Source organism: Arachis hypogaea, chromosome 13 (genome assembly GCF_003086295.3).
Source record: "Arachis hypogaea cultivar Tifrunner chromosome 13, arahy.Tifrunner.gnm2.J5K5, whole genome shotgun sequence".
Lineage (NCBI taxonomy): Eukaryota > Viridiplantae > Streptophyta > Magnoliopsida > Fabales > Fabaceae > Arachis > Arachis hypogaea.
The window spans coordinates 91,709,101-91,781,189 of record NC_092048.1 but is presented as its reverse complement, the minus strand read 5'-3'; the positions used below and the strand labels follow the sequence as shown (position 1 = coordinate 91,781,189).

Sequence of the window (72,089 nt, the reverse complement as noted above, 5' to 3'; positions counted from 1 at the left end):
CTGGACACCTCTAATTGGGGACTTTTGCAAAGCTGAGTCACAATCTGAAAAGGTTCACCCAATTATGTGTCTGTGGCATTTATGTATCCGGTGGTAATACTGGAAAACAAAGTGCTTAGGGCCACGGCCAAGACTCATAAAGTAGCTGTGTTCAATAATCAACATACTGAACTAGGAGAATCAATAACACTATCTAAACTCTGAGTTCCTATAGATGCCAATCATTCTGAACCTCAATGGATAAAGTGAGATGCCAAAACTATTCAAGAGGCAAAAAGCTACAAGTCCCGCTCATCTGATTGGAGCTATATTTCATTGATATTTTGGAATTTATAGTATATTCTCTTCTTTTTATCTTATTTGATTTTCAGTTGCTTGGGGACAAGCAACAATTTAAGTTTGGTGTTGTGATGAGCGGATAATTTATACGCTTTTTGACATTATTTTTAGTATGTTTTTAGTAGGATCTAGTTACTTTTAGGGATGTTTTCATTAGTTTTTATGTTAAATTCACATTTCTGGACTTTACTATGAGTTTGTGTGTTTTTCTGTGATTTCAGGTATTTTCTGGCTGAAATTGAGGGACTTGAGCAAAAATCAGATTCAGAGGTAGAAGAAGGACTGTTGATGCTGTTGGATTCTGACCTCCCTGCACTCAAAGTGGATTTTCTGGAGCTACAGAACTCAAAATGGTGCACTTCCAATAGCGTTGGAAAGTAGACATTCAGGGCTTTCCAGCAATATATAATAGTCCATACTTTGGCCAAGTTTAGACGACGCAAAAGGGCGCTGAACGCCAGTTCTACGCTGCAGTCTGGAGTTAAACGCCAGAAACACGTCACAAACCAGAGTTGAACGCCAGAAACACGTTACAAACTGGCGTTCAACTCCAAGAATGACCTCTCCACGTGTAAACTTCAAGCTCAGCCCAAGCACACACCAAGTGAGCCCCAGAAGTGGATTTATGCATCAATTACTTACTTCTGTAAACCCTAGTAACTAGTTTAGTATAAATAGGACTTTTTACTATTGTATAAAAGGGGGGACCTTTGATCAGTTTTATGCTATCGGAGACTTTCATGGGGGCTGGCCATTCGGCCATGCCTGGACCATTATCACTTATGTATTTTCAAACGGTAGAGTTTCTGCACTCCATAGATTAAGGTGTGGAGCTCTGCTGTTCCTCATGATTTAATGCAAAGTACTACTATTTTCTATTCAATTCAGCTTATTCCGCTTCTAAGATATCCATTCGCACCCAAGAACATGATGAATGTGATGATTATGTGACGCTCATCATCATTCTCACTTATGAACGCGTGCCTGACAAACACTTCCGTTCTACATGCAACCAAGCTAGAATGAGTATCTCTTAGATATCTAATACAGGGGACCAAGTCCGAGTTATTAGTATCTTCGTAGTATAAGTTAGAACCCATGGATGGCCATTCCTGAGATCCGAAAAGTCTAAACCTTTTCTGTGGTATTCCGAGTAGGATCTGGGAAGGGATGGCTGTGACGAACTTCAAACTCGCGAGTGCTGGGCGTAGTGACAGACGCAAAAGGATAGTAAATCCTATTCCAGTATGATCGAGAACCTCCAGATGATTAGCCATGCCGTGACAAAGCATTTGGACCATTTTCACAGAGAGGATGGGATGTAGCCATTGACAACGGTGATGCCCTTACAGAATGCTTGCCATGGAAAGGAGTAAGACTGATTGGATGAAGACAGCGGGAAAGCAGAGCTTCAGAGGAACGAAAGCATCTCTATACGCTTATCTGAAATTCTCACCAATGAATTACATAAGTATTTCTATCTTTATTTTCTGTTTATTTATTATTATTATTCGAAAACTCCATAACCATTTGATATCCGCCTGACTGAGATTAACAAGATGACCATAGCTTACTTCATACCAACAATCTCTGTGGGATCGACCCTTACTCACGTAAGATTTTATTACTTGGACGACCCAGTGCACTTGCTGGTTAGTTGTGCGAAGTTGTGAAGTTATGTTTGGACCATGGTATTGTGCACTAGTTATTGGCGCCATTGCCAGGGAGAGAACGAACAACAAATTTTACAACCTCAGAGTAACAATTTCGCATACCAACTTGCAACCCCGGAATTCCAACCAATGTTGATGCGCATGTTTGCCCATTCCTTTTAAGACGACCCGAGGTTTGAATACTTCGGTTACTTTTATTGGGGTTGAACTTGTGACAACCAATTCCTTAAAATTTGATTCGAGGATTATTTGTCGGTTGAGAGCCATACTTGCAATGTGAATATCTTGTGAAATTTCTTACCGACGGTAGTCCGCCCATCAAATTTTTGGCGCCGTTGCCGGGGAATGGTTGCAACGTATGCCTTGACATTGGTTATGTGAATATGAGAATATTGTAGATAGTTTACTTTCTTTCAATACTTAGTTGTAGTCTAGATTTCTTTTGTACACGTGCTATGACTCCCAAGTTTGATGACTCGGTCTCAACCGAATTCTAGCTTAGCCGAGTTTGACCCTGAGATTGAAAGAACTTTGTTACACACTCGGCAAGCTAGACGGCGGTTGGACTATACGGCTAGTACTTCGGTCTCTCTTGAGGAGCATACCGAATCACTAGACGGTACCGAGAGTGACTTGGAGTCCGCTACTTCTTATTCTTCTGTTGGCACCACTAATACATCTTTGCATCCCACAGGTGAACCATACATGGCGGAGCCATGCCGAATCACCTTGCATGAGCAAGGAGCTCCGGACATCATACTCCCACCTTTGCAAACAAGGTATCCCAACCTTGATCCAAACTTTGAGTTGAAGAATAGCTTGATAAATCTATTCCCTAAGTATCATGGGCTTCCGGGTCAAGACCCTATCCGACATCTAAGAGATTTTCAAGTTGCTTGTTCTACGGCTCGAAGACATGGAGCCGATGAGGTGGCTATTATGGTTTTTGCCTTTCCCTTCTCTCTTGAGGGGCAAGCAAAAACGTGGTTTTATTTGCAACCGGATGAGATTGTGACCAATTGGGATTTCTTGAGAAGAGAGTTTCTAGACAAATTCTTTCTGTCGGAGAAGACCGACTATATCCGGAAGCAGATCTCGGGTATAATGCAAAAGGACCAAGAGAGTTTGTACAAGTATTGGACTCGGTTCAAGAGGCTATTGGAATCTTGTCTACACCATGGTTTGGATACTCACTTGCTCATTAGTTACTTCACCGGAGATCTTTGTGCGGAAGATAGAAGATTGCTCACTGCTTCTAGTAGTGGTTCCTTTTCCAAAAACAAGATGGCGGGAGAAGCTTGGAGCTTGATAAATGATGTTGCCGAGGCTACACAACATGTAAGGGTAAGGAGCAATCCCCTCAAGGGTGTGGTGGAAGCACCACCTTCCGAAGCAAGCTTAACCAAGGTGCTTGGGGATATGACCACCATCCTTACGGAGATGCATAAAGAGAAAAAGGCATTCTATTCCATCCAAGCCATCTAAGCTCCACCCCAAGTTGCTCAACTTGAAGGTCCTCCTAGAATTTGTGGTTTGTGCTCTAGCACCATGTATTACACCGATCAATGTCACCAAATTCAGGAGGAGTACGCCATTGCCGTAGCCAATGTGAATTACAACAATCGTCCACCCTCTCAAGGGTAGTTGTTTTGGCCTTGAGAGGGATAGGCTGGACGGTTGTTGTAATTCACATTGGCTATGGCAAGGGCATACTCCTCTTGAATTTGGTGACATTGATCGGTGTAATGCGTGGTGCTAGAGCACAAACCACAAATTCTAGGAAGACCTTCAAGTTGAGCAACTTGGGGTGGAGCTTGGATGGCTTGGATGGAATAGAATGTCTTTTGCTCTTTATGCATCTCCGTAAGGATGGTGGTCATATCCCCAAGCACCTTGATTAAGCTTGCTTCGAAAGGTGGTGCTTCCACCACACCCTTGAGGGGATCGCTCCTTACCCTTACATGTTGTGTAGCCTCGGCAATATCATTTATCAAGCTCCAAGCTTCTCCCGCCGTGTTGTTTTTGGAAAGGGAACCACCACTAGAAGCAGTGAGCAATCTTCTATCTTCTGCACAAAGACCTCCGGTGAAGTAACTAATGAGCAAGTGAGTATCCAATCCATGGTGTGGACAAGATTCCAATAGCCTCTTGAACCGAGTCCAATACTCGTACAAACTCTCTTGGTCCTTTTGCATTATACCTGAGATCTCCTTCCGGATATAGTCGGTCTTCTCCGACGCAAAGAATTTGTCTAGAAACTCTCTTTTCAAGAAATTCCAAATGGTCACAATCACATCCGGTTGCGAATAAAACCACGTTTTTGCTTGCCCCTCAAGAGAGAAGGGAAAGGAAAAAACCATAATAGCCACCTCATCGGCTCCATGTCTTCGATCCATAGAACAAACAACTTGAAAATCTCTTAGATGTCGGATAGGGTCTTGACCTGGAAGCCCATGATACTTAGGGAATAGATTTATCAAGCTATTCTTTAACTCAAAGTTTGGATCAAGGTTGGGATACCTTGTTTGCAAAGGTGGGAGTATGATGTCCGGAGCTCCTTGCTCATGCAAGGTGATTCGGCATGGCTCCACCATGTATGGTTCACCTGTGGGATGCAAAGATGTATTAGTGGTGCCAATAGAAGAATAAGAAGTAGCGGACTCCAAGTCACTCTCGGTACCGTCTAGTGATTCGGTATGCTCCTCAAGAGAGGCTGAAGTACTAGCCGTATAGTCCAACCGCCGTCTAGCTTGCCGAGTGTGTAACAAAGTTCTTTCAATCTCAGGGTCAAACTCGGCTAAGTAGAATTCGGTTGAGACCGAGTCATCAAACTTGGGAGTCATAGCACGTGTACAAAAGAAATCTAGACTACAACTAAGTATTGAAAGCAAGTAAACTATCTACAATATTCACATAACCAATGTCAAGGCATACGTTGCAACCATTCCCCGGCAACGGCGCCAAAAATTTAATGGGCGGACTACCGTCGGTAAGAAATTTCACAAGATATTGACATTGCAAGTATAGCTCTCAACCGACAAATAATTCTCGAATCAAATTTTAAGGAATTGGTTGTCACAAGTTCAACCCCAATAAAAGTAATCGAAGTATTCAAACCTCGGGTCGTCTTACAAGGAATGGGCAAACATGCACATCAACATTGGTTAGAATTCCGGGGTTGCAAGTCATGAGCAAGAAATTAAACTAAGAGGCTTATCAAGCAAGAAATCTTAAGGTGCAAGAAACTAATTCAAGTAACTAAAGCAAGGTATGAGCAAATCCAAACTAATAAGAGAATATCCAATATAATTCTACTCTAAAACTAAACAAGTAACTATAACTAAGACAAAGCAATTGGAATTGTTGGGTTTCAAATATGATTAATAAAAGCAACTCTTGGCTAGGCATAGGAATTGGGATCACTATCCTTGTCTAATAACCATATCTTGACAATTACGAGGAAGCAAACTCATTAAGTTTATTTCTATACTTGAAGTATATTAAATGGCTTGGTCAACATCAATCCATAAGGTCCAAACTAGCTACCAATTGACTTAGTAGTAGGCTAGTGTCAATGGTTATCAAACTGACCACTAAGGGTTCTCAAATCATCAAATCTATTAGACCCAATGACTCAAGTTTACCCAATTCCCTTAGCCTAGGCCAAGAGTAAAGAAAACTACTCCATAATCAAAGGAAACATTTCATCAAACACATGGTAAGCATTACTAAAAGACATATTCAAAATGCAATTAAATTGAAATTAAAAGGTACTCACTAACAATTATCAATTGAAAATCACTCAAACAACACAATTAATCATGGAAATCATCAATGTAACATTAACAATTCAAGATCCACAAGATTCACAAAATGGGTAGAAAATGACAATTGACAAGAAAACATAAATCTAACACAAGATCTATCAAAATTATTCTAAGGAATTCAAATTAAGTAATCAAAACTAGAAATCAACAAGATCCAATTCAGAATTCAACAAGGGAAGATCAAATCAAACTAGATCTAGAGAGGAACAAGGGTTTCTCTCTCTAGCAGAACAAAAACCAAAAACTAGCTAAAATTGTGTCTAAGTGTGTAATGAATGATCCCCCCTTTCCCCCTAGAATTCTGGGGTCTTTTCCATGCAGAACCAACTTGAATTTGGGCCTGTTGAGCCTCAGAAATCGCCAGGCACGATTTCTTTTAATGAGGTCACGTGCAGCTTGTCACGCGTACGCGTCATGCACGCGTGCGTGTCGATTGAATTTCGTGATCCACACGTGCGCGTCCAGCACACGTGTGCGTCGATGGAGATCTTGCTAATCCACGCAGATGCGCCAATCTTCGCATGCCATTCCCAACTTTCCGCACCCACGCGTGCGCGTAGGGTGCGCGTGCGCGTCGAAGCTGAATTCCCCAAAATTCAATTATTTATGTTCCTTCCACCTGTGCATGCTTTCTTTCTCTCTTCTAGGCCATTCTTGCCCTATAAACTCTGGAATCACTCAACAAACACATCACGGCATCGAATGGTAATAAAAGAGGATCAAAATATGGCAATTTTAAGGCAAAAGAAGCATGTTTTCCGTCATGAAGCAATATTAGGAAGAGAACACAAAACCATGCAATTCTTGTGAATAAGTGCGGAAAATATTGACAAAACCCCTCAAATTCTACACAATATAAACCACAAAATTGGGGTTTATCATGGACCCTCATGACAAATTTTGGACTAAAATCAACTTCACATCCACTTACATAGCTCTTGTAAGGGGTGTTGTTGCGTGGATCCTCCCTTACCGCATTAGCATAGAATTCTCTAACAAGATTTGCATTTATTCTTGTGATCGAATTGGTGAGGAGCTCCCATCTTCTCCTCTCAATCTTCTCTTTGATCTCATGGTACTCATCATCCGGAAGTTGGAAAGTTAACTCTGGCAATATTTTCTTGGGTCTCATCCATTCAAGTTGAATCTCATTAAACATGGACTTGAACCCCAAATTATCAAAGAGAATTTCCTCCACGGGCTCCTTTCCCTTTCTCCTTTTAGAGCTTGATGATGCTACCATTTTTTTACTTCAAATAAGCCGAATAGAAGAGAAAGAAGGGATAGGGAAGAGTGGCAAGGATAGCTTGTATAAGGGAAAATGAGAGTGTATCTTGAGAGTGAAGATAAATGATTGGTTAAGTGAAACAAGAAATGGTTGAACAAGGAAGTACAAGGGTGATCAATGAAACACAAGAAGTGAATTGTGGATGCAAGCAAATGTGGCTTTGAGTGTGAAGTCCAAACCAATGGAGGTTACTTATAGTGAAAGATGGTGAAGAAATGGGTGGTAGAGATTTATTTGGATGGTAGAAATGAAGGGTGTGCATGTAAGATTGAATGGAGACATGGATTGCTTCTTTGAGGTTGGTAGGTTCGATCATCAAGGTATTCTTATGACACACCTAACTAACCAATGTGTGCAAGGTTGCGCTTCCCAATGAGCAACTTCCAAGGACATGTGACTTGCTTTTGCTCTAGAGTAGCCGAACCCCTCCTTGAATTGTCATCTCCATCAATCTCCTCCTCTATATTCCTATTAAAACAACAAAACAAAATTGACTCAAATTGGTGGTGGCAAAAAGTGAAATGAGCAACTAACTTTCAAATTTGCATTAATTGACAAATTAAACAACAAAAGCTAAGTATTCCCCATGAATAAAAATCAACGTGACTCCTTGTAGGTGTGCATGTGACATTTGTAAACACCAAACTTAGTGTTTGGTCATGTGGTACAAAGAAATTGATTAAATTCCTAGGATATCCATATCATGAACCTTATGACAATTAAAGTTTCATGCTAAAGTTCAATTAAATCCTAGTCACTTTTAATTTGATCATCCTGAGGACTACTTTACTATCTAAGCATAAACTAAAAAATTGCAAAGCATGGGTCACTTCTCATGAAATTCAGGACTTTAAAAATAATTTGATTCTCATCATTCATACTCTTAGCATATGTGGAACATCAAACTTAATGTTTGGCTGTATACTTCAAGAAAATGCTTGAGTACTATCCTAAGATGTCAATATGTCCATCATGCTTGAGATCATCTTAGGGTGCCTCCAGGCACACCAAAGTTAGAAGTTGATCATATGCTTAATAAAAATGCTCAATGCAACTGTCAAATTGTTTACGAAAGTCTGAATTCATGGTAGAAAATCATTTGTTATTATCACTAAAGCAAGAATTGAGAAATGCTAAACATGGGCTGCCTCCCATGAAGCGCTCTTTTATCGTCACTAGCTTGACGGTTGTTCTTTGTTAGGGAGGTTGATGATCATAGTGCCTCAATTTATCTCCTCTCACTGTGAGCCTCCTTCCAGTGTCTTGTTTGATGATCTCTATATGCTCCAGTGAAAGGATTTTGCTGACAGTGTAATATTCAGAAGGTTGTGAAGATGTTTCCAACTGTTGATAAATTAACTTCACTTTGTCTCCTGGTGAAAATCCTTCAGTTGGAATCTTCTTGTATCTCCACCCTTTAGGCACCTTTTTCTTGCTCTTATTTCCCTTTTTTGATGGCTCTTCCTTCTTGGTGAGTTCAATGTCAGGAGCTTTCTTCTTATTTGTCACATCTGAAGTCTTTTCTTGTAACTCTTCTTCAGCTTTTCTGATCTCTTGATCCTTTGGCTTCTTTTTGGTCTCATCCTTCTTCCCCAAGGCTGAGTTTATAAGTTCTAGAGATGGTCCCTTAGGCTTTTCCTTCCAGTTTAAGTCATCATCCTCAATCCTCATACATTTTTCCTTTTCACCAGGGTATTGTATATCCTTGAAGACATTGAGGGTTATCTGTTCATCATATGCTCTTAGGATCATTTCACCCTTTTCCACATCAATAATTGCCCTCACTGTGGCCAGAAATGGTCTTCCAAGAATAATTGAATCACTTCTTCCCTCATCCAAGTCCAAAATTACAAATTATGTAGGGAAGATGAACTTGCCAACCTTAACTAGAAGGTTCTCCACCACTCCATTGGGGATTATGGGGGATCTATTAGCTAGTTGTAGTGATATTCTGGTAAGTTTAACTTCCTCTATTGACAGCTTCTTCATCATAGAAAGTGGCATTAGATTGATGCTTGATCTCAAGTCACACAAAGCTTTATCAATTGGTATGTTTCCAATGGTACATGGTATGAAGAAACTTCTTGGATCTTTGAATTTGGGTGGCAGACCCTTCTAAATCACAGCACTACATTCTTGGGTGAGGATCACAGATTCCTTCTCCTTCCAGCTTCTTTTCTTGTTGATGAGCTCCTTGAGAAACTTTGCATAGAGTGGCATTTGTTCTAAGGCTTCAGCAAGTGGAATGTTGAGCTCCAATTTCTTGAAAATCTCCAAGAACTTAGGGAATTGTTGATCCTTCATCTCCTTGTGCAATCTCTGAGGATAAGGTAGAGGAGGGACATAGGGCTTCACCTCCTTTTTCTGATCTTGTGTTTGTGTCTCAGAGGCTTGCTTGCCCTTCTTTGGAGCTTGTAGTTCATCATCCTTCTTGGGATCCACCTTGTCAATTTTCTCAGCTTCTATTTCTTCTTTGCTAGAAACCTTTGTGTCATTCTCCAATGTCTTGCCACTCCTAAGTTGTATTGTCTTGCATTCCTCCTTTGGGTTAGGAATGGTGTCACTTGAGAATATGTTGATTGGTCTCTCAACATGCTGCTTAGACAGTTGCCCAATTTGCCTTCCAAGGTTCCTCATTAATGCTTCATAATTCTTGTTTGCCATCTCCTGATTCTTCATGAGTTTCTCTATCATCATCTCTAGATTAGAGATTCTTTAAGAATATTGCTGTGGTTGTGGTTGTGTGTGGGATATTGATGGTTAGTGGAAGTTATTTTGGTTATTTTGAAGTGACCCTCCTGAAGAGTAGTCCAAATCCTTTCTTTCTTTCATGGATAGATCTTCACAGAAATTCTGGAGCTTCACCCATTCACTAAACATGTCTGGAGGACATCTTCTGATTAGTGCTTTATACCTCTCCCAGGCTTCATATAGTGATTCTCCTTCCAATTGTATGAACTTTTGCACATCAGTCTTGAGCTTGATGATTCTTTGAGGGGGTAGAACTTGGCCAAGAACTTGCTACCCAAGTCATCCCAGTTTGTGATGCTTTCCTTTGGAAGGTTTCCAACCATTGAGTAGCTTTGTCCCTTAGAGAGAAGGGAAATAGCAGCAGCTTGTAGATGTCTGGGTGTACTCCATTAGTCTTGACAGTGTCACATATCCTCAAGAAAACAGAGAGATGTTGATTTGGGTCCTCTGAAGTACTTCATCTATACTGGCAATTATTCTGAACCAGAGTAATGAGCTGTGGTTTAAGCTCAAAGTTGTGGGCATAAATATTAGGAGTAAGAATGCTACTCCCATAATTTCTTGGATTAGGGATGGTAAAGGAGGCTAGCACCCTCCTTGCAGGTTGAGCATTGTTGTTGGCGACCTCTTCAGGTAGGTCGTGTTGGTTGTCCTCCATGACTTGATCTCCTTCTTCTGAATCCTCTTCTCCAATCACTCCCTTCCCTCTTGCTTCTCTTCTAAGTCTCAGGAAGGTTCTTTCGGGTTCCGAATCAAAAGAAGTAGATGCACCTCTTCTTCCTCCTGGCATATACAACACAAAATAAACAAAATGACAATTGAACACTCTATTGCTAGAGTGAATGTTCGAGTTAGTAGACACAATGTGTCAAACAGTTAGTATGCTTAAAAGAAAAAAAAGAAAAATGCTTAATCTAGACTATCACCCACTTAATCATTGTCAATCTAAATTAATCCCCGGCAATGGCGCCAAAAACTTGATGACCGGGAAACCGCACAGCATGAATCCCCTTCGGCAAGTATACCGAATTGTCAAGTAATAACTCACAAGAGTAAGGTCGATCCCACATGGATTGATGGATTAAGCAATTTTAGTTAGGTAATTTGTCTAGTCAAGCGAATAGTTGATGGTTTTGGTGAAATTAAATCAACAGAAAGTAAATTGCTGGAAAGTAAAGTGCTGAGAGTAAATTGCAAAATGTAAATGGTGGAAACTTAAATGACAAGAAACTAAATAACTGAAACTTAAATGGCAAGAAACTTAAATGAGCTGAAACTTAAATAGCAAGAAAGTAAAGGCAAGAATGTAAATGGCGATAAAATGGAAATTGCATGAAATCTAAATGGGCTTTGGGTGATGGGAATTAAAGAAAGCAGTAAATTCAAGGCAATTAAAGGAAACTCAAGGTAATTAAAGTGAAGAATATCAAAGAGAAAAATTCATTAGGGATTGGAGATATCATAATCCATCATGAATCAATGGGTTTCAACTTTATTCTCAATCATATGAAGTAGATCTATGGTAGATTGTAATTAATTGAGTCCCAATTCCTTGGCAACCCAATTTCTTTTAACACAATCAATTTGCCAATTCCTTGATCTTAATTATCATGAGAAGAGGTTAAGTGTACCTCTCTTATCCATAAGCCACACAAGTTCTCAAGATCTCAATTCATCTCGAATGTGTTAATCAAGAGAGTTGTGAGAGATAGAGCTCCAAACTAATTTCTATGATTCCCCTTCCGAGGCTCACATAGAAATTCAATGGATCTAAACCCCCTTCCGGAGTGAGTAGATGAAATAAACACAGAAGTTATCTCTTAGCTACAATAAGCGGATTGAGAAGAAGAAGAATTTCATTCATTCATTGGAATTATAATAGAGCTCCTCCCCCTAATGATGTGGGTTTTAGTTCATCATTGCTCAGAAAATCTCAAAAAAGAAAGGAAAAGTACATGAAAGCAACTAAGTACAAAAGAAATTGATTCGGGGTTTCCCAATTAGGGTCCCTGCTTCACAGCCTTCTTTTTTAAGTTTAAAATCTATCCTATATATACATTCCTCAAGCAATCTTCAAGTACTTGGATGTGGGCTTTGGCCTTAGTTGAAGCAGTTAGGGGTGGCTCTCTCTGAAGTTAGCCCAGGCGTTAGCTCACTAACATTCACAAACTTGCATGGGTGCCATTGAAATGAAAGTTGGTACTGGCGTTAGTCACCACCGTTAGTGCACTAATTGTGGCACTAACGTTCCCTTTGAAAGCTACCAGGGCGTTGCCACGGGCGTTAGTGCACCAATGGTGCCACTAACATTCTGCTTGTTGTGCGTACGCACAATGCCTCTTGCGTGTGCACACTGGCAAATTTTCCCTTTGTGCGTACGCACAATGCCCCATGCGTACGCACACTAGCAATTTTTCCAGCTCCAAGTTGAAAATTTGTCGAAGACGTTAGTGGGCTAACTTGAAGTAATGTTAGAACACTAACGTTGGCACCATTCTTTGTGTAGCAACGTTGGTAGGCTAACTTTGGGTCACCAACGTTGCTTCTCATTCTTGGCAATGTTAGTGGGCAAAGTTAGTGAGACAACTTAGGCCACTAACGTTGCTTCCCTCTTCCTTGGCAACGTTATTAGCAACGTTAGTGAGCCAACTTTGGCCACTAACGTTGCTTCCCTTCTCCTTGAGCCAAGATTAATGGCAACGTTAACCATAGCGTTAGTGGGCTAACTTTGGCCACTAACGCTATAGCTTCTTCTTCTTCTTTGCCTTTGCTTTGCTTCTCCTTACCTATCATTAACCAAACAAATGCATCAAAGCCTTGCCATAATCACAAGATAATGCATCATTCATTGCAACAAGTAATTCTTGCATCAATCTCATGAAAATGTTTGTAAATAATAATGTTTGATTGAATCAAGGGATGCATATATTACTCATCTAGATGCTTGCTTATTGCCTAAGAAAGTCCATGAAACCAAGTAAAAACAAATGAAAAAGGCTTGTGAAACTAGCCTAAGATGCCTAAGCATCAGGCACTGCAGGTGTGCCATTAGCAGGTTGATGGGATTGTGGAGTGCTGCACGATTAAAGAAAAGTTTTTAAATAAGAAAAAAAAAACAAATTTCACCTTAATTCAGCAGAGATACACCCAAATAAGTACCAAATACACCTATATATAAAAGACATGTAGCCAAATATTATCCCTTACCCCTTAATTGTTTCTTCACCAATTTTTTTCCTTAGAGACTTTGGAGGGGTTGGTTCAGTCTCCACAGGGCTTGGTGCTCTTGTCTCCGATGGAGGCATACATACTTGAAGCGGAGCTCTAACCAAGACAAAATTAAAAAGTTAACAAACTCGCTTAAATAGAACATTAGAAGGTTGAAATTTAGTTGTAAAACTCACATCTCAAGAGGTTCAGATTGGGAATGTGTGTCCTTCCGAACAACAATCATCTGTTGTTGAGCCAGGTCAGTGAATGATTCTTTTTCAACATCCAACCTGAAATACACCAAAATCATGTCAGAATACACCCCAATCATTGAATAGAAACACAACCTCTATTTTATGAGAACTTACATAGTTGCAGATATTTTTTTTTTTCTGCCTTTTTTTTTCTTGAATAAAACATTAAAGGGCTTTTTCTTCTAAAAAAAATACATACACAATCAGAAGCAGAAGATGGTAACACAAGAATTAAGTAAATGGCAATAGAAACAGAAATTACATGCTATCGCTCGTTTTGTTTACACTGCTCTGCTCCGTCTGTGTTTGAAACACATTATCATTTTCACTTCCCAGGTTGTCCTCCGACATTCTAAGCAGAAAATAAACATCATTCAGTATAAGTAGACTATTTAATTACATCAGGATCTACGAAATTCTATCAAATAAAGGATCTTACCTTTTAGATGAATCATAGTGAGCTTCTGTCAATGGAAGCCCAGGCAGCATCCTGGGAAAGCAAAAACAATCATCAGCAACAGAAACACCTTAAAATCGGCAATATACACCTAAATCAAACATACCCCTGTGCAGCCTTCTCATTTGTTTTTTTTTTCTTTTTTAAATCTCGAAAAATTTGTTGTATTTCTTTAGTATTGATATCAACTCTGACAGTACATGCAAGAGAATAAGTTAACAAATAATTTTTTTATGACAAAGAGGAAGTTAGCTTTACAACGTATCTTACAGATCATAGGATTCGGTATCTCTTTTGGAAGACAAATCCTCAACAACGTGCTTTTTTTTCCTGGATTGCGTCCTGGAAATGAAAGAAGTATCAATCACACAAATATAAAATTTACAATAAAATACTGTCGAAAGAAATGCATACTTTTTGGGTTGATCTGAACTTTTTTCTTTGATTTTTGTTTTATTATTGGTTCTGATTCTTCACTTCTGAAAATAAATGAGAAACACTCTGTTAATAGATAAAATTTTGACATAAACAGAAAAGAAACCAATCAAATTAGAATTTCAGAATCTTACTCATCATCGGATTCGCTTTCACTTTCCGAAGAGGAATCCTCCACAATCTTCTTCGTCTTTCTGGATACTATTCTAGACAGCAAATAATCATTAGAAAAATACACTCTAAAAATGACAAAATACACCTAAAAATATTACTTATTTTTTAGCTGTCCTGGTAGGTTGTTTTCTTGTTTTTGTTGGTTTCTCTGAGTCTTGTTCAGGCTCAGACTCAGAGAAAATAGCAAATTCACTCTCGGATGAATCACTCTCCAATGAACTTTCCTTCTTCTTTTTTGTCTTTTTCTTTTTTTTTCTTTCTTTTCTTCCTCTCTCATTTTCTTCAGTTTCTTTTTCTGTTTTTCCCTCTTGACGATGACCTAAAACAGTTAAAACGTTAGTTTACACCATCTATAAAAATCAAATACACCCAAATTAGAGAAAATATTATGTTCCGTTACCATATGACCGTCAATTTCTGCTCTGATCCTCTGAACCAATAGCTCCCTATTCCAATGGCTAACCCAGGGCAGTCCAGGGATTGCTTCTCCTTTTTTGTCTGTGTGTTTTGTTTGATGAAAATATACTATCAAGGCATAGATCAGCCATCAATCAATTTTTTTTTTATTTTAAACGGTAATTGGTTATGCTCTTGATGATGAAATCGAGAACATGACTGTCCCAGTTCCACTTTGTTATGTTGTCCAGTTGAAAAATTGGAGGCATGTGGACAGGAGATATTTTGTTTAGCGTAGTTGACAACAAGAATGCCATTTGAATGTAGAGGATGAAAATCCTCTTGAACATTAGGTGATCTTGATCATTGTCAACATCGATATCCATCATCTGATTGGTCAGATTCTTTAATGTTTTCCCTAGAACCTTCCAAAAATTTCTTTGTTCTCGTCAGAAAGGTCTTTAAAACTCACTTTTTCAGGAAATAGGTCTCCTACAAAAAAGAACACCAATTACACTCCAAATCACTTGAAATACACCCAGTCACCCAAATACCAGTCATATACAACTAAATTTATTTCTTAATTACATGAGATCAGAAGAATATATTACAAAGAATATATTACAAAGAATGCAAGTATAAAGGTTTCTGTAATTAGTTACCTGATGCATTGAGGCCAAGGGCGGCTCCTATTTTTTGGGTTTAATTTTCAATGAACCGTGCCTTGTGTCCAATTTGTTTTTCTTCAAATTAAAGGAATTAGCCAACTCCTTCAACAGTTTGTGTGGCACATTCATTGGAGGATGTGCATCAGACCATCCAATCCTGATTCCCGGATGATGGCCTTCTTTGCCTCGCTCATTTTTTCAAAATGTTCATTCAATAGTCGCGTAGAGCATCTCAAATCATTGGTTTGCTGTAAACAAAGCAAAACAGAGTTATTTAAATAAGCTATATTTATACTAGAAAAAATTGAGTTGGTCTATATATATATAAAAAATTTGGTGCAAGGACTCAATTAAAAGGAAAAAAAGTATAGGGACCTAATTGAAAATTTTGCGAAACTATAGGGACCAACAGAGTAATTAAACCTACATTATATTATATTATATTATAATGTCACATGTCACTCCCTCATTGCAATTAAAATCAAATCTTTTCCTCCAAAATTAAAAAGTCCTTCCCTCCTCTTTACTAATTTTACAACCAAAATGTGCCACATGTCGTTCTCTTGTTGCAATTGAAATCAAATATTTCCTTCCAAAATTAAAGAGTTCTCGCCTCCTCCCTCTCCCTTTATCTATCCCTCTTATTCTTTCAACCACTCTTTTTCTTTTATATATCATTATCAATGACCAATTACATATTTGATAATCAAAATGTATAACATGACATTCTTTAATTGTATTAAAATTAAAATGAAAATATTAAAATTGAAATATAACTATATATTATATTATATTATATTATATATTACTATCTAATTTAATAACAAAATGTGTCACATGACACTCTTATTAAACATGAAAAAAATATTTCCCTCCAAAATTAATAAAATCATTTCCTAAATTCTCTCATCTACCTCTCTCCCTTTTTTCTATTTCTCTCTACCATTCTCACTCTATATATAATTTATTATACATGTATATATTATTATCTAATTTAATAACCAAATGTGTCAGATGACATTCTCTTATTAAAATTGAGAGAAAATATTTCTTTCCAAAATTAATAAACTCACTTTCTAAATTCTCTCATTTATCTCTCTTCCTTTTTCTATTTCTCTCTATCCTTCCCACTCTATGTAAAATTTATAATTTATATTTTATATTAGTAATTTGAGAAATCAAAATGTGTCACCTGATATTTTTTTATTATAATTAAAATAAAATTTTTTCTTTCAAAATTAACAAACTCCATCTCCCAATCTTTATCTTTATCTTTCTCTCTCTTTTCTCTCATTTTCTATTTTTTTTTTATCTTTTTGTTCTACAAAAAATAAAATTAACAAAATAATATAATTCAAATAAAAAATGTTATTATTATATACCAATTTTTTTAGTTTTTTTCTTTAGTTTTAAATTTTCGCTGCTTAACTTTCTAATCTATATTTTCATTTCTCTTCTTTCAAATATTTATTAAATATAATTTGGAAAGAATACTAATGTTATGATTTAAAGTTAAAATCAAAATTAAATTGTTTAAAAAAATTAATTTTGAGTTAATTTTATAACTATCAATATAATTTTTTATGCTAATATCTAATTATATTTTTATATACATAGAGAGAGAAAAAATATTATTTTTAAATAGCAAGTATAAAAATTAATTGTTTCTATTTGTGCAACAGACTTAATACCTAATCAAAAGTATACAAGTTAAATTGTTTCAAATTTTAAATAATGAATATTAAAATCAATTATTAGTAATAAATTAAACTCTTTCACATGAAAATAATAACTAAAAATTTTATTATTTGATTATTTATCTATGACGACCCTAGTCTTCTTAATCGACAAGGACTTTTGTCTCTTTCGATCTTTTTGTAAAAGTAATTTGATTCTATAAATCTTTTGTGCCATAATCTATAATGTTAGGACAAAACTGATGTAGTTTTAAAAGATTTATATTTACAAGTAAAAATACTAGTATAGATTATAATTTAGAATAAATTTTGTTGAATCAATACTTACATAATAAAAATCATGTTATATCATAAACAATATAAATTTTGAATTTATTGATATACTTATAGAAAAAAGTGTAAAGTGTATATATTTAACCGTGTGAGATCAAAATTATTGCAAAATGTTAAAAAAAATATTGAATTATATGGGTTAAGAAAATAAAATAAAAAACACTGGAGTTGTGTTGAGAGACTTGTATGAATAGCCAAATTTTAATATGTATTTAAGGTAAAGTACTAAATTGGTCCCCTACGTTTGGGGTGAATTCTATTTTAGTCCTCAACATTTAAAGTGTCCTATTTACGTCCAAAATAGTTTTGATTAGCATCAATCAAGTCCTACTGTTAAGTGGAAGTGAAATTGTCAACAGCGTGTCCGACGTGGCAAACCTGGTACAGATGATGAGTGGATATTTTATACGCTTTTTTATGTTATTTTCTTAGTATTTTTAGTATACTTTGTTAAGTTTTAGTATGTTTTAGTAGGTTTTATTGCAAAATTCACTATTTGGTTGCTACTCTGAACTTTTGTATTTTTCTTATGATTTTAGGTGAATTTTGGATGAATTTGGCATGTTTTGGAGAAGTCTGATTCAGAGGCAAGGAAAGCATAGCAGATGTTGTCAGATTTTGACCTCCTTGCATTTAAACGAGCATTTCTGGAGCTACAGAGGTCCAAATGATGCGTTTTCAATGGCGTTAGAAAGCTAACTTTCAGATCTTTCCAGAAATATATAATGGTTTATAATTTTCTTCGGATTGAACAGCCCAAAACGGTTGTTGAATACCCAAAGTACCCCCTAGTGGGCGTCTAACGCCCCAAGAGGACTAAGGCTGGCGTTGAACGCCCAAACCTAGCGTTCAACACCACAAGGGGAGCAAGGAGCAGCATATTTACTCCCTAGTGGGCATCCAACGCCCACTCCTTCAAGTTAGAAGCCATAAACTTGATGCGCATAAACTTGTTATGCTACGATTAGGAAATTGCACGATCGGCAAAATTCCTTCCGGCAAGTGCACTGGTTATCGTCAAGTAAAAACTCACAATAGAGTGAGGTCGAATCCCACAAGGATTGGTTGAGTGAGCAATTCGGATTAGAAGTATGTTCTAGTTGAGCGGAATCAAGATTTAGATGAGAATTGCGGAATGTAAAATTGCATGAATTAAAGAGCGAGAAGCTAAATTGCTGAAATTAAAAGGGATGGGGGTGATTGCATGAATTTAATTGCAGAATGTAAAGAGAAAGTGGTAAATCAGAAATGGGGAATTCATTGGGTGTTAGGAGATATTGAGATCTCCGAATCAAAACAACTTTTATCTCTTCCTCAACCAATGCATTCATTGAATTTTGCTTGGCAATCTTATATGATTGGATCCCAATCCCTTGGCTCACCAATTCTCTCTAAAAACAAACAAATTCCCAATCCCTTGGTTTAAATGTTCATAAGAAGAGATGATGCTCGATCACTGATTATACCACACAGTTTCATGAACCACAATTTGGTAGGATTACATGTCACAATATCCATCCAAACCCTAATCCAATTCACTGTGAGAAAGCTTCTCTAGCATGAATCCTCCATTCCTTTCCCAAGGTTTCGAAGGATTCCAATTATGGGTAGTTTCTTTCCCAAGACAACTACCCAATGGAATTAGATCGAGAAGCTTTCTAACAAAATTCAAGAGAAAAGATTGAAGAAGAAGATAAAACTATTATTGATTCATTGAATTACAATAGAGCTCCCCAACCCAATGAAAGGGGTTTAGTGAGTCATAGCTCTGAATTCAATTACAAAACTAAAAGAAAATGATTTCCAGTTCTCTCCCCCTCAGGGGCTGGATTCCCCTTCAATCCCCCCCGTCTCAAATGCAGAAACTAAGGCCTTTAAATAGGCTCCCTAAATTACAAAATGAAAATAAAATTCAAAGCAAATTACAATCAAATGAAAATAAACTATTCTAGATGATTCTTGTGGCCTTGATTTGGTGTTGTTGATGGGCCTTGCTTGCTTGAAGGGTAGAGTGACATAATTGATCCAAAAAGGATAATGATCCATTAAACTACACTCAAACGTTGCACCCCCCTTTCTTGAGTCGTCACTTTGTTCTTTTGTCAACCTTGCCAATTTGATGCCAAATATAGACTATTATACCTCGTTGGAAAGCTATGGATGTCAGCTTTCTAACGCAACTGGAAGCACCTCAATTGGATCTCTATAGCTCAAGTTATACTCCATGGAAGGTGAAGAGGTCAGCTGGCCTGATTGCATGTTGGTACTATGCTCTTCTATGCACATTACGGGGCTGTTTTCTCCCTCAATTTTTAGTATCCACCATGCATGCCATATATGCTCGGAAAGCTCTAGATGTCTTCTTTCCAATGCATTTTGAATCACCTCATTTGGAGTTTTGTAGCTCAAGTTATTTATGTTTGAAGAAGGCATGGTCAAGCTGTTCCATATAACACGTTTAAGCTCCAGTTTAAGCTTAAACTGGAGCTTAAACGCTGGCACTCCCTGGAGGCATAAGCTCAAGCACGTTTAAGCTTCAGTTTAAGGTTAAACTGAAGCTTAAACGTGGAAATGGAAGAAGGCAACCCTGGAGTGTGGAATTGTCGAACACGTTTAAGCTTCAGTTTAAGGTTAACTGAAGCTTAAACGTGGAAATGGAGGAAAGCCATCCTGGTTCATTTCTCAATTCTGGCGTTTAACCTCCAGTTTAAGGTTAAACTGGAGGTTAAACGTGGAAATGCTTCCTTGGTGAAATTCTCATTCTGGCGTTTAACTTCCAGTTTAAGGTTAAACTGGAGGTTAAACGCCAGTTCCAGCATTTCTTAGCCTTCATGATTCTGGCGTTTAAGCTCCAGTTTAGGCTTAAACTGGATCTTAAACTCCACATGTGATATTCAAGCTTCCTTTATTGATTTTGTTGCTTCCTTGCCTAGCCTCTTCTTCCCTGAAATCATCCAAACAATTGCATCAAAGTCTTGCAAAAATTCATGAGAATTCTTCCATTCATAGCTTTCAAGGAATATAACTAAAAACTCATGGAATTTGCATCAAAATCTTCATGTTGAATGATTTAAGACAAGCATGACTATTTGCCCCAAAATGATTACTTAAGGCTCTAGAAAATGCATAAAACAACTAAAAATAAAAGAAAAAGGCTAGTGAAACTAGCCTAAGATGCCTTGGCATCACAACACCAAACTTAATCCTTGCTTGTCCCCAAGCAAGTTCTGAATTATTGAGAAGAAAGAATGAAACAGAAAGTAAATTCATTAGCCATATCAGTAAGTAATTGACATTGATTAATGGGGTGTTCATGCAGAAAGTTGCTGCAGCATCACTTTATTGTTTCTTAGGTAAGAATGTCACTTTTTATGTTTCCACTAAAACACTGCTTATGGCCTCTTGTTATTCACATATCCTTGGCAAGTTTCTTTTCTTTGTTTTTCTTTTTCTTTGAGCTTATTTGCTCCTTGTTGCTCAGTGTCATGTGTTGCTCAAGCCTTTGGCATTTTCTTTTTCTTATTAGTGCACTACACATATCCACTACAGGCATTTTAGTTCACATTTCTTCTTGAGACATTGGTGCCCAGCACCTCTTTGTGTGACTAAATGTTTTGTATTTAGGTTGCTCTTGATAATGGACTTTTGGTTGATAATCCCGGGTTAGTTAACCCAAGTTACCAAGTGTTGAAACACTCCTCAGAACCTATTCATCCAAGCATATCCTTAATACATAAACACCACAGGCATTTGTCTCAGAAGTTCAAACCATTGGTGCCTAGCTTATTTTCTCAATTTTTTTTTTTTGCTTTTTGGTTGCCCTTTTTCAGTGGCTTTTTCTTCTTCTTTTTCTTTCTTTTTCATGGCCAAAGACATTTATTCATCAAGATCCATAGACAGCATCCTAATTTCCACTAAAAGTGACAATTCTAACTTTATTTCTTAGTGAGCTGACTATTCAATCAAACATGCATACCAACACTTAATCTTATTTGATTTCTTACCAAATGGAATTGAGTTACTTTTGTTCAAACATTTCTTTTATTTTATGGAAACAGAACAAGCATGGCAAGCATTTGTTTAAGAAGATGAAGTTATCCAGACACTTAGACTATCACTTATTTGAAAATTAAACAAACAGACAAACAAAAACTGCAATGACTCAAACTTAAAGCAGGGGTGCATGCAAACTTCAAATATCAGCAATTCAAAGTACAAGTAATTAAGTGACAATACAACCTTTTAGCATCTTCTTTGTTGTTCATCATCCTTCCTAGCCTTGGTGTTCTCTTTGATGATGATGTATATTCCTTCCATGAGATTGATTGTCTTCCTGCAAAGCTATTAGAAGTTGCTTGTTCCCCAAGCACTTTGAGAATTGGTTAGCATGCATGGATGTTTGTAGGCCTCTGAACTTAGATTGGTGTGTGAACACGAAACTTAGTTCCTTGCCATATGCAGCAATTGGGATCATATGCAGAAAACCTCATGTGCTTTTATTAAGAAAATAACTATGAACTAGAAAAAGAAACTATGAACTAGAAATTAAACTATTGTTTAAGTAGTTTCCCTGATTGGTTGGAGCTAGTGCCTAGTCATGCTGAGGTAGAAATGTGCTTTTAATGAAGTTTTTTTTTTTTTGGTGGAACACCAAACTTAGAATCTCACATTCACCCTTGAATTGTTTTGGTGTGCAACACCAAACTTAGCTCCTTGCAATACAGATAAATCTACTTAACTCTTTTATTGAAATAACTAGAAAAGAAAAACTACCTTTGGTTGGGTTGCCTCCCAACAAGCGCTTCTTTAACGTCATTAGCTTGACATGCTGTTCCTGACTTTCTTCCTCTTCTTCCAGTTTGTTAAGAGGAATGACTTCAAGTGGATAAAGGAGCTAGTTAGTGCCCCTTGTTGTGAATGCTTCTTTCCAGCAAGCTTTCCCTTGTCATTGGCTTGAGTGAACTTGCTTGTTGGCTCAGGAGTTGGATTGTTCTTCGACCTTCTCTTCTTCATGGATATGATCCTTTGTTTCTCGGTCACAATCCTCATTTTGGTGCTTGTTTCTACTGCCTTCACATCCTTGATCTCAGAACTTGGTTGTTGTTGGACAGTTGGAGTATCCTGTTCATCAAAAGCTTCCTGAATTTGTGGTTCAATGAACCCTTCCTCTTTGCAACTCTCTGTGTCATTGGAGTGTGATCTCCCTTGATTGACTTTCTCCCTTTCTTGTTCTTCTGATTCCTCCCTTGGGTTTGCCATGGTATCACTAGAAGAATTTTGGGTAGGGATTTGCTTTGATAGATATCCAATTTGTGCTTCTAGCTTTTGAATGGCAGCACCATGATTTTGTAAGTTGGATATCACTTCTTCCTTAAAGCTTTTCAAATCGGCCACATCTCTGCCCATAGTTGCAATCATTCCTTCTATCCTGTTTAATTGATCTTGAAATTGTTGGTTCGGATTGGGTTGATGAGGTTGATTATCTTGGCTGTGATATGGTGGCTGGGAGTATGTGTTTTGTGTGGGCTGATAGAGTCTTTGGTTGGAGTGTTGGTAGTGGTATGACTCTTGTGTGTAGTGGAATGAGTCTTGTGGATAGTGAAATGAATTGTATGAATTTGAGAAGGAATTTTGTGCTGAGAAATGCTCAAGTGATGAAGAATTTGAATATGTAAAACTAGGAGGTGAGGTTGGATAATTCAGAGGTGATGGCTCTTGATGAATGGGGTGTGAATAAGTGAAATCTCTTTGGTTTTGATCTTCCCAGCCACAACTTGAGTAGTGATCAAATTCACCAAAACATGGACCATTTTGTGGCTCTGGGAAGTACCCCGTTTCCTGTTCCTGATACTCCCACCCACCATGAGCATAATAACATGAATCATTCTGTGGTGGTGGAGAGTCTCTCATGAATTTTGATTGACCAAAAGATGATGGATACTCCTTTCTTTTTTGCAATGTGCTCAGTCTCAAACAATACTCATCCAAAGATAGTGGAAATTCCATAGTGAGGCAATATCACAAACAGCTAGTGGTTAGTATGCTAACAAGTGAATAAGCAAAGAAAACAAATTAAAATTTGCAGAAATTAGCAGTAATAAACTGAAACAAAAACTATTAACAAAAGAAAAGAAAAATTGCTCAATCTAGTTAACTTCCAATTGGAGAATTGTCAATCGAAAACCAATCCCCGGCAACGGCGCCATAAACTTGATGCGCATAAACTTGTTATGCTACGATTAGGAAATTGCACGATCGGCAAAATTCCTTCCGGCAAGTGCACCGGTTATCGTCAAGTAAAAACTCACAATAGAGTGAGGTCGAATCCCACAAGGATTGGTTGAGTGAGCAATTCGGATTAGAAGTATGTTCTAGTTGAGCGGAATCAAGATTTAGATGAGAATTGCGGAATGTAAAATTGCATGAATTAAAGAGCGAGAAGCTAAATTGCTGAAATTAAAAGGGATGGGGGTGATTGCATGAATTTAATTGCAGAATGTAAAGAGAAAGTGGTAAATCAGAAATGGGGAATTCATTGGGTGTTAGGAGATATTGAGATCTCCGAATCAAAACAACTTTTATCTCTTCCTCAACCAATGCATTCATTGAATTTTTCTTGGCAATCTTATATGATTGGATCCCAATCCCTTGGCTCACCAATTCTCTCTAAAAACAAACAAATTCCCAATCCCTTGGTTTAAATGTTCATAAGAAGAGATGATGCTCGATCACTGATTATACCACACAGTTTCATGAACCACAATTTGGTAGGATTACATGTCACAATATCCATCCAAACCCTAATCCAATTCACTGTGAGAAAGCTTCTCTAGCATGAATCCTCCATTCCTTTCCCAAGGTTCCGAAGGATTCCAATTATGGGTAGTTTCTTTCCCAAGACAACTACCCAATGGAATTAGATCGAGAAGCTTTCTAACAAAATTCAAGAGAAAAGATTGAAGAAGAAGATAAAACTATTATTGATTCATTGAATTACAATAGAGCTCCCCAACCCAATGAAAGGGGTTTAGTGAGTCATAGCTCTGAATTCAATTACAAAACTAAAAGAAAATGATTTCCAGTTCTCTCCCCCTCAGGGGCTGGATTCCCCTTCAATCCCCCCCGTCTCAAATGCAGAAACTAAGGCCTTTAAATAGGCTCCCTAAATTACAAAATGAAAATAAAATTCAAAGCAAATTACAATCAAATGAAAATAAACTATTCTAGATGATTCTTGTGGCCTTGATTTGGTGTTGTTGATGGGCCTTGCTTGCTTGAAGGGTAGAGTGACATAATTGATCCAAAAAGGATAATGATCCATTAAACTACACTCAAACGTTGCACCCCCCTTTCTTGAGTCGTCACTTTGTTCTTTTGTCAACCTTGCCAATTTGATGCCAAATATAGACTATTATACCTCGTTGGAAAGCTATGGATGTCAGCTTTCTAACGCAACTGGAAGCACCTCAATTGGATCTCTATAGCTCAAGTTATACTCCATGGAAGGTGAAGAGGTCAGCTGGCCTGATTGCATGTTGGTACTATGCTCTTCTATGCACATTACGGGGCTGTTTTCTCCCTCAATTTTTAGTATCCACCATGCATGCCATATATGCTCGGAAAGCTCTAGATGTCTTCTTTCCAATGCATTTTGAATCACCTCATTTGGAGTTTTGTAGCTCAAGTTATTTATGTTTGAAGAAGACATGGTCAAGCTGTTCCATATAACACGTTTAAGCTCCAGTTTAAGCTTAAACTGGAGCTTAAACGCTGGCACTCCCTGGAGGCACAAGCTCGAGCACGTTTAAGCTTCAGTTTAAGGTTAAACTGAAGCTTAAACGTGGAAATGGAAGAAGGCAACCCTGGAGTGTGGAATTGTCGAACACGTTTAAGCTTCAGTTTAAGGTTAACTGAAGCTTAAACGTGGAAATGGAGGAAAGCCATCCTGGTTCATTTCTCAATTCTGGCGTTTAACCTCCAGTTTAAGGTTAAACTGGAGGTTAAACGTGGAAATGCTTCCTTGGTGAAATTCTCATTCTGGCGTTTAACTTCCAGTTTAAGGTTAAACTGGAGGTTAAACGCCAGTTCCAGCATTTCTTAGCCTTCATGATTCTGGCGTTTAAGCTCCAGTTTAGGCTTAAACTGGATCTTAAACTCCACATGTGATATTCAAGCTTCCTTTATTGATTTTGTTGCTTCCTTGCCTAGCCTCTTCTTCCCTGAAATCATCCAAACAATTGCATCAAAGTCTTGCAAAAATTCATGAGAATTCTTCCATTCATAGCTTTCAAGGAATATAACTAAAAACTCATGGAATTTGCATCAAAATCTTCATGTTGAATGATTTAAGACAAGCATGACTATTTGCCCCAAAATGATTACTTAAGGCTCTAGAAAATGCATAAAACAACTAAAAATAAAAGAAAAAGGCTAGTGAAACTAGCCTAAGATGCCTTGGCATCATGCTCCGCCCAAGACACTCAGTAAGTGGGCCCAGAAGTGGATTTTCGCACCTTTTAGCTTAGTTTCTTTCATTATTGTAATTTCTAATTATTATTAGTTTCTTTTTAAGTTTAGTCATTAGTATATATAACGGAAGATCACCACTGTTTAGGATTTTTTCAACCACATTCGAATAAGATATTATTTTCTGTACAGTATGAGCAACTAAACCTCCTAGGTTAAGGTTAGGAGCTCTGTTGATTCCTATGGATCAATGCAATTACTTTTCTACTTCAATATATGTTTGATTCTATTCTATGATGCATTGTCATTCTTCATCCTTATGAATTTCGATTCTACATGAGTTCTTTACGAGTCTTGACCCGGATAGTATTGAGCTACAGCTTGAGAATGCATCACGGGTTCTAACAAGTTATCTGGGCTAATTGGGGTATCTGACATAAAACCTCGTTAGTCAAGGGTAATTAAGGTTCCTGTGGCTCTAAGGGCTAGAACCATAAGAGCATCAATCTCTGATCTGGAAGATCCGACCTTGTCTGTGGCATTTTGAGTAGGATCATCAAGATATTGAATTGCGTGTGCTTCACCCTCTCCCAGATTGATCTAGTCCGTTCGGATGTTTGGTTTAGACCCGAGGAGATTAATAACCACAACCAATGACTTAATCACTTACAGCCTTTCCATTGAAGGAATCACTTATCATTGAAGTAGTGAGCATGACGTGTTAATCTAGAAGAAGAAGCATCTCCGAAGCCTTAACTAATCTATCATTACTGTCTTTACATCAACTATTTATCGCTTTTATTATTGCTTATTTATGCGCCTATAATAAACAACAACCAACTTTCTATTCGCCTGACTAAGATTTGCAGGATAACCACAGCTTGCTTAATCCGGCAATCCTCGTGGGATTCGACCCTCACTCACCTGAGGTATTACTTGGACGACCTGGTGCATTTGCTGGTTTAGTTGTGCGAGTCACAAATTCGCGCAGCAATAGACACTCGAGTTAATCGTTGGAAGCAAGATTTAAAAAAAAAAGAAAAAGAAATTAGGGTCAATAAGTAAACCCTAATCTCCTGACATTGTTGTTCTTCATCTTCTGAGAATGGCTCCTCAATCGTCTTTTCAAGGTTCGCGTAGCAGCAACAAGACTCGTGGGAGAAGAAGGACGTGCTTTTGTGGGGAGAGACCAGTGTTGTAGACATCATCTAGAGAAAAGAACCCTGGAAGAAGATTTTGGGGATGCGTCAACTATCAGGTAAGTCTCCTCTCTGCAGTCTCTTCTTTTGAAATACTGTTTGGTGCTAGTGTATGGAGGTTTTGAACTGTTTAGTGTCCTCTTTTTGGTTTTCTGAGAACAGATCAGAAAAGAATGTGAGTATTTTGCTTGGGCAGAGGATGAAGGAGAAGACCCATAAATTCAAAAACTAAAGAAGAAAGCAAGTGTGTTGAAGGCAACCTGCAGAAAGCTGAAAGGAAATTTGCATTGGCACTTGCTGTTGGAGTTGTTGGATGGATAACAGCTGGGTTGCTGCTATATGACCGATTTAATTATGCAAGGCATATGAGTTTGACATACATTTGAATTGCTGCAAGATTTGGAGTTGTGATTTAGGGGGTTAACAATTATCTTTATTCATTTTTCTCCTGATGTCCCTAGTTTGATATGAATGTCAAAATTGAGTGAAATAAAAAAATTGACATACATTTAGGGTGATAACAGTTATGTGTAAAGGTATGTGACGTAACATTGTCAAGTATTGAGTGAAATGAAAAAATATGAGTTTTTGAATTTTGAGATACAATATTGGGCATTGTAGTATTTTAAATCAGTTTGACAACCAATAAACAGAAGACTTAAAGAAGCAATTCACATAATCATACTCCTGAAAATTCATTTTAACCATTAATACTGGAGAAGTCTTAAAGTAGCTTCTCTAAACCATTACAATCTCCAAACAAGTCTTAAAGTATGCGAACATAACCAGAAAAAGCATAACAACACAAAAGATAACCGTCAAAATAGAAGTCTTAAAGTAGCTTGTCTAAAGTATTACAGGGACATCAGCTCTTGGTTATTGCCACTTTCATTACAAAACATATATTCAAACAATAAAAGCTACTATAAATTCATCCCAATGATTTCCAGGCCCTAGGTGGTGTTTTAGCCATGTACTTCAAGGTCTTTCTTGATGGGCTATTAATTATTATTCTCGATGGCTGTGATTGACTGGCGCTGCTGCTGCATTTAGCTCTCTTGAAGGAGGTTTGTGACTGTTAGGTCCCTCCACCTTGTGTATTGCTCTTTCTCTTTGGCTGAGTTTTTGTTGCTGCTTTTGCTGTTGCCTTTGCTGCAATCTTGATGGGGTTTTTGGTCCTAATTGTGCCACACTTTTCTTGCCCTGTTGAGCTGCATCATTCTACAACCAGTAACAAAAAATAGAGATATCAACAAATTGGTTTCAACAAATTGGTAATAATCAATTACATAGTCTAAATTATCTTTAATCCATAGAAGCATAGTCTAAATTGATATCAACAAATTTATCTTTTTTGCTGAGGCCTCTACCCTACGTTTTCTAGGACAGGTTCTTTTATTGTGACCAAGTGCAAAATAGTAGGAGCATTATTTTTGTTATTGTCCAGCCTTGGATAATTTAGACAATGGTCCATTGTTCCGTGGCTCATCACCAGCCTTGTTCCCGCTTAATTTAGGATGCCTTATTGGTTTCCTAAAGACTGGTGGTAGCACATTATCATTCTGAATCCGATCCCACAGATTTGGTCCATTAACAGGGTAGATTACATGTTGATAACAATCCACATAGGTCTCTGATAAACCCCAATTTTATAGTTTATCTTGTGCTTATTTTAGGGGATTTTATCACCTTTTCCCACATTTATTCAATAAAATAGCATGATTTTGCAATTCTCCCTTGATTTGTGCTTAAATGTGAAGACATGCTTTTTAGGCCTTAAAATAGCTAAATTCAATTTAATTTAATTCTATTCGATACCTTGATGTATTTTTTGAGTGATTTCAGGTCCATAAGGCAAGTATTGGATGGAAGAAGTGAGGAGAAAAGCATGCAAAGTGGGAGAACTCATGAAGAAATGAAGGAACCGTAAAGCTGTCAAGTCCGACCTCTTCGCACTCAATCAACCATAACTTGAGCTACAGAGGTCCAAATGAGGCGACTTCAGTTGCGTTGGAAAGCTAACATCCGGGGCTTCAAAATGATATAAAATTTTTCATATTTTACTTTGCGTTCAGGGGCACGCATGCGCCATGTACGCGTGCGCACCAACGCTGCTCGTGGCCCACTAAAGTAAAATTGCCCCCAGCGATTTCTGAAGCACTTTGGGCCCAACCCAACTCATTTCTAATGCTATTTCATGCAGAATTCAAGCTTGGGCAAAGGAGGAGTAATTGTTTGAAGTTTTTGCATCATGTAGTTTAGTTTCTAGAGAGAGAAGCTCCCTCTTCTCTCTAGAATTAGGATTAGAATTTCTTAGATCTAGGTTTAATTCATGCTTTGATTTACTTTTCCTTTACAATTTCTTGTTCCTCTACTCTTTCTCTCTCTAATTTTGTATTTCATTCTTGTAATTGCTTTTGTTGTTGATGCACTCTTTCTTCTTCTATTTTCTTTTAATGTAATTTATGATTCATGTTCTTTAATTATTGATTTGTTTTATTGTTGTTTAATTCCTTGCAATTGGTAGTTGGTAGATTTATAATTCTTACACATTTACCATGCTTTTCATTTATACCCACCAAGTGTTTGACAAAATGCTTGGTTGGGCTTTAGAGTAGACTTTGAGCATTCTTGGCTTGGAAAGAGTAATTAGGCAATCTTGAGTCATGAAAACCCAACTTATGTTGGTGATCTAGAGTTGTTAGCTAGTATTGTTTCTATTGACGCTAATTTTTTGCTAATTTAATTAGTGAGTTGATTAGGACCTTTGGATTGAGATTAGCTAGTCTTGTTAGACTTTCTTCGAGTGTGAAGATAATATGATACCTTTTTCCATCTTCGGGGATGACGTAATAAGATAAATTCTTGTTTATATTTGTGATATGATTAATTAATCTTGTTTGAAATTCTCTCATGGAAGATAACTTGTACCTTCTTCCATTTGTTGGAGTTGACTAAATAAGATGAATTGATCATTGTATGACTAGGATAGAAAGCCTATATTCTCAATCTTTGCCATGAATGTCTCTCTCTTTATTACTTTCTTTCTCTTATTTACTTGCTTGATTTACTCTTCTTGTCATTTAAATTCTTGCCCCTTTATATTTTATTGTCCCTATATAAATCAAAACCCCCTTGTCCCCTCATAGCCAATAATCATACACTTCATTGCAATTTCTCGTGAGACGACCCGGAGTCCAAATACTCCGGTTAATTCTTATTTGGGGTTTGTACATGTGACAACCTAAATTTTTGTATGTGAGGACTCTTTGTTGGTCTAGAACTATGCTTACAACGAAGTAATTCTTTTCTATAAGAAGAAAATCTAGACTGACGACAATTGTCATTATCAAAATGGCGTCGTTGCCGGGGAGTTGCTATGGTGCTATGTTATTGGCTATTGTATATATTGTGAATAGCTTGATTTTTGGCTTGCTTGTTGGTTTTTGCTAGTTGTAGGACTTAGTTTTCTTTATTTCTTGTTAGCTTTTGTTTTTATTTTCTCTTTCACCATGAATTCTCATCACTTTGGCTATGAGTGTGGTTCAAACTATGTTGTAGGAAATGGAAGCTTCAATGAGGATGTGCATCAAGGATTTGGAAATCAAAGATGGGAGGAGCCCCAAGCTTATGGACAACCTTTTTGGCAACAACCTCCTCCGAACTCTTATGCGTATAATCTTAATCCTAATGCATTCCAATCTAATATATGTGATGATCCTTTCCCTCAACATAGCCCTCAACAACCATACTCACAAGTCTCATACCACCATTCACCTCCATATGATCCCAACTCATACACACCATACCAATCACCATATGAACCATATCTAGAGCCACCACCATTCCAACACCAATACTTCCAAGAACCACAAAGTCCACACACACCACCTCAAGAATTTCACCAATATGAACCACCTTCCGACTATAATACCTTTCCCTCAAACAATGAACCCTCTCTTCCACCACAACCCTCTGATGAAGCCTTTATGCTAGAATTAAGGGATCTTGAATCTCATATCTTAAGGCAACACGAGGAGGATGAAAAGAAATTTGAGGAGTTAAGAGCAAAAGTGGCTATCATGGTAGAAGCCATTGGCAACACAGTCTCATCCCGCCTAAGCCTATGCGATCAAGGCACTTCCATTGTGGAATGTGGAGAAGCAACCAAGGAGCTTAGTGAGAGAGTGAACTTGAAGCTCCAAGGTGAAGAAGAGGAGTTAAAGCAAGAAATGCAACAAGAGGAAGAGGTAGAGATTATTGAACAAGAAGAAGTAGTGGTTGGAGCTTTAATTTAGGATATGTTGAGTACATAGAGGAGTCACAAATTGAAGAGCCTTCTTCCATGGAGTTCGAAATTGATGTTGAGGAGGAGAGTGCACAACCTCCAAAGCACAATGTGATTGAAGAATTGGAAGAAGTGTTCCAATCAATAGGCCCTCCTATTTATGATGACTCTGCATCAACATATGCTCCTCTTGAATTTGAAGAATCCTTCCCCACTATGCTCGGAATTGATGATGAGGTAGATTTTACTCAACCTCCTATTTATGATTTGAGTGATGGTGAAGAGCTAGAGAACATTGGTGAAGAAGAATTTGAACTTGAGGAAGCTTGGCAAGAGGTAAAGCTTGAAGAACCTTGCCAAGTGGTGGAAGCCTCTAGGAAATGATGGACGGGAGTAGAGCGTGCCTTGTCAAGACCGTCGGGAACTCCTCCACCTAGGTTGTCATCTAATCCTTCATTTGAGTGGGTAAAACTTCTAACTCTTAGCTTTATTATCCCACTTGAATATGATTTTCTTGAGACGGATGGCCAACTTAAGGCGCTTTGTGGAATTAAGCGTAAGAGGAGGATGTTTAGTGGTTGGCGTTGTAAGTCTAGGCTCATTATGGTTGATGCTTCAAGGAGTAAAGGTTGGACTAGTGCTCAATTGGATAGGTCTAGGAGGATAGTTTGGTGCTTCCATGAGAATTCATCTCTCTTGCCACCCGGAGGAAATCACCATGATCAACTCAAGGACGGGTGTGAAAACAAAGTATGGGATCCCGGCTTACAAAAGGAGGATCAACTTTGGGAGCCCGTGGGTTGTGAAGAACTCCATCAATTTTGGAGTTATTAACTTTAATGATGAAGCACAATGGAAGTCCAAGCATTGGTGGATTTTCAAGGATGGATTCAAGCACAAGCCACCTTGATGAAGAGCTCCCCATAAGTCCAACTTAAGGACAATAAACAAAAGGGCTAGGTGGGAGACACCCCACTATGGTAATATCCTTTCATTTTTTCTCTTTTGTACATATTGGTAAAATAGGTTTAATTTCATGTTTTGATTGATTTGTTAAGTTTTCTTGGTAGTTTAGTGTGTTAAATAAGGTTTTGTGGTGTTTTGGTAGGTGTTTGGAGGTTTGAAATGCTTGGTTTGGTGCAAAAGCATAGAAAAATTTTGAAAAAACAGAGTACCATCCACGCGCACGCGTGCTTCACGCGCACACGTGCTTCACGCGCATGCGTGAATCAAGCAATTTCGGCCTTCCACGCGCACGCGTCATGTATGCGTACGCGTGGATTGAATTTTTCCACTTCCCATACATTCACCCGAGAGTTGTGCCTAAAGTGTGCCAACTTTGTGCCCCAGGGCACGCGCACGCGTACCTTGTGCGTACGTGATGACTCTCTGCTTTGCCATGCACGCGTACACATCAGCCGCACGTACGCATCGCTTCCATTTCACCATTCCACGCGCACGCGTGGGCTATTCTGCATCAACCACCTTCTTTTCTTCTCCTCTTTCTATTTCTTTCCTTCTTTTCTCTTCTCTTCTTTTCTTTCCACCCTTCAAACATCATCCAACACTACCAAATATCATGTAACACCATTTCTTTTAGTTAGTTTAATTTTCGTTTAACTTTTGTTTTCCATTATAAGTGTTGGATTACTAATCTTGTTTACTATTTACTGCTGCTGCTTATTGATAGGATGTTAGTTTAACATCATTGTTGTTAATTGTACTTGTTGGATTTCTTTGTTGGGGTTGTATTTGGTTACTTGGTTTGGAATTTTTCATGCTTAACACTTTTGAATACCAAGTACTTGTTACATTGCCTTCATGCATCTTACCTCTTTGAATTGCATGTTTTAGCCACCATGCATTCATCACCCACTGCTAGGCAATTTTATATTATCATTGCATTTTTTTAGGTGATTCTTGTTTATGGTTTACCCTTATTCACATCAGTTATTTCATGCATTGAGATTGTAGAATTGTGAAATTGGATCGAAAGCTTATCGAGTGACATATTTTTTAGCTTTGTAAAGCTTTGTGGGCCATACTTGCTATGTGATTGATTTCTACTTCTATCTTCTTTTTCCTAAGTTCCATAGCATCCATGTGTTTTACCTCTATGTCACTTAGGTGTTGCAACAACTTCAATATGTGTCATTGATTGTTGTGTGAGTTTTATATACCATTTTGTTCACTAAGTCTACCTACACATCAATCAATGTCCATGCATTATCCAATTTCACAATTGCTTGATTTTTGCTTGAATGCTTTTATGCTTCTTCACTACTCATTGGGTTGTTTTAGCCTACAAGTCTTTTAAAGTATCTCAAGCACACTAGAATGAGTGAAGTGCATGTTTTCTTTTGTATAATTGTGACATGATTTTTAAATACTAGGGTGTGAGTTCTAAACCGCATGCAAATTAGGACCCACACACTTATTTTTCATTATTGTCACACTAATTCACTCACTCATTTCTAGTGATTTACCTTATTCCAACAATCCATGCTTCCTTGCTTGTGCATTTACTTGTCTTATTATCTCCTGTTTTCTATGTTCAGGATGAGTCATCATAAGCAAAAACGGAAGCGGGAGAAGAACACGCAGCATCGGTTGACCTACCAATTGAAGGTAGCAACTAGGAAAGTCGCCGTACCCCCTTGTTCATCTTTGGATGCACCGAGGACGGTGCAAACTTTTAAGTGTAGGGAGGTCGTTCGACCATTCAGCGTTTTTGCGTAACAAGTTTCTAATCTCAACACTCTTGCATTTCATTTTAGGATTTTTAGTTGCACTTTCTCATTTTGCATATGTATATATTAAGCTTAGTCAAAATCATGATATTTTCCAAAGATTTTATCTATAGGGCACCCCTATTGATTGTGAAAAAAAAATTTAGAACTTGCTTGAATTATATACTTTGTGGATCATGTTTTGAGCTAAGAACACAAGCATGTGAGATTTGAGCCTAATTGTGTGGTTACATCATATATAACCACTTATTTTCATTCTTGTGTGCATTATTCTCTTCCTATGATTGTAATCTTTGATTTGTTTGATTCTTTATGTCCATTATTTTGTGTATACATGCATTTATATGATTGAGGCCATTGTTCAAATAGCTCACTTATCCAAATAGCCTACCTTTTATCTTCCATTGTTAGCCAATCTTGAGCCTATACTTAACCCATTTGTTCTTAATTGTAGCACATTACAAGCCTAGGTGAAAAATAATAAATGTCCTTAATTTGGATCTTTGATTAGCTTAGGCTAGTGAGAGTGTTCATTATTTAATTTTGGAAAAGTTGGAAACATTGGGTAGAGATAAAAGTGTGTTTTTGTATTTGTGTTGAGAATCTTGGGAATTGGGAACATACTCATGTATTAATCATGTGTAAACCATATGCATTGATGTTCTTGTATATATTTTAGTTTGAAAAAAAATGAGAAAAACAAAAAGAAAAAAAAAATATATATATATATATATATAAGAAGAAAAAAGAAAATATATAGAAAAGAAAGAAAAAGAATTACAATAAAAAGGGGACAAAAATGCTCCAAAATAAGGTTCAATAAAAGTCAATACATATGGGTGGTGATCAAAAAGAGAATGCATGAGTATGTGAAAAAGTGAGAAATGGATAGCTAGGATTGTTTAGAATTGTATAGGTTGTCATAGGTTAGGTGGGAATTTTAAGTTAATCAAAGATTCAAATTTCAAGCGCACTTGACCATATGCATCCTACCTTGACCCTAGCCCCATTACAACCTATGGGAAAGTCCTCATGATATTTGTATGCATGCATAAAGTAATTGTTGATTGTTAGATGAAAAACAAATCTTGGAAAGCATGATTAGGGGAGAATTGAGTGAATCAACCCCATACACTTGAGTGCCTAGAGCGGATACACATCCGGTGAGGGTTCGATCGCTCAATTATATGTCTCCACACATGATCATCTTTTCTTGCAAGTTTGTAAAATCTTTTTAATAATTCAATTCAATTGTGGGTTTGATTTGACTGCTATGGCTTTAGCCCTTGCACTTAAATATGTTTTCTTGGAAGTTGACTTTTTTTGACCAAGTTGATGCATTCATGTAGATAGGTTGCATATAGATAGATTGCATTTAGTTAGTTTGCATTGAATAAATGTTGATGTCCCTTTGCTTCTTTCTTGATTTTAGCATGAGGACATGCTTAGTTTAAGTGTGGGGAGATTTGATAAACCCCAATTTTATGGTTTATCTTGTGCTTATTTTAGGGGATTTTATCACCTTTTCCTATATTTATTCAATGAAATAGCATGGTTTTGCAATTCTCTCTTTATTTGTGCTTAAATGTGAAGACATGCTTTTTATGCCTTAAAATAGCTAAATTCAATTCACTTTAATTCCATTCGACGCCTTGATGTATTTGTTGAGTGATTTCAAGTCCATAAGAAAAGTATTGGATGGAAGAAGTGAGGACAAAATCATGCAAAGTGGGAGAACTCATGAAGAAATGAAGGAACCGTAAAGCTGTCAAGTCCGACCTCTTCGCACTCAATCGACCATAACTTGAGCTACAAAGGTCCAAATGAGACGGTTTTAGTTGTGTTGGAAAGCTAACATCCGGGGCTTCGAAATGATAAAAAATTTGTCATATGTTACTTCGCGTTCAGGGGCGCACACGCGCCATGTATGCGTGTGCGTCGATGCTGCTCGTGGCCCACTAAAGTAAAATCGCCCCCAGCGATTTCTGAAGCACTTTGGGCCCAACCCAACTCATTTCTAATGCTATTTCATGAAGAATTCAAGCTTGGGCAAAGGGCAAAACAATTGTTTGAAGTTTTTGTATCATGTAGTTTAGTTTCTAGAGAGAGAAGCTCCCTCTTTTCTCTAGAATTAGGATAAAATTTCTTAGATCTAGGTTTAATTCATGCTTTGATTTACTTTTCCTTTACAATTTCTTGTTCCTATACTCTTTCTCTCTCTAATTTTGTATTTCATTCTTGTAATTTCTTACTTTGTTGTTGATGCATGATGAGCGGATAATTTATACGCTTTTTGACATTGTTTTTAGTATGTTTTTAGTAGGATCTAGTTACTTTTAGGGATGTTTTCATTAGTTTTTATGTTAAATTCACATTTCTGGACTTTACTATGAGTTTGTGTGTTTTTCTATGATTTCAGGTATTTTCTGGCTGAAATTGAGGGACTTGAGCAGAAATCAGATTCAGAGGTTGAAGAAGGACTGCTGATGCTGTTGGATTCTGACCTCCCTGCACTCAAAGTGAATTTTCTGGATCTACAGAACTCGAAATGGCGTGCTTCCAATTGAGTTGGAAAGTAGACATCCAGGACTTTCCAGCAATATATAATAGTCCATACTTTGGCCAAGAATAGACTACGTAAACTGGTGTTCAACGCCAGCTTTCTGCCCAAATCTGGCGTCCAGCGCCAGAAAAGGAGCCAAAACCAGAGTTGAACGCCCAAACTGGCACAAAAGCTGGCGTTCAACTCCAAGGAGGACCTCTACACGTGCAACACTCAAAGCTCATCCCAAGCACACACCAAGTGGGCCCCGGAAGTGGATTTATGCATCAATTACTTACTTCTGTAAACCCTAGTAGCTAGTTTATTATAAATAGGACCTTTTACTAGTCTTTTTGACCATCTTTGAACGCATAGTTCTTAGACCATGGGGGCTGGCCTCTTGGCCATGCCTGGACCTTCACTTATGTATTTTCAACGGTAGAGTTTCTACACTCCATAGATTAAGGTGTGGAGCTCTGCTGTTCCTCAAAGATTAATGCAAAGTACTACTGTTTTCTATTCAACTCATCTTATTTCGCTTCTAAGATATTCATTCGCTCTTCAACCTGAATGTGATGAACGTGACAATCATCATCATTCCCTATGAACGCGTGCCTGACAACCACTTCTGTTCTACCTTCGACTGAATGAGTATCTCTTAGATCTCTTAATCGGAATCTTCGTGGCGTAAGCTAGAATGATGGCAGCATTCAAGAGAATCCGAAAGGTCTAAACCTTGTCTGTGGTATTCTGAGTAGGATTCAATGAATGAATGACTGTGACGAGCTCCAAACTCGCGATTGCAGGGCGTTAGTGACAGACGCAAAAGGATAGTAAATCCTATTCTAGCATGATCAAGAACTGACAGATGAATAGCCGTGCCGTGACAGGGTGCGTTGACCATTTTTACTGAGAGGATAAGATGAAGCCATTGACAAGGGTGATGCCTCCAGACGATTAGCCGTGCCGTGACAGGGCATTGGATCATTTTCCCGAGAGATGACCGAAAGTAGCCATTGACAGTGGTGATGTATCACATAAAGCCAGCCATGGAAAGGAGTAAGACTGATTGGATGAAGATAGCAGAAAAGCAGAGGTTCAGAGGAAGGAAAGCATCTCCATTCCCTTATCTAAAATTCCTACCAATGAATTACATAAGTATTTCTATCCCTATTTTATTATATTAAATTCGAAAACACCATTATCAATTTATATCTGCCTAACTGAGATTTGCAAGGTGACCATAGCTTGCTTCATACCAATAATCTCCGTGGGATTCGACCCTTACTCACGTAAGGTATTACTTGGACGACCCAGTGCACTTGCTGGTTAGTTACACGGAGTTGTGAACCATGGTCTTGGCATCATGTTTTTGGCGCCATTACCTGGGAAAGAAAGAGCAATGAATTTTACATAATTAAAGTGTAATCACGATTCCGCGTACCAAGTTTTTGGCGCCGTTGCCGGGGATTGTTCGAGTTTGGACAACTGACAGTTCATCTTGTTGCTCAGATTAGGTAACTTTCTTTTTGTTTTCTTTTCAAAAATTTTTCAAAAATATTTCAAAAATTTCTCACCTGTTTTCGAAAAAAAAAATATATATTTGTTATTCAAAATTTTTTAAGAATGAATTCTAGTGTTTCATGAAGCATGTGAAGCCTGGCTGGCTGTAAAGCCATGTCTAAATTCTTTTGGACTGAGGCTTCCACTCATAAGTATATGAAGTTGGATGAAATATCAGCTGTTGTATACATGAGAGGTATCTATGTTTGCTGAAGCTTGGCTGGCCATTGGCCATGTCTAGTGTTTTGGACCGGAGCTTTCATTGAAAGCTTGGCTGGCTAGTGAGCCATGTCTAATTCCTGGACTGAAGCTTTAGACTAACATGGCAAGATTCCTGGAATTCATATTAAAAATTTTGAAATCCTTATTTTTGTTTTTCAAATAATTTTCGAAAAAAATCCAAAAAAATTAGAAAATCATAAAAATCAAAAATATTTTTCTGTTTCTTGTTTGAGTCTTGAGTCATGTTATAAGTTTGGTGTCAATTGCATGTGCATCTTGCATTTTTCGAAAATAATCATGCATTCATAGTGTTCTTCATGATCTTCAAGTTGTTCTTGGTAAGTCTTCTTGTTTGATCTTTGCATTTGCATGTTTTGTGTCTTTTCTTGTTTTTCATATGCATTCTTGAATTCTTAGTGTCTAAGCATTAAAGAATTCTAAGTTTGGTGTCTTGCATGTTTTCCTTGCATTAAAAATTTTTCAAAAATATGTTCTTGGTGTTCATCTTGACATTCAAAGTGTTCTTGGTGTTCATCTTGACATTCATAGCATTCTTGCATGCATTCATTGTTTTGATCTAAAAATTTCATGCATTTCATCTCTTTAGTGTTTTCTCTCCCTCATCATAAAAATTTCAAAAAAATCAAAAAAATATCTTTCCCATTTTCTCTCATCAAATTCGAAAATTTGGATTGACTTTTTCAAAAATTTTTAAAATCAAATTGTTTCTCATGAGTCAAATCAAATTTTCAATTTGAAAATCTTATCTTTTTCAAAATCTTTTTCAAAAATCAAATCTTTTTCAAACTTCTTAGTTATTTTCGAAAATTCAAAAAAATATTTTTCAAAAATCTTTTTCTTAATTTTATATCATAATTTTCGAAAATAACAATAACAATTAATGTTTTGATTCAAAAATTTCAAGTTTGTTACTTACTTGTTAAGAAAGATTCAAACTTTAAGTTCTAGAATCATATCTTGTGATTTCTTATGAATCAAGTCATTAATTGAGATTTTAAAAATCAAATCTTTTTCAAAACTAATTTCTAAAATATCTTCTTATCTTACCTTTTTCAAAAAGTTGGTTTCAAAATATCTTTTCTAACCTCCTAACTTCTTATCTTTTCAAAATTTGTTTCAACTAACTAACTAACTTTTTGTTTGTTTCTTATCTTTTTCAAAACTACCTAACTAACTCTCTCTCTCTCTAATTTTCGAAAATATCTTCCCTCTTTTTCAAAAATTTCTTTTTAATTAACTAATTATTTTTATTTTTATTTTTGATTAAAAAAAAAGAATTTTCGAAAAAAACTACTAACCTTTTTCAAAAACTATTTTCAAAAATCACTAACTCTTTTTCAAAAATTATTTTCGAAATTTCCCCTCTCTCATCTTATTCTATTTATTTATTCATCTACTAACATCTCTCCCTCACCCACCAAAAATCCGAACCCTCTCTCTCTTTCTGAGTTCAGATTTTTCTCTTCTTCTTTTCTTCTACTAACAATAAGGAACCTCTTTACTGTGACATAGAGGATTCCTCTTCTTTTCTTTTTCTCTTCTCTTTCTTATGAGCAGGGACAGAGAAAAAGGCATTCTTGTTGAAGCTGATCCAGAACCTGAAAGGACTCTGAAGAGAAAACTAAGATAAGCTAAATTACAACAATCCAGAGACAACTTGATTGAAAATTTCGAACAAGTAAAGGAGATGGCAGCCGAACCCAACAACAATGCAAGGAGAATGCTTGGTGACTTTACTGCACCTAATTCCAATTTACATGGAAGAAGCATCTCCATTCCTGCCATTGGAGCAAACAACTTTGAGCTGAAACCTCAATTAGTTTCTCTGATGCAGCAGAACTGCAAGTTTCATGGACTTCCATCTGAAGATCCTTTTCAGTTCTTAACTGAATTCTTGCAAATATGTGATACTGTTAAGACTAATGGAGTAGATCCTGAAGTCTACAGGCTCATGCTTTTCCCTTTTGCTGTAAGAGACAGAGCTAGAATATGGTTGGACTCTCAACCCAAGGACAGCCTGAACTCTTGGGATAAGCTGGTCACGGCTTTCTTAGCCAAGTTCTTTCCTCCTCAAAAGCTGAGCAAGCTTAGAGTGGATGTTCAAACCTTCAAACAAAAGGAAGGTGAATCCCTCTATGAAGCTTGGGAAAGATACAAACAGCTGACCAAAAGTGTCCTTCTGACATGCTTTCAGAATGGACCATCATGGATATATTCTATGATGGTTTATCTGAGTTATCAAAGATGTCATTGGATACTTCTGCAGGTGGATCCATTCACCTAAAAAAAATGCCTGCAGAAGCTCAAGAACTCATTGACATGGTTGCTAATAACAAGTTCATGTACACTTCTGAGAGGAATCCTGTGAGTAATGGGACGCTTATGAAGAAGGGAGTTCTTGAAGTTGATACTCTGAATGCCATATTGGCTCAGAACAAAATATTGACTCAGCAAGTCAATATGATCTCTCAGAGTCTGAATGGAATGCAAGCTGCATCCAACAGTACTCAAGAGGCTTCTTATGAAAAAGAAGCTTATGATCCTGAGAACCCTGCAATAGCAAAGGTGAATTACTTAGGTGAACCTTATGGAAACACCTATAACTCATCATGGAGAAATCATCCAAATTTCTCATGGAAGGATCAAAAGCCTCAACAAGGCTTTAATAATGGTGGAAGAAACAGGTTTAACAATAATAAACCTTTTCCATCATCCACTCAGCAACAGACAGAAAACTCTGAACAAAATACTTCTAATTTGGCAAACTTAGTCTCTGATCTGTCCAAGGCCACTGTGAGTTTCATGAATGAAACAAGGTCTTCCATTAGAAATTTGGAAGCACAAGTGGGCCAGCTGAGTAAGAGGATCACTGAAATCCCTCCTAGTACTCTCCCAAGCAATACAAAAGAAAATCCAAAAGGAGAGTGCAAGGCCATTGACATAAGCATCACGGCCGAACCTGTAAGGGAAGGAGAGGACGTGAATCCCAAGGAGGAAGACCTCCTGGGACGTCCAGTGATCAATAAGGAGTTTCCCTCTGAGGAACCAAAGGAATCTGAGACTCATCTAGAGACCATAGAGATCCCATTAAACCTCCTTATGCCATTCATGAGCTCTGATGAGTATTCCTCTTCTGAAGAGAATGAGGATGTTACTGAAGAGCAAACTGCCAAGTTTCTTGGTGCAATCATGAAGCTAAATGACAAATTATTTGGCATTGATACTTAGGAAGTTGAACCTCCCTTGTTCATCAATGAACTAAGTGATCTGGATCAACTGACATTGCCTCAGAAGAGACAGGATCCTGGAAAGTTCATAATACCTTGTACTATAGGCACCATGATCTTTAAGGCTCTGTGTGACCTTGGTTCAGGAATAAACCTCATGCCCCTCTCTGTAATAGAGAAACTGGAAATCTATGGGGTGCAAGCTGCTAGAATCTCATTAGAGATGACAGATAGTTCAAGAAAACAGGCTTATGGACAAGTAGAGGACGTGTTAGTAAAGGTTGAAGGCCTTTACATCCCTGCTGATTTCATAGTCCTGGATACTGGAAAGGAAGAGGATGAATCCATCATCCTAGGAAGACCTTTCCTGGCCACAGCAAGAGCTGTGATTGATGTTGACAGAGGTGAAATAGTCCTTCAATGGAATGAGGACTCCCTTGTGTTTAAAACTCAAGGATCTCCCTCTGCAACCATGGAGAGGAAGCATGAAAAGCTTCTCTCAAAGCAGAGTCAACCCAAGCCCCCACAGTCAAACTCTAAGTTTGGTGTTGGGAGGCCACAACCAAACTCTAAGTTTGGTGTTGAACTCCCATATCCAAACTCTAAGTTTGGTGTTGGAGAGTCTCAACAAAGCTCTGCACATCTGTGAGGTTCCATGAGAGCCCACTGTCAAGCTATTGACATTAAAGAAGCGCTTGTTGGGAGGCAACCCAATGTTTATTTATCTAACCCTATTATTCTTGTTTTTTGTGTTTTCTTAGGTTCATGATCATGTGGAGTCACAAAATAAATATAAAAATTGAAAACGGAGTCAAAAACAGAAGAAGAAAAATCACACCCTGGAGGAGCATCTGCCTGGCGTTCAACGCCAGAACAGAGCATGGTAGAACATTTGACTGCAAATCAAGAGATCCCTGAGATACCTCAGGGGATACATTTTCTTCCACACAATTATTGGAAGCAACTAAGGGTGGAACATCAAGAGCACTCCATCATCCTTCATGAAATCAGAGAAGATCTAAAAGCAATGGAGGAGGAGCAACAAAGACAAAGAAGAGACATAGAAGAACTCAAGGACATCATTGGTTCCTCAAGAAGGAAACGCCACCATCACTAAGGTGGATTCATTCCTTGTTCTTAATTCTTCTGTTTTTTGTTTTCTATGCTATGTGCTTATCTGTGTTTGTGTCTTCATTACATGATCATTAGTAGTTAGTAACTGTGTTTTAAAGTTATAAATGTCCTATGAATCCATCACCTCTCTTAAATGAAAAAATGTTTTAATTCAAAAGAACAAGAAGTACATGAGTTTCGAATTTATCCTTGAACTTAGTTTAATTATATTGATGTGGTGACAATGCTTCTTGTTTTCTGAATGTATGCTTGAACAGTGCATATGTCTTTTGAAGTTGTTGTTTAAAAATGTTAAATATGTTGGCTCTTGAAAGAATGATGACTAGGAGACATGTTATTTGATAATCTGAAAAATCATAAAAATGATTCTTGAAGCAAGAAAAAGCAGCAAAGAACAAAGCTTGCAGAAAAAAAAAAATAGGCGAAAAAAAAATATAGAAAGAAAAAAAAAGAAAAAGCAAGCAGAAAAAGCCAAAGCTCTTAAAACCAAGAGGCAAGAGCAAAAAGCCAATAACCCTTAAAACCAAAAGGCAAGGGCAAATAAAAAAGATCCCAAGGCTTTGAGCATCAGTGGATAGGAGGGCCTAAAGGAATAAAATCCTGGTCTAAGCGGCTAAACCAAGCTGTCCCTAACCATGTGCTTGTGGCGTGTATGTGTCAAGTGAAAACTTGAGACTGAGCGGTTAAAGTCAAGGTCCAAAGCAAAAATAGAGTGTGCTTAAGAACCCTGGACACCTCTAATTGGGGACTTTAGCAAAGCTGAGTCACAATCTGAAAAGGTTCACCCAATTATGTGTCTGTGGCATTTATGTATCCGGTGGTAATACTGGAAAACAAAGTGCTTAGGGCCACCGCCAAGACTCATAAAGAAGCTGTGTTCAAGAATCATCATACTGAACTAGGAGAGTCAATAACACTATTCGAAATCTGAAGTTCCTATAGATGCCAATCATTCTGAACCTCAATGGATAAAGTGAGATGCCAAAACTATTCAAGAGGCAAAAAGCTATAAGTCCCGCTCATATGATTGAAGCTCTGTTTCATTGATAGTTTGGAATTTATAGTATATTCTCTTCTTTTCATCCTATTTGATTTTCAGTTGCTTGGGGACAAGCAACAATTTAAGTTTGGTGTTGTGATGAGCGGATAATTTATACGCTTTTTGACATTGTTTTTAGTATGTTTTTAGTAGGATCTAGTTACTTTTAGGGATGTTTTCATTAGATTTTATGTTAAATTCGCATTTCTGGACTTTACTATGAGTTTGTGTGTTTTTCTGTGATTTCAGGTATTTTCTGGCTGAAATTGAGGGACTTGAGCAGAAATCAGATTCAGAGGTTGAAGAAGGACTGCTGATGTTGTTGGATTCTGACCTCCCTGCACTCAAAGTGGATTTTCTGGAGCTACAGAACTCGAAATGGCGTGCTTCCAACTGCGTTGGAAAGTAGACATCCAGGGCTTTCCAGAAATATATAATAGTCCATACTTTGGCCAAGAATAGATGACGTAAAATGGCGTTCAACGTCAGCTTTCTGCCCAAATCTGGCGTCCAGCGCCAGAAAAGGAGCCAAAACCAGAGTTGAACGCCCAAACTGGCACAAAAGCTGGCGTTCAACTCCAAGGAGGACCTCTACACGTGCAACACTCAAAGCTCAGCCCAAGCACACACCAAGTGGGCTCCGAAAGTGGATTTATGCATCAATTACTTACTTCTGTAAACCCTAGTAGCTAGTTTATTATAAATAGGACCTTTTACTAGTCTTTTTGACCATCTTTGAACGCATAGTTCTTAGACCATGGGGGCTGGCCTCTCGGCCATGCCTGGACCTTCACTTATGTATTTTCAACGGTAGAGTTTCTACACTCCATAGATTAAGGTGTGGAGCTCTGCTGTTCCTCAAAGATTAATGCAAAGTACTACTGTTTTCTATTCAATTCATCTTATTTCGCTTCTAAGATATTCATTCGCTCTTCAACCTGAATGTGATGAATGTGACAATCATCATCATTCCCTATGAACGCGTGCCTGACAACCACTTCCGTTCTATCTTCGACTGAATGAGTATCTCTTAGATCTCTTAATCGGAATCTTCGTGGCGTAAGCTAGAATGATGGCAGCATTCAAGAGAATCCGGAAGGTCTAAACCTTGTCTGTGGTATTCCGAGTAGGATTCAATAAATGAATGACTGTGACGAGCTCCAAACTCGCGATTGCAGGGCGTTAGTGACAGACGCAAAAGGATAGTAAATCCTATTCCAGCATGATCGAGAACAGACAGATGAATAGCCGTGCCGTGACAGGGTGCGTTGACCATTTTCACTGAGAGGATAAGATGAAGCCATTGACAAGGGTGATGCCTCCAGACGATTAGCCGTGCCGTGATAGGGCATTGGATCATTGTCCCGAGAGATGACCGAAAGTAGCCATTGACAGTGGTGATGTATCACATAAATCCAGCCATGGAAAGGAGTAAGACTGATTGGATGAAGATAGCAGAAAAGCAGAGGTTCAGAGGAACGAAAGCATCTCCATTCGCTTATCTGAAATTCCTACCAATGAATTACATAAGTATTTCTATCCCTATTTTATTATATTAAATTCGAAAACACCATTATCAATTTATATCTGCCTAACTGAGATTTGCAAGGTGACCATAGCTTGCTTCATACCAACAATCTCCGTGGGATTCGACCCTTACTCACGTAAGGTATTACTTGGACGACCCAGTGCACTTGCTGGTTAGTTACACGGAGTTGTGAACCATGGTCTTGGCATCATGTTTTTGGCGCCATTACCAGGGAAAGAAAGAGCAATGAATTTTACATAATTAAAGTGTAATCACGATTCCGCGTACCAATGCACTCTTTCTTCTTCTATTTTCTTTTAATGCAATTTATGATTCATGTTCTTTTATCATTGATTGTTTTATTGTTGTTTAATTCCTTACGATTGGTAATTGGTAGATTTATAATTCTTGCACATTTACCATGCTTTTCATTTATACCCACCAAGTGTTTGACAAAATGCTTGGTTGGGCTTTAGAGTAGACTTTGAGCATTCTTGGCTTGGAAAGAGTAATTAAGCAATCTTGAGTCATGAAAACCCAACTTATGTTGGTGATCTAGAGTTGTTAGCTAGTATTGTTTCCATTGACGCTAATTTTTTGCTAATTTAATTAGTGAGTTGATTAGGACCTTTGGATTGAGATTAGCTAGTCTTGTTAGACTTTCTTCGAGTGTGAAGATAATATGATACCTTCTTCGGGGATGATGTAATAAGATAAATTCTTGTTTATATTTGTGATATGATTAATTAGTCTTGTTTGACCTTCTCCCTATGTGAAGATGACATGATACCTTCTTCCGTTTTTTGGAGTTGACTAGATAAGATAAATTAATCATTGTATGACTAGGATAGAAAGCCTATGATCTCAACCCTTGCCATGAATGTCTCTCTTTTTATTACTTGCTTTCTCTTATTTACTTGTCTTCTTTAAATACTTTCATGATTTATTTTTCTTGTCATTTACCTTTTCTTATTCCTCTTATAAACCAAAAAAACCCCCTTGTTCCTTCATAGCCAATAATCATACACTTCATTGCAATTCCTTATGAGACGACCCGGAGTCCAAATACTCCGGTTAATTCTTATTAGGGGTTTGTTAATTGTGACAACGTAAATTTTTGATGTGGGAATTGTTTGTTGATTTAGAACTATGCTTACAACGAAAATTCTTTTCTATAAGAAGAAAATCTAGACCGATGATAATTGTCATTATCAGTCTCTTTCTTATAGTAATTATTCACATAGTTCTTAACATCTACACACATTTTCCTAATGCAACTCATGGCATGCTCACAAGGATAACCTGTTAGCTGAAACTTTCTACAGGAGCACTCATGGTTCTTTAAGTCTACAACAAATTTGTTCCTGTAGGCTGCTGAACACCTCATACTTGTCCCTACCCGCATAGATGGCCAACCACTCCCTACCTTTATCAAACTCTCTTTCAATTTTCTTGTTTAGTTTTGGCAAAATATCTCCAGCATATGTCAGTATACTTTGTCTATTATCATCCCACCTATTTATAAGATAAATCCTAATATCTTCTAACATAGACATTATGGGTTTCTCTCTAACTTCTACGATAATAGAGTTGAAACATTCACACATGTTATTTACAAGTGCATCACATTTAGGTAAATAATTAAATCTGGACTTGCTCCAATACTTAGCAAGGATCTCCATGAGATGCTTATAAGATCCTTGATCAACCATCTGAATCTCCTTTATCCTTCTCTCCCACTCCTAGACATATGTTACCTTTGTAGCCTTTCACATCATCATTTTTCAGCTAAACACCTGGGTACCTTTTTCTAAAATTGCTATATAAGTGCCTGACACAAAATCTGTGATCTATGCCAGGCAGCAACTCATCAAAGGTAGGAATCAATCCCTTGGACACAAAATTTAAAAACAGAACAAGTCAATAACAGAATTTAAAAATAGAACAAGTCAATAACATCACAATTTGAAGTAAAAACATAATCAAGTACACAATTTGAAGTAAAAACTGCTTAAATTTGAGGGTTACCTTTTGTTGGTTGCTCATGAATGTACACCTTCTGATTTTGTCCACACCCAAATCATCACATAAATTCAACAAAAACCAAGTCCATGAGTCTTTTGTCTCTGCTTCAACAACAATATAGGAAATGGGAAAAATCTGATCGTTGGATTCCCATCCAATAGCTGTTAAAAGTTGACCTCCATATGGAGTCTTGATGAAGCATCCATCAAGATCAATCATGGATCTGCACACCATGAAGCTCCTTTTGTAAGCATCCAAGCAGATATAGATCCTCTCAAACCGTGGTCTCATGTCCTTACCAGGGATTGGTGTCTCTAATTGAAACTCAAGAGGTCTCTGAACTTGTATCCGAGCAGTGGTACCCGAATTCGACCTCAGTAACTTGGCAGCATAGCCATGTATCCTCCTATATTGCTCTCCATAAGTACCATTAATCTTATTCAATGCTAACTGCTTCATTCTGGCAGCTTTGGTCTTTGTGAGGTCAACATTCCACTTGCTATGAGCCTTTCTCATCAAGGTTCTCAACTTGATCTTTGGGTTCTCACAAATCTTCTTCATAAATGCCTTGCTAAGCCATTGAGAACTCATAATACCAATTTTGGTTGCCTTGCTACATGTGTGTTTTTTATAACAGCTGGTCAACTACCATGTATCCTCCCTCTTCATCTTATGGCAGTATGCAAACCACTTGTATCCTTCTTGGCAAACCGTCCTACACCTATGGCTATCACACTTTGAGAACCATACTCCTCTGCCACTGTGCACAGCATAGCTAGTTACACATTCCTTAAAAGCATTACTAGCCACATACATTGTCCCAATCTCCCATTTATATTTCTTCATGTTCTTCAAATTCTTGTGCAAATGGTACTTCCTCAACGAGGGATCCCCTTCATCATCACTTACAGGGACATCCCATAATTCCTCACTCTCATATCTATCATCTTCATCCCTTAGTCCAACAGCCACCACTTTCTCATTTCCCGTAGTAACACTAGCACTGAATTCTCCTTGCACTCTCTCAGTTGGAACACTCTGTTTCATCTTTTGAGAATCCTTCATAGTTGTAATATCAACATCATACAAACCCCCATCACCATTCCAATCGTCATCACTGTCATCAAAAGTTACTTCCATTGCACTATCTTCAGAGCTGTTTTCACTCCACTGTTCATCACTGTTTGTTTTATCAATGCCATCATCATTCTCTGGCTGGTAGTCATAATCCTTAGATTCATCATCACCTGAAGAATCTGACCTCTCTGCAGATATAAAATCCTCCTCCAACATAGAAGTTTGGGCTTCTGTCACAACCTTGGGCTTCTTACCCCCTTGGTCTGTTTAGATAATTGGGCCTTATGCAGTACAATTGGACCAGGCCCAACAGTTTTTACAATGGGTGCACCAGCCTCACCACCATCTATCTCGTGAACTTCCTCAATTGTACAACCTTTCCTAGTAGTAGCACCATCTTTGTGAACAACAAAAAGCTCTACCATGTTGTCCCTCAGTCCAATTCTGCCCATCTCCATTGCATCCTTGTTTGTCTGAAGCATCTTCAGTCCTTCCTCTGTTTCCTCTTTTGGAGATTTATAGCACATCGCAGTGATGTTCTCTGCCAAATATCCATGTTCGACTACTATGTCAGTAGCCTCGAACCTACTTCACCTATCTTCATCACAGTATTCCACTATCGAAGTCTCACCCCCACATAGTGTAAAGGTTCATCATCAAACCCAAACTTTTCCACATCGTGTATCTTGACACTAAAATAACTCATTATCCCAACAACCTATAAGACAAACATAACATACACAATAAAATTCTCACATTGATCAACAACAATAGAAAGGCATAAATTCAATCACTAGGGTAAAATAAAAACTTCTAAAACAAAACAGGAAACAAATATTGAACTATAAAACAATACAATCACACACACAACATCATCACATATTAATATGCATTAACATGAAAACCAAATGGGTTGAGGAGATTTGATAAAGGAATACCTGACACGATATTCTTCCAGATACGAAGGGTTTCAAACTAACTACTTTGGTGGAACTTGAATTTTACTGAACGACAATGTCACCTCTCTAGCTTTGAATCGCTTCGTGCTTCACAAGAAGAAGAGTCAGTCTTAGAATAAGTATGTGTTCTGTCTCAACGCGGGAACCATGACACGTCTATTAACCCCTACCCCTTCAGTTTGTCACGTCGAACACGCCGTTAACAATTTCACTCCCACTTAATGGTAGGACTTGATTGATGCTAATCAAAACTATTTTGAACATAAATAGGACACTTTAAACGTTGGGGACTAAAATAGAATTCACCCCAAACAAAAAGAACTACCCATGTATTTATGAGAGGAAGTCAGTTCCACTCATCTCCAAGCTCCATCCAAAGCTTAAGCTGTAAGTCATCTTTCATTTATAAGACAAAATGCTCATTTTTCAGAACATGTGTAAAAAAAACACCCAAAAAGAAATCTCTGGACATACTATATAAATTTGCATCTGTACAATATAAAGACTCTTTAAATAAATATCACTTCAAAAAAACTAGTTTTAGAAACTCATCGAACCCGTTGCTATATTTTGCTACAGCAATCTCGATTCTCCTCTGAATAATTTCATTGATTATACTCCGAACATAATTAATAACTTCATGGATTTTGCTTTTCTTTAATGATCAACGATTCAGGGATTATATTAAACGCTTATAAATTTGTTCTCGTTGGCCTAAAAACGTGTAATCTGGACATTTATGTGAATCCTAACTTAGGTATTTCAATTTATGGGTATACTGCATTACCCAAACAGAAAAAAGTCTCTTGGTTCTTAAGATTAAGAAATATAGTGTATACACCTATTATTTTCATATAACTGTATAACCATAACATTGAACACTAGCCAAGTCAAAGCAAGTCCTTCAAGAAGTCAGGGGAGTACGAACTGAAACTACAGTTAGATACTCTTGCTTTTTGTTGATAAAATCAACATCACTATGGCCAGATCTATAGTCTTATTATAAAATTGTTTTACACTTATTTAATTCAATACTTGAAATTTGTGAAACTTGGAGCAGATTCACATCAATTGAATTGATGGAAATAAAAATAGTTCACTTTTCCCACCACATCCATTTTTTCTTCAATAAGTACAGCTTCTTTCTCTGCTTTGATGTTTCCCCTTTCTGTTGGAGATTCCTCTAAGCATTATAAAATCTCCACTTTGATTATTATTCATATATTGCTAATTACAGGGGGAGCAATGTGTCTAGAAAGGATAACGAATCTCCAAGCTACGCACTTCCATCAGGAGTAAGCAAGAGGATGATGGAAGAGTAACTAAGCATAGGATACAAATTGGCATCAAGAAACTGAGCATACTGCTGTATTGCAATCTCTCTTCCAGGAACATCAGGACTGAGAAAATCATATGGTGCAGGCTTGCTCGTGTCGACAAGTGGTTCCCATCTGTATCCAGGACGTTCTGGCAACGTAATTGCAGAAGGTAAATGACTCATGTTGAAAGCAATGTAAATTTCTCCTTTCACCGAATCCACCTGGGTTCATGTTCATTCCAATCAAGGGTAAGAAGCTATTACTGATGCAGTATCACAACAATGAATATAGATAGCCATGCACTGTGGTGCATAATACGGACTTAAAAAGCATCTAGGTGACACTGAATGTGGGCAACAAGATAATTGTACCATGGTAAAGGCCACGAAACGGCTAGTTTCAGACCAGTCTGGCATTCCAGGAGAATGACCATGCCACTGCAACCTCTCCGCTGTTGGGAAGTCGTCCAAGCCCAGTGACTCACATTCCCTGTAGGATTCCATTATTAGAATATATGAAAAATACAAGATACCAATAAGAAAGCAAATGGTACTCACTGGCGGAATTCAGTCATAAGGCGGCAAAATCTGAAGAAGTCTGACGAGGACTCTTCCTTCTTGTCCCATTGGAAGTAATTAAGCTGCAAAAAGCATGAACTCAATGGAATTAATAATATGATGGATGCACATCAAAGGGAGAAAACGAAAATAGAAAAGAGAATCACGTAGTTATCATGACAATAGGTATTGTTGTTTCCCCCTTTGGTATGTCCATATTCGTCCCCCATATATATCATCGGAACTCCCTGATAAGAAACTAGAAGTCAGTAAACAGAATTCCTGCTGTAACTATCAATATGCTGTTAAACTGGGCCTTACTTGGGAAACCATGAGTGAGAGAAAGAAATTTCGCATTTGCCTTTTCCTCAATTTCCTCACCAAGGTGCTAGCAAACTCCCCCTCCTACAATAGTTTGAGAAATGGAATTAATATTTGATGCAAAATTCGTATTAACTTCAACATACAGCTGCAGCATAAGCTTCAATCTCCAACTATTCTTATGACAAGACCGCAAAACAGCAGCTAGGAACAATTTAGGCTCACATACTAGTATGTTACCATCTACATGAAAGTATATCAGAATATTAGCAGTAGCATATTTGGCCGTGCTTTGAAATATTAATGGTGTTCAGAGCCATAATCTTATGATGAACTCTCAGAACAATTCTTTAACATCTACCTGACCACAGTTCCAGCTATTATTATGATTTTCTCCATCATTATTGTCTTCCCCATTGGGCAAGTTATGCTTGTTGTTATAAGTCACCAAGTCAGCCAGAGTAAAGCCATCATGCGCACATACAAAGTTGATACTATTCCATGGTTTTCTTCCTCCTCCCTGTGCCAAAGATATACCTTAATGTCAACCAGACAAAAGCACAAACACAAAAGAAAAGATAGCAATAAAAGACCTAAGCAATGAAATCAGCTGAACTAGATACTAATCCCTGGAGAATACATTTAGTGACAAAGTTTGAAGCCAGACAACTAGGATATTTAATATGATTTAGTAGGTAGTATATACTAATAATAGCATATAGCAATCATGCAAAATTAAGAGGGAGTTTAGAGCCAAAAAAGGAACACAATTGTCATAAGAGACAACAGATTAAACCTGATATAAGTTAGGACTGCCACAAAGGCATTCAGCAAATGCTCCAGCAAAGCCATCAGTACCCTTGATAAACTGGCGTACTGTGTCTCTATACTGCAAAATGCAAGAATTGCTCATTAATGGAATACTTTTATGCTGAACCCATAGTTCAAAACCTTTCTGTGTTTGAACATTTGAAAAAGTCAAGATTGATATGCTGTTTTTAATAATCCAATTAACAGAGACCCTACCAATCCACCATTAAGGATAGATCTGGAAATAAATGGTGAAAAGATTATGTAGACAAATATAAATCATAAGCAAATATAGACAAATATAAATCACAAACAAGGTTTACATGCATTTCGGTGTTCACAAGTTTATCAAATTAAAGGACTTCCAAAACAAATGAGATCTGATGCAGTTACTCTGGAATCTCACTTTTCAAGCCACAAGATTAGTTAGGATTTATGTGATATGATGACGTAAAATTGATAAAATTATGATATTTCACAGTGTTGCACTATCAAATTCTCTTTTCCATAAATTTAACCATTTGATGTTGTGCTGCCATATTTTCTTAGTTTCCAGTCGCAGCATAATGATGGGGTTATGAAGACATCGTTTATGTATCTGCACTGACCTTCCCATTCCATTCTGACCAAATACCCCAATGAGGGAATGTGCCAACTTGGTAGAGGCCTCCAGCATCCCACGCTTCAGCTATAAGCTAGAAAGAGGAAATTAAGAAACTGCACATATTAGTTACCTGCTTCCAAATGAGTGAATGCTGATATGTAAGGTCAATAATAATTAATAAATAAAATAAACCAATCAAAATATTTTATGAGAAGTCAAAGGAAACCTTTCTACTTGCATTTGGAAATCCAGGTGAAGCAAGAGAGAAATAGCACCTAGAAGGAAGGGCTACCTAAGAATGCTGTCTAACTTATTCCATCCAAGAAGAGTTAATAAATTCTATAACCTAGTTCCCCATCTTCTTACCCGATTTAATTGCCATATACATCTACTTAGACAAATGAAAATCTATAAGTCCTCAAAGTAAAATCAACCTTTGTACTAGTAATCAAAGGAATAATCTAAGTAGAAAAACCTTCACTCCACGTAGGATTGGATCATTACTGATCATGTCAATCAACGGTGGGCTGCCGAGGGGAGTTCCTGTTGTCATCAAGTCACCTATTGGATCCCCAAATACATTAACTCCATCCCAGAGACTGATGACGAACAAGGAAAGGAAAAGAAGAACATTAGTATGAATCAGTCTCTAGAAAAATATTGGAGTAAAAGTATGGTACACAACCTGCTTCCCCTCGTCATAATTGAAGCAAGATCAAAGCGAAAACCATCCACATGAAATTCTGTTACCCAATATCTGTTGCATAACAGAAATATAGTTAGGCCTTCAATCCAGTACGATAACAACTTGTAAACCCTATAGTAGGTAATACTTGAATGAAATCTGGCCAGAATTCAATAATTTTAACCTATGATATAAATCTAAAGGTATTGTCTATAAGTGAAAGGTAGCATTGTAAGTTAAATTATTTTTCGAGCGGTATGTTAGTAAGGTATAGATTTTACATATTCTCTAATGACTTCAATAAATTGTTTCATGTGTTATTAAATCTCAAATTATGGTATAAAGATGCAGTATATCTTTGGTGAGGTAATTTAGAAACAAAGAAATGCCCACGAGCACAAAGTTAACGATCTTCTAAGAACTAAATAAAAAGTTTTCCAGTTAAAAAGAGATATAATATTCAAAAAGAAATTTATAATAATTTAAACAGATCCATGAGAAATAACTTCATATAAATATAACACACTGATAATCATAGTAACAATACCTTAAGCAGTCCACGATAAATTGTCGCACAACTGGATGGTTGCTATTGAATGTGTTCCCACATCCAGAATAGTTATAAAATTCCCCCTTAAAATGCGAGAATAGACCAAATTAACATTAAACATGATCTAAAAAACAAAACTTGCAGGTGTAAATAAGTTAGCAAATAGTCACAAAGGAAATTGTTAGCTTTAAGGATAAATACCCCAAACAGGTACACAAGCACGAAAGGTTCAGGTACAGCTTTGGAATTAAGCATAACAGAGAGTGGGAAAATTGACTGAATCCTCAACTCTTAACTAACTTGTGCAGAAATTGAGAACAAAGGGAATGCCATGATTCCATGTGGGTGTGTACATATTGTGTGTGTATTTCCTGTTAAGGGAAAGAGGAGGAAGCTAAATTTGGGAGTTGGCTTGGGAGAGTGGGGCTGCTATATAGTGCCCTGTTTCTCTTTGCTTGACACACATTTTCTTCTATCTTCTCTTCATCTGTGAGCTGAGATCCAGACTCATCAGTGTGAATAATACAATCATACTACTTCCTCTAGTCCCCATGTCTGTGGTTTCTTAAAGAAGCATATATCCAGTGAACCAAAAACAAATTCTAGCGACAGAACCTGAGGCCAATTGCTGGAAGCAACATGACTGATAATTATCAGGTGCGTTAAGTCTAATTTTCATGAATTCACACACCTACAAAAGAACCATTTTTCCTCAACTACATGAGAATCAATATCAAGAAACTAGAACTAATAGAATACTTAAATGTTTTCTTGTAAACTAAAAGTAGATGATTCTGAAAAGATGATACATATCATATAACATTTATGGACACTCATAAAAGGAGTTTTGGTAAATATTTAAGTGTATATAGTAAGCCACTCAAGACATTAACTAAGTCAAAAAGAGGTTACAAAATAACCTCTTTAGACCACTGTTAACTAGTTGAGTCAAGATTTAAGATCCTCCATAGCTTCAAATATTCCAACCAATTAGGTGAAGCTGAGAACAAAATATTGAAGTATACCTTAGGCGCTACCATGTAATAAATACTGTTGTCCACACCTCTGAAAGAAATAATGGGACCCTTCTCATTCCCTTCAGCTGTATGATTGAAAACAACATCCATGATAACCTGCTCCAGTAATATAGCAATAAAAACATAATCTAATTCCGAAAAAAATAAAATAAACGAGAATTGACCAAATGAAATCAAATGTTATCCTGGTCACCTCAATCCCACGTTTGTGTGCCTCTTTGATCATGAACTTCATTTCATTAATTCCATCACGGCCACAATTTCTTATACCATTAGATGAGTATCTAATCATTGGTGAAAAGAAATTGATAGTTGAATACCCCCAAAAATTCACCCTGAAAAAGTGAAAGATACAGCATTATCATACTCTTGAAACAAATTTCTTCAAGAAAAAAAGAGGACTTAAAATGAGAATTGTGTAGAGACTAAGTGATTCACTTAAGGAATCTTACTTATAGTCCCCTAGTACAGAATTGTAACTGAAGTATTCCAGCTCATTGAACTCGTGACATGGCATTAATTCTACACAATTTACTCCAAGCTCCTGCAAAATGAATAATTTGAAATTAACACATTATTATGAATTAGTTAACAGCTACGGCATTCGTCTTTCTTTGATGCAGTGATTTAATATACACTTCAAAGGAGAAACATAATGAAATCCAACTTAAATTGTATGTAATATCTACATACCTTAAATTTATGGCATTGATACAACAGTAATATAACAGACAAAGTCACCAAGGCTAGGAGACTCAATCATCGTGCTGGGCACTGTGTATTTGATTTAATACTACTTCCCATTTGAGAACAGTCAGGAAGCTGTACTGTAATTCTCTTTTTTTCATGAATTTCTTTACAATTCACATAATAGCACATAAAAGATCAACAATATACTTTTCCCACTAAAGAAATGAAAAAATTATTGAAATTATAACTTCTAACAGTATACCATCCTGTTACACAGAATATCCACCAGTAAAAAGAAAAGCCCCAAGGGACACTTGAAAATTTTTTTTAAAAGAAAAATATTAAGAAACTTCACCTTTAAGTGGTCAAGCTTCTCCACTACACCGAGATATGTGCCGGGGAACTTAGTCTTGCTTGACTCATGCTTTGTAAACCCTCGCACATGCATTTCATATATAACAAGATCCTTTTGTGGATACTTCAGTGGTAAATCTCCTTCCCAGTCAAACTAAACAATACACAGAAAGAATAAGTGTATGAAAGTTAGTTTTTGGAAAAGTTTGAGTAAACAACCATAAAATAAGTAAAGTACCTCGTTATCATCAGAAAAAGGTACCATGCCAGCCATCTGGGGCCAGCAGTTACCATCAGGTCCTAAAGCTCCAAATTCTCCTCTGCTTATTACTGCCTAGACAATGAGCATTACATTATTAAATTAATAAAAAGCTACGCTAAGCAGCCTTGTTAGTTTTGCCCAAGTTTGTTTTGAAGATACAGTTGTCACGTATGTAGCAAATGCTAAGTGTGGCTGGAATCTGGATGGAATGGGTGGTTAAAAACTATGAGGTTCTAATCCCATATCTTGGCACATTATTCTGGAAATTCGTAGGAAGTGTTTTGGCTGGGAATTTCTTTTTTCTGTTTCTTTTTTTTTTTTTTTCGTTTCATTTAACAGTGGATATGTATTGCTATTCAGTGTAGAGTGTTCACTAGTGCTTTGAGTAACATTTGATATGCATATATAACATTTTAAAAATAATTAAGAGTGTAGAGCTACTAACTTTTGCATAAGGATCCAGCACCACACGAGAAGAGTCAAAGTAGTGTCCCTCTTGTGGAGAAAACTTGCCATCAAATTTGTATCCATACAGCATATCTTTAAAATCTCCTTTTAGGAATACATGCCATACACCTCCAGTCTTATTTATCAACGGATCAAGAGGAAGGCACTCCGTCACTTGATTCTACAGCACAAAAAGAAAATTGAAACTTTCGAGACCAACAGACTAATCTGTGAAATCAAGCAGAGGTTTTGAGAATATATTTTGAAGTTACATGTTCAAAATTTAAGTCTAATTGGTATGAACTGATTTATTTCGAGTTTCCATTTCTCAAGCACAAAAAGTGAAATACTGAGAAAGAAAGAAAGAAAGAAAGAAAGAAAGAGGAAGAACTTACATGCTGCAAATCAGATAGAGAGATCAAACAGAGAGTGGCTGAGACAGCATTGAGAGAGTAAATGGCGAAATTGACCCCGCCATCTTGTGGGGTAGCGCCAAGCGGGGCGGGGTATCCCCTGGAAACTTGGAAGCGGCTACCCAATTGAGGCTTCTCGACGACAGCTGTGTCGGTCTCAATTCCATTCCCTACGGCTGCACAAGTGGTGATATTGAGGTTCTTGGAGACCCTCGTGTTGAGAGGAGTAAGAGTAACTCTAATCCTCCCTCCAAAGTTGGAATGAGAGTGAAGCTCAAGCACCCTTTGAGGAGAGGGTAAGAGGGAGCATGAGGCACTGTGAATGAGAGTGAAGCACCCCATTGACATTAACACTGGCATTGGGAATGAGAGTGGTGGAGTTGAACATTCATCAAACACAAGGAGTGCAATGCAGGGAAACAAGACTTTCTTTCTAATCCCGATTTGGAAGGTGTGGATTGTAGTCACTCACTTGTGACTCCTTATATTTAATATCATCGTAATCGTAATCGTAATCATAGTCGAAATGATTATACGCATGAAACAGAAGGAGACAGATGGACGGACATATCTGCTAGTTTCTGAGCGGAGACAAACAACATTCTTGTTCAAGCTTTTTTGTTGGGGCCACCCCTCTTTTCTTTTACTTTGTTTTGGATCCCTTCAATTTTTTTATAGCTGATTTGCTATCATCATTCTTCTTTCAAATCCTAATCAAATTATTATTTAAATAAGGGTAAAGTATACTTTTTGTCCCTAAAGTTTACTAAAAGTTTCAAAAATATCCCTAAGTTTTGATTTGTTTCAATTTTGTCCCTCAAATTTTCGATTTGCATCAATTTTACCCTTATTACTAATTTTTTGATAATTAATATTTTTCTTTCCAAATATACCCCTTCCTTATACCTATCATCATCATCATCATCATCACAACCCTCTCATCATCATCATCATCATCACAACCCTCTGTCTCTCTTACTTTCTCTCTTTTCATCTTCACTGTCTTCTCCACCACCATCATCATCACAACTCTCTGTCTCTCTTTCTTTCTCTCTTTCTCCGACTCTCCATATCCATCACCACCATTTCCGTTGAGTTCCAATCTTCAATGACCACCACCATTTTTCTTCTTTTTCGCACAAACCCAACAACAACAAAGCTATCGCTCTTCTTCCTTCTCTGTTAGCAAACCCAGCCTAATTAATTATTAGTACTAGTTGGGTTAATACCTTTTTTTGTTTCCAGATTTCACACAAAGCAAAATAAAATTCTTTTACTGCCACACTAACTTGAAACTCTGAACCCAGCAACAAAGTTTCTTCCTTTTTTTTTGTTTCCAGATTTCACACAAAGCAAAGCAAAATCCTTTTGCTGCCACACCAACCTGAAACCCTGACCCCAACAACAAAGTTTCTTTCTTTCAATATTACTTGTACCATACCTCATTGAAAAATTAATAACACAAAAAATAAATGACAAAGAACCAAACATGATCCATTTCAACACAATTCTTCTCATTTCTCAAAATGCTAACATCCAAAACAAACAAAATTATCATCATGATCATGATCATACTCCAACCTCCTCCCCTCTCCCAAAAAAAAATAAAAAATTAAAAAAGAGAGAAAATAAGAAGAAGAGGAGGATGAGAGAAAAGACCACATCTTTAAACACTTGCATCATCAAAAAGTATGATTTTTTTTTTTTAAACTTCATTGTTGGGCAAAAATGCATGCTTTTTGAAATTTCAATGAACATATTGAGAGTGAAAAGTGGTAAAAGCATTGCTAGAGGGATCCTGCAAGAAGAGCTCCTCCAAAAACCGGTTCCATAGAACCTATCCCACATCTCATTCTCTGTTTGCTAACAGAGAAGGATGAAGAGCGATGACTTCGTTGTGTCTGGGTTTGCGCGAAGAAGAAGAAAAAGGGTGGTGGTCATCAAAGAATGGGGCTCAACGGAGATGGTGGTGATGGAGATGGAGAGTCGGAGAAAGAGAAAAAGAAAGAGAGACAGAGGGTTGTGATGATGATGGTGGTGGAGAGGAAGGTGAAGATGAAAAGAGAGAAAGTAAGAGAGACAGAGGGTTGTGATGATGACGATGATGGTAGGTATAAGGGAGGGGTATATTTGGAAAGAAAAATATTAATTATCAAAAAATTAGTAATAAGGGTAAAATTGATGCAAATCGAAAACTTAAGAGACAAAATTGAAACAAATCAAAACTTAGAGATATTTTTAAAACTTTTAGCAAACTTCAAGGACAAAAAAGTATACTTTACTCTTTAAATAATTGTTCACTCATTCATGTACTGACATACAATCTGCTACTTTTTTTTTTTTTTTTTTGGACTTGACAATCTGCTACTCTTTTACCCTTTTTATTTTTGGTTGAAGCTATTCTCTTAAGTTTTAACTATTTTTATCAAAATTTTGTAACCCAAAACCCAATAACTCTATTTTGTTTGGGTAAAGTGGTTTGTAAGAGGCCCAATTTTCTTGTGTTGGGTATGGTGTTTCCATTTTATATGTGTGCAATCTCCTGTTCTATAACGGTTTTTTTTATCAGAATTATACAACTGAAAGCCCAATATTTCTATTTTTGTTTTGGGTAAAGTGGTTGAAAGAGGCCAATTTTCTTGTGTTGGGCACACTTACACACAAAATGTTGAAACCCCATTAAAAAACACACATACAGAATGATAATGTTAAAAAAAGAACGAAGTAAATATTTTTTTAGTTAAAAAATTTACAAAAAAAAAAAAAAATTATCATATGCAATTCACATATTCTTTATAAATTTAGTGAAAATATTCACTCTTCATCCAATTCTACTATTCACTAAAGAAATTTCCAAAAAAAAAGAAGAGAGAGACAGAATGCATTTATTATTTAATGTATAGTCTCGGTTTGTGAATTGGCTCATTCGTGCATAAAAATGAGCAAGTTCAAGTTAGTAAAAATATAACTCATTTATAAGCAAATCATTTTAGTTTGTGTCAGATAATTTGCAAGTTAAGCAAGTTTAGGTCAAACAGATATGAATTCACATGTTTGACTCTTCATATATATAACTAGAATTTTAGAATTTAGTATGAAAATATATATGATAAAAAAATTTACTTGCATTTAAATTAGCTAAAACTTGCTAAAATTATTCAGTATTTTTTGTTAATTTATCTTTTAAAAAAATAAAATAAAACAAGTCACACAAACCAATATATTTAATTCTTCAACTGGGATGAGTTGAGTCAATTTGATATTTTCTTAATTCATAAAAAGAAAGCCAATTTGTTTTTTCAATTTTGATTCTCTGGTGACAACTGACAAGCTAACTCAATCCACCCGCAATTGAAGAGCTCTAATTTAATGAGATGGTTAAGCATGCTCAAATAAGTTTCTTCATGCTGTCAAATTGTTTTAAGAAAGTCCACTTCAAGCCTTCAGGGAGGCCAGAGAGAAGAGTAATTGGCTAATTGCTATAAATTATTCAAATGATTAGATTTAGACAATTTAATATTAATTATAAGAATTGATAATGTATGTTTTTATATAACATTGTAAGTACTAAGTAGCAACAAGTTTTCAAAATTAGAGGCTCTGCACTGCAACCCTTCTCCTAATTGACAGCAGAACATCATTAATTAACTATCGTGTTGTTGACATTCGTCATGACTCATGAGATTGAGACATGACCTGTATTAGAGCAGAAACTTACCACAATAAGCATGCGTGCATACCCTGACATATTTATATTTATTTATTTATTTATATTGTATTGTGGCAGCTTGTGCAAACTGCCTCCATTATTGGGTATTGACTATTGAGTATTGACATTTGCACATACTAAAGCCGTGAATATTTTAGGAGGGCAAGACTGAAAAAATCACCTAGTGACCTAGATTTGGATTTTATTTATCTAAATTCCAAGCTTATAGTGATAATACCATTATATATACTAAAAGACTTAGATAGCGTCTGGAGGAGAAGCTGAGATTAGAAAATAAGAATTAAAATAAATTTTAATATTGTGTTTGATATAAAAGTATATAACATTGAATTATGTCCTAACATTTTGTTTAGTCTGAGATAAAAGTAGTGACTAAAATATTTGAAATTACAAAAATACTTCTAAATTTAAAATGAAACTCTAACTTAAATCCTGTTTTAATTTCCAGCAAGCTCCATCTCCTTTCTTCTCTTTCTTGAGCTCAAACAGAGAAGTGAAGGAATCATCTGGTTAACCTCATTGTCGACAGTAACACCAACGATCTCGTCGAGTAAGGCGCGCCATGTGTCTCGGACGCTTGTCAATCGTACTATCAGTTACTCCCGAGGATCGTCTTGTTGTATCGTTCGCCGCATCTGCGTCTACCTCGCCATTGCCGCCGCCGTTCCGCTCTGCACTTTCCCTTAGAGTTGTGCCTATGCTCTCCTCTCTTTCTCTCTTGCCGTCGTTGTTTTACTCAGGCTAAAAACTTCAAAGTGTGACAGCAACTCACCTAACTTACGCACTACAAGAAATTGTCTAATTATCGACGCTAAAAATCGATGGCCAGATTTTCCGTCGATAATTTTCGACGGCTTGTCATCGATAAAATGAAAAAGAAATTATTAAAAATAAAATGTTAAAATCGACGACCATGTCGTAAATTATTTTAGCAACCTTTTAACACTTTAGTTTTATCGTCACATTATCGACGAAATGGTGGGTGAAATTTTTTTCTTTAAAATCGACGGATTAGCTGTATATTTTAATAATTATAATGTCAACGGCTTTTACCGTCAATAAATTTAGATGATTGAGATTTCTTTCTGAAACTGATTGGACGGTATAAATTTATTATATAAATAGACGGCTGAAGTGTTGATTTTTATTTTAATTAAAATCGACAAAACTACCATCGATTTTTAACCAACAAAAAATCGTGCCCGCATTTACTTCCCGCGCCCACAGTATCAATCAATTTCTCCAAAATTAATCCCAAACCTTCATAGATTCAGAACTTACGCTACTTAACCCCAAAAATTAACCTTAAAATCTTAATGAGGCTGCTTCTTCTTCTCCAACGCCCGAGAATAGAGGCCAGAGATGAAGTCACACTCACGGAGAGGGGCAGAGAGCCGCCGGAGAGCAGAGCTTCTTCTTCTTCTTCTTCTTCTTCTTCTTCTTCTTCTTCTTCTTCTTCTTCTTCTTCTTCTTCTTCTTCTCCCCCGCCGAGCCTGCCGCCGTGCCATCCTCTTCATGCAAGTTCCTCTCTCTCGCGCTCTCTCTCTCTATCACACTATCACATTGTGATTTGTGAATCTATATGTAAGTTCTTCTTCTTCCACAGATTCGTTGTTGCAACATCTTTGCCAGTCGCCGTCGCTATGAGCCCGTCGCCGTCGCAGCTCCTTGTAAGTTTCTCTCTATCTCTCTTTGATTATTATATTTATTTTTTCAATTTTTGTATCTACTATCTTCATCATGAAATTCTGAATTAGCATAATCAATTCTTCTTTATTTGGAGATTTGATTTACCTATTGAATTTTCATTTTTTTGCTGGTCACTGTGGTTTGGTAGGATTCATATTTGATTTGACATTTGTTTTGGTGAATTTATGCTCTAGATTTACCAGCTTGTTGTTTATTTTGCTGTTGTTAATGTGGAATCTAGAAACAAAAATTAGAATAGTTTCGGCAATGGAAAGCTTCTAGAGAGAAAGAACTGATGAGGGAAAAACGATTCCACACAAACTCATCGGCAAGTATTCCGGGTTGCATCAAGTAGTAATAACTCACAGAAGTGAGGTCGATCCCACAGGGATTGATGGATTAAGCAACTTTAGTGAGGTGATTAGTTTAGTTAAGCTAACAGTGGTGAATTGAGTGAGATTTGAGCAATAGAAAGTAAATTGCAGAGAATTGTAAATTCCAGAATGTAAATGACAGAATCTTAAAGAGCAAGAAATGTAAATTGCAGCAAATGTAAAGGGAATTGGGTGCAGGAAAATTTAAATTGCAGAGAAATGTAATTCAAGCTCACAGCAAACTCAAATGTAAAATTGCAGAGGAACATAATTGCAGGAAGGTAAATCAAGCTCAATGTAAACTGAATTGTAAAATTGCAGAAAGGAAAATTTGCAGAAGAGAATTATCAGAAACTAAAATTGCATAAGCTAAATTAATATTCAATACTGAAATGTAAAAGTGCAAAAAAATAAAAGTGTTTCAAGAGAACCTTCTATTCTACTCCTACTCCTACTCCTACTGCTGCCTACTACTAATGCAGCCTACTCCAGCGCTCTACCTCTAATGAAATGAAACTAATGCCTTTATATAGGCTTTACAAAAAGAAAATAAAATTGCAAACAAATTACAAATAAAATGAAATTCCTATTCTAACTGTGTCTTGTGCCTTTGAGTGATGTCAATGGGCTATGCTTGCTTTTAATTTTCAATGGGCTTTGAATCAGATTAATTGAGCCAGAGTTGCAGCTTCCAAGAGAATGGAGCATTTTCAAATTGAGCGCAGTGTTCATTCACCCACGCGTACGCGTCCCTTGTGCGTGCGTGTCCTTTGTGTTTTGGGCCTTCCATGCGTACGCGTCACCTACGCATACGCTTGACCTTCAGATTTTAGGCTTGTGGCGCGTACGCGTGCTATACGCGCGCGCGTCCATATCAGTGTTCACTTTGTGAACGTAGCGTTTGCTTTGACAACGCTGTACCTCGCGTACGCATCACCTACGCATACGCATGGTGTTCCGAAATGCTACTTCCACACTGCCGCTCAGCCCACGCTTGCGTGTGCTTCATCAAGTATGTCACACCCACACGTACGCGTCATGCATGCGTACGCATCGATGGCCAAACTTCCATTCCAAATTTAGTTTTTCTCGAAAATGCTCACTCATGCAGCGTAGCGTTTTCTTTGCAAATGAACTCCAATCACTTCCACGCGTACGCGTCATGTACGTGTACATGTGGGTATTCAAAATTCGTTGGCCGACGCATAAACGTCCTATACGCGTGCGCGTCGTGGCGTTCTCGCGCCAAGAGTGCTCTCCTTGTTTAAATCATGGGCCACGCTTTTAAAAGCGTGGCCTAAGGCTCCAAAGCGTGCTCAAACTTTAAAATGTGTCCAGAATTCTTCTTTTGAGCTTATTTTGTGTTTTCTGCTTCTTGTCCTTCATCTTTTCACCTATCATCAACCAAACAGATTCATCAAAGCCTTGGCATAATAATCAAATCTTGCATCATTCATATTATCAACTAAATCTTGCAAGAAATATAATGAAAATGCATAAAATTACCAATGTTCGATTGAATCAAGACAAGCATGAAATTCTCACTCAAACACTTACTTATTGCCTAAAAATGCATGAAAACCAAGTAAAAACTAATGAAATAGGCTTGTGAAACTAGCCTAAGATGACTTGTCATCTAGAACTTCTGCAAGTATGTCAAGCTTCCTCATTTTTTCACGATTTTGTTTAATTTGTTCACAATACTTTCAACTAACTTAAGGTAAGTAGGTAAACATTAAAAAACGAAATGCTGAAGGTATGTAGGTAATGGCAGCACAAGCAAGGAGCTAGCTAGCTTTGAAGAACTCAGTTTGCATTGAATATAAAAAATGTTTTCCTGTGTTATGACTTATGAGAATGCAAATTAACTTTTGAGTTTACTCAGCTTAATTATTACTATTTATTTTATATGCCATGAAGGGGAGAGTTGGGGACAAAGCAAGATGATCCAAAGAGAGAACTACAACAACTACCATATATACGACAAAAGAATAATGGACACTCTTGCTAAAGCAAGTGTTTTGAACTTTTTAATTATATATAGATTAGAGGTAGTAGTTGGTTTAGGTAGTTTTATACTATCACCAGACCATTGTCTTTATGTGTATGCACAATTATTATATGTCAATGTTCATTTGGAATTATAATCGAGTTTAATATGCCACATTAATTAACTATCATATATTAGGTGATAGTTTTTCAAGTCTCATTTGGTGAACTAATTAAGAACATTGTGAACAAATTATATGCAACACCTGTACTTAAAAATAATATCCTTTTACTTGAATGAAAGATGTGGGGAGGCTTGAATTTATTGCATCACTATGAAGGTTTTACTATGGCTGAGTTGGCCTGTTATACTTATTTAAATGCATTTTAATGCAGCAAGCAACTAAACCTATGTAGCTGGTGGAAGTTCTGATTCAACTATGCATGAGATGTGAGTATAAATATTGGAATTGAGTTGCTATTGTCTGGTCAGGAATTCATAGACAGGGAGGCATAAATGAACTTTGACTTTGAGTTGTTTTAAAAATTATTGTAGCTCTGAAAATTTATCTGGTTTACTGTTAAATTATAAGATACAAGCTACACCTTCAAAATTTATTTCTGGTGAGTCTGTCTCTTACAGTTCTTATAATTTTCTTCAGGTATGCCTCAAATGTGAATGTAACTGGCTTGTGTCGTACGTCTCAATTAAAAGTTGCAGATTTTTCATATAACTTCTTTGTTGGGAGCTTACCCAAATGTTTGCATGTTCCAAGGTACTTATTTAATCCTCATTTCATGTTTTGCCATTCTACTCAACCTCCACATTTACATGAATTCTGTCAAACAGATCAAGCTTTCAAGGGAATTGCCCTCAGATTAAAGACATAAAGCAGCGGACTTCTGTACAATATGGTATGCATGACATTATTTTTTTTTTGTACTCTTTAAAATTGATACATCATTTTTGTTTTAAGAGACATTTACTTTATCCAAGTCTCTACTTTTTTATATACACATATACAATGTTAGTTGCTTGCTAATAATCTAAAGTTTGTGAAAATATCTAACCAAATATTAATAATAAAAGAAAAAAAAATAGTAGAGGCTATAATTAAAGGAAAAATTTTGGAGAAGAAACAAACATTGAACTTGGAACCATTTGTCCCTCTATTTTGTTAAGTATTGAAAACTTTTTTTTATATTATTTGCAGCAAAGATTATGCTAATTATTAAGAATGAGCATTTACTTTTAGGCGCCCTCCTCGTAGCTAAATCATTGGCATTGGAGGTATGTTCACATAGATCATTTCTAAACTTTTCAGCTACTTTATACAATATTTGATTTTATCATTTATGTGAACAAGGCATGTTCCTCCATGTCAATTTTGGTATGATTAATCTAAACAAAATTTGTGTTATACAAGGGGGTTTCTCTTTTTATGGAGAAAATGTTCCCAGAGTGGCTTGCAATAATCATATCAGCTACCCTTTTAGGTATCATTGCTAAGGTAAAATTTCTATACCTTTTATGGGAACATTTGTACATAGATTGATAGTTATGTACATATATTTTTGTACTTTGTTTAATTTCTCATGTTACAAATTTGATCTTAGATTATCCCTCAAGTATTGTGCTCTAGATATGGTTTGAGTGTTGCGGCAACCGTGACTCTCTTTGTGAAAGTACTTCTGTTGATTTTCTTCCTCATTGCATATCCAATTAGTAAGGTATAGTCCTTTTATTGCTTAAATATTAAGTTATCATAGTTGACTCACTTAATAAATCATTATATATCATTTTTCTTCTATTAGTAAATAATACTAAATCACATGGCATTAAAATTAGTATATAAAAAAATTACAATTTCATTAGCAACCGATATTAGCAACATTTCAAAGATAATGTGTCACTTAATATATAACACTTGATTTGATACTCCTATATTTTGAAAACATGACATTTTAGATAAATTTAGCCATGTTCTTTAGGTGTTGGATTGGCTTTTTGGCAAGGGGCATAGTGCACTTCTAGGAAGAGAAGAGCTCAAGACTTTGGTTCATTTACATTCCAATGAGGTTAGCTTTTTTTTATTGAGAAACTTTATCATACTTTTACAGCCACATGCTAAGGTTTATTTTCATTCATTATTAGGCAGGTAAAGGGGGAGAGTTGTCACTTCATGAAGCTACAATAATTGCTGGAGCATTAGACTTAACATTGAAGACTGTTAAAGATGCCATGACACCAATAAGTGAAATATTTTCTCTTGACATTAACTCCAATTCAATATGTATGTCCTTCAATACATGTCTATCACTAAGTGGCTAACAGAGTAGGTGAAACTTGGCCACAATGTCAATACATGTTTTTATTGACAAAATTGATACATTAAAAAATTAACGTTGTTCCACAATGGCTAACAAAGTAGGTGAAACTTGGCCACTATATGAGATTCTGAATCAATTTCAAAAGGGTCAAAGCCATATGGCTGTTGCCATCAAGGGTGAAGTGAACATCAAAGATGCTGCAACTTATTCACATGGTATGATTCAAATTGATTCACATTCAGAAAATCATTAGGAGTTCAATGTTTTCATGACATTTTAGGCCATTTAACTATGGACTCTGCAGGACTTCACGCCTTTGAAATGGTAGATTATACTAGTATCTCAACTGATGCATCAAATTTGACCTCACAAGAAACAGAATATTATAGTGCAACACTAAAGAATGCCATGAAGCTAGAGGGTGACTCGGATGCATTGCGCACAAGATCACAACACGAAAGCAAAGCAAATGTATCATTTGAGAAATCAACAAATGATAGTGAAGCAAGTTCTAAATGGTTATCTAAGGATGATGACAATCAAGGTGACAAGGTTGCTGCCTTCCCTGTTTTGAATGAATTCATGTCTGACTCTAACAAATCCTTGTTTACTTTACTTTGAATATTTTGTATTATTAGTAGATTGTAATTTAAACGAATATAAGTCTGAGTTTAGTTATTTATCTTGTCTTGAGTCTTTATATTATAGGATTATCTATTATTTTGATAAGTTTGTAAACTCATTATCTAATATTTAGTATAAATTATATTTAAAAGTTTATTTGTCTTGTTATCTAATATTTTGTATAAATTTTATTTTGATATTTAAAATTTTATTTGCATTAATTGTTTACTATTTTTCAAATAGAAAAAACTAATTAAAAAATGTGTTTATTAAAATCGACGGTAAAGCTGTCGCTTTTTAAATTTAAAACAGACAAAAAAAAAAAAAAAAACAAAATATAGACAACGAACTTGTCGGTATTTTAATAATTAAATCAACGGCTCTTTTGTCGATTTTATTGAATCAAATATCGACGGAAACGGTGTCAATTTTGTATAATAATATCGATGGCTCCTTTGTCAATTTTATTCAATCAAATATCAACGCAAATGGTGTCGATTTTGTATAATAATATCGACCACAAAACTGTCGATTTTATTAAGCGGGTAAAATTGGCAAACTCATATTATAGACGAAAAGATTGTCGATTTTAATGTATTATTATCGACGGCCTGGTAAGCCATCGATTTTATTAGAATTTTGAAAAATCAACAAGTTTAATAGCGACCTCATTCATTCGTTGATTTTACCGTCGATTTTTAATATTATCGATGGCCTAACCGTCGATTTGGCCGTTGATTTTAACGGTGTTTCTTGTAGTGACGGTGGCTGCGATGGCGACGAGAAGGAGGAGGTGGTCCTAGTGTAAGACTCCGGATTTTTTGAAAATTAAATAATAAATTATTTATGATTTATTTTTTTATTCGAGAATATATTTTTAGGGATTATTAATTGAGTACTTTCTTATTGTTGATTTAAAATTTTAGTGATTGAAAAATAATAAGAATTTTATATGCTTTAATTTGAAAAATTAGATTTTTAACTTTATTTTATGATTTTAAAAGAAATTAATTTGATTATCTCTAATTATAGAATTAGAGTATTTAGTTAAAAATAATTTACAAGTTGATAATTAAATAGTATTTTTATAAACATTAATGGAGGATAAAAATTAGTTTTCAATTACTCTATTATCCTTAACTTTTATTAAAATTAGCAAAATTACTCTTACTCCTTTTTAATTCACAAACCCTAACCTAACACCCACCACACTTCCCTTTTTCCCCTCACAACAGCGCCGCAGCCCCACTCCCCCTTTTCCCCTCTCCAGCATACATAACACAATACACACATGCACCTCCTCATCCACGTGGAAGGAGAGAGCTAGAGGAAGGAGACACAAAGATTTTTAAGATTTTTTTATTTATTTTCTTAGGTTTTAATCAAATTTTTTATGTAATGAAATTATCTAAATAATCAAATATTTAGAATTAAAAAAGTGTTGTTATATTTTTAAGAGTTTTTAGGCTCAAAACAAATAAGAATTAAAACTTTTTTAAAAGAAAAATATAAGTACAGCAAAATCATATCCTAATGAATCAAAATTGTGCCCTAAGGACACCCAAAACCTCCTAATTGCACGCATGCCTGGTGACCATGCTTACAAGCCCGGCGTGCATGCCCTTAACCCTGACCTCTTCATACTCAAGTGGTCCTAACTCGAGTTATAGAGGTTGAAATGAGGCGGTTTCAGCTGTGTTAAAAAGCTAACATGCAGAGTTTTAGAATAATATGCAAATATCTATAAGGATGTTTAGTTTGAGCCACACACCACCATCATCAAGTCGAAACAAAAAATAGCGCCCCAGACATCTCTAAATGCACACCAGGCAGACAAGATGCCACGCTCGGTAGCCCCCTCCCTGTTGCCACGCACGCCCAGTGGCCATACACTCCATGCCTGGTGTGTGTACCTCTTGAAGGTGTATTTTGGGCTTACGCCCAATTTCCTCTATGCATGTCCAACGTAAAGACAATTCCAACTTTCAAGATTGATGCCAGGGCATCTTGGCTAGTTTAACAAGCCATTTTTAGTTTGTTTTAGGTTAGTTTCATGCATTTTCTTAGTCAATAAGCAAGTATTTAGTTGAATATGCATTTATAACTTGATTCAAGAAAATATTGTGAATTCTAAACAATTTCATGAGAATAATGTAAGGATTGAATGATAAAATGAATGATGCATCATCTCATGATTAAGAGCAAGACTTTGATGCACTTTATTTGATTGATTTCAGGTAAGAAGAAGCAGAGAAGAGCCACGTTAGTGCCACTAACTTGGCAATTAACGTGGAAGAGGGGACAACTTGCGACGTTAGTGGTGAAGCTAGCACCACTAACGTGTTCAAAGGCTAATTAAGCCCCACATTAGTGGCCCTGTCAGTGCCACTAACATGGGCACTAGCGTCGAAGAATGAAGAGCTTGCAACGTTAGTGGTGAAGTTAGCACCACTAACGTGAGGAATGGCACTAACGTTGGCATTAATGTGGATAATGGGGAGTTTGCAACGTTAGTGGTGAAGTTAGCACCACTAACATGTTCGAAGCTGAGATTTGCCCACGTTAAAGGCCACGCTAATGCCACTAACGTGGGCCATTAACGTGGAGGAAAGGGTGCTTGGGACGTTAATGGTGAAGTTAGCACCATTAACGTGACCAAGGGTTAGGAAAGGCTACGTTAGTGGCCACGTTAGTGCTACTAATGGTGGGGTTAATGTGACTCAAAGAAGTTTGGGACGTTAGTGACCAAGTTAGTGTTACTAACATCTTCGAACCAGGAATTTGCATTTGACGTTAACCACACTAACGGCCTGACTAACGTGAATGATACCCAACTCAAACTCTTCCAAGCAAGCTGAGCAAAGCCCACTGAGATTGTAACTGCTTCAACTGAGCTCAAAGGCACACATCCAGAGACTTGCAGAGATAACTGAAGATCAGAGAAGTAGTATATATAGGGGTAGTTTTGAACTAGAAAGAGAGATTAGGACCTGGGGATCCAGGATTGTAAACACTCTGTATTAACTTTTTTCTGTAATTCAGTTTTACTTTCAATGTATTTTATTTTTCCATCTTTCATTTCCAGAGCCATGAACAACTAAACCCACCTTCTTTGGGTTAGGGAGCTCTGTTGTAATTAAATGGATCAATTATATTTCTTATTCTTCTTCTTCTTTCCATTTTCTTTGATTTACTTGAAAGCTTTTGCTCTACATCCAATTGAGCAATTGTCTCGGAAGAGAAATTGCTCATACTTGGATTTCCTCAGAACCTTGGAAGAGGAATGAGGAAATCATGCTAGAAATGCTTTCTCATGTTGGACTGGATTGGGGGTTGGATGGATATAGTGACATATAATCCTACCAATACTTTCATCTAGGAAACCATGTGGTATAATCAGTGATCGCACTTCATCTATTTCCATGAGCAATTAGATCAAGAAATTGGGTAATTGTTTAAGTTTAGAGAGATTGAATTGCCAAGGATATGGGATTCAATCACCTAAGATTGCCAAGAGATCAATGAGTTGCATGGATTGAGGAAGAGATGAGAATGAACTTGATCCGGAGAATACAATATCTCTTGAGCCTAATGAGCCTCCCATTTCTGATCTCCCCATTCTCTATATTCTACTATTTTACATTTATGCTCATCACCTCCATTCCCATTTAAGTTTCTGCAATTTACTTTCTGCACTTTATATTCTACCATTTACTTTCCGTTATTTATATTTCCTGTAATTTACATTTCCTGCCATTTTA

General features: G+C 36.8%; 2 protein-coding genes across 5 annotated transcripts; one reads left to right on the top strand and one right to left on the bottom strand.

Annotated features, from left to right (window-relative positions):
- Positions 1-50,361: 50,361 nt before the first annotated feature.
- LOC112732369 (isoamylase 1, chloroplastic) lies at positions 50,362-58,292 on the bottom strand. Its single transcript, XM_025781071.3, has 18 exons — positions 57,574-58,292; positions 57,177-57,359; positions 56,708-56,803; positions 56,471-56,623; positions 55,878-55,969; positions 55,619-55,760; positions 55,414-55,521; positions 54,386-54,471; positions 53,839-53,910; positions 53,629-53,752; positions 53,158-53,244; positions 52,536-52,628; positions 52,101-52,259; positions 51,740-51,823; positions 51,586-51,666; positions 51,419-51,501; positions 51,233-51,350; positions 50,362-51,082 (listed from the first exon to the last, which is right to left on the bottom strand). The coding sequence occupies exons 1-18, from the start codon at positions 57,949-57,951 to the stop codon at positions 50,819-50,821; spliced, it is 2,403 nt and encodes an 800-aa protein (XP_025636856.1). The 5' UTR covers positions 57,952-58,292; the 3' UTR covers positions 50,362-50,818.
- Positions 58,293-65,680: 7,388 nt separating this feature from the next.
- LOC112732368 (DUF21 domain-containing protein At1g47330) lies at positions 65,681-68,484 on the top strand. Of its 4 annotated transcripts, none has more exons than XM_025781070.3 (10): positions 65,681-65,824; positions 66,036-66,149; positions 66,224-66,288; positions 66,588-66,664; positions 66,801-66,884; positions 66,991-67,104; positions 67,366-67,452; positions 67,529-67,667; positions 67,806-67,919; positions 68,009-68,484. In XM_025781070.3, exons 1-10 carry the CDS (start codon positions 65,814-65,816, stop codon positions 68,323-68,325), a joined length of 1,122 nt encoding a protein of 373 aa, XP_025636855.1. In that variant the 5' UTR covers positions 65,681-65,813; the 3' UTR covers positions 68,326-68,484. The 4 variants fall into 4 exon arrangements, with proteins under 4 accessions (XP_025636855.1, XP_025636854.1, XP_072068206.1 ...); XM_025781069.3 differs by having other exon boundaries at positions 67,803-67,919; XM_072212105.1 differs by lacking the exon at positions 65,681-65,824 and adding an exon at positions 65,865-65,997 and having other exon boundaries at positions 66,089-66,149.
- Positions 68,485-72,089: the final 3,605 nt, after the last annotated feature.

What these genes read in the sequence shown, in the direction of transcription:
- LOC112732368 (XM_025781069.3), top strand. An exon ending in GCGGACTTCTGTACAATATG is followed by an intron (nt 66,289 to 66,587) that starts GTATGCATGACA and finishes TATTATTTGCAG; the next exon opens with CAAAGATTATGCTAATTATT. An exon ending in TTTTAGGTATCATTGCTAAG is followed by an intron (nt 66,885 to 66,990) that starts GTAAAATTTCTA and finishes ATTTGATCTTAG; the next exon opens with ATTATCCCTCAAGTATTGTG.
- LOC112732369 (XM_025781071.3), bottom strand. Translation starts at nt 57,951, where the DNA reads ATGCCAGTGTTAATGTCAATGGGGTGCTTCACTCTCATTCACAGTGCC. An exon ending in ATTATGACGAGGGGAAGCAG is followed by an intron (nt 53,753 to 53,838) that starts GTTGTGTACCAT and finishes GTTCGTCATCAG; the next exon opens with TCTCTGGGATGGAGTTAATG. An exon ending in CAATCCTACGTGGAGTGAAG is followed by an intron (nt 53,245 to 53,628) that starts GTTTTTCTACTT and finishes TCCTCTTTCTAG; the next exon opens with CTTATAGCTGAAGCGTGGGA.